Source organism: Micropterus salmoides, unplaced genomic scaffold (assembly GCF_014851395.1).
Source record: "Micropterus salmoides isolate LMB-PRFRI ecotype aquatic unplaced genomic scaffold, ASM1485139v1 Ms_hic_scaffold_1, whole genome shotgun sequence".
Lineage (NCBI taxonomy): Eukaryota > Metazoa > Chordata > Actinopteri > Centrarchiformes > Centrarchidae > Micropterus > Micropterus salmoides.
This window is the reverse complement of record NW_024040040.1, coordinates 25,920,764-25,992,852: the sequence shown is the minus strand read 5'-3', so window position 1 is coordinate 25,992,852 and position 72,089 is coordinate 25,920,764.

The window sequence follows — 72,089 nt, the reverse complement described above, 5'->3', positions numbered from 1 at the left end:
AAGATGTTTAATCATTTTCCCTCTGCGCAAGTATAAGGCTCTCAAAGATGTCTCCACCAAGGCGGAACAATCTACGAAAAGTGTTAGCAACATTTCTTGTTAACATGTTTTTTATTAATGTTATTCAGTCCACAGTCCACAAACAGCAGCTACTGCCCTGGAGTGGGCTTTATTATACTTGTGTGTTTGTGTCCTTCCAATGTGTTTTATAAAAAAAGTCCAAATCTGAGTCAGTGGACTAATATATGAAAAGTTTTATCTTTCTTCATGGGAGGCAGTTTAATCCTCCCACAAAGTTGGAGGACAATTTATCTGCCCTTGGAATTCAACAAATTGACAGGGATGTGTAAATTCAGCTTTTTGCAAATTGTCAAATTAAAGTTTTCATGTTAAAAAGAAAAACTAGAGCAGCATGATTCAACACTCTGGCTCAGATTTTGCTGTGGCAGTTCTTCCAGTCACAGCAGGGATGCAAAGTAAATCATATCCACTGGCAGTTGTCCTTGAATCCCAGTTTGGAAGCGTCGCTGGTGCCCAGTCCTGCTCGTAAACACCATAATCTGTGGAAGCACACAGTCTGCTGCTTAACATGCACTGCACCATTCCCTGATCTGGCAACCACACACGGACAATGTGAATGACCTCTGATCATAAAATAGGCCGTCTCTGTAAGACAACGCCTTGAGACGGCGCGTTATCACCTGGACTCTCGCCATCTAACAAGACCTTTTAATAGAGATTGGTTTATCTATTTATGAGGATTTATTGGAAGGAAAGATATTTCTGTCAGGCTTGATAACAAGCCGTAAGGGAGGTGCAAGGGTGGTGCTGTGTGTGTTCTTGTCACAAAAAGACTTAAATGCATGTGAGGGACTATTTGCTTGAACGTGAAAAGAATCTTTTCGATGCAGTTCTCAAGGACATACACAGAGGAGGTTCTGCAAGTGCACTCCAAACACACAAATGAGAGATACATACACACACACACACACACACACACACACACACACACACACATATTTGTAATACTATTTTTGTGAGAACCTTTAGAACTACATTCATTCCATAACCCTCATCCTAAACTGGATCCTTACCCTTAAGTTAACTGTAGCACTTTACATTATAGCTCAGTAATAACATTGTAATACTTTGATAATAAATAAGTAATAATTAAATAATACTATGTGATCACCAAGTAATAACCAGGTAACTGATACTGAAACTGATTTATTCACTCTGTCAGTCACTATGCTTCCATTTCAATTGCATTACACAAAATCAATATTAATAATATAACATCTATCATAATATTTTGTGTGTATGTTATTTAAGACACCACTTTTCAGAAGATCTGTGCCTTTCTGAAACGTGAGTAAGACTGAACAAAAAAGTCTGAGTACTGATGCTGAAAAGCGAATAAACCAGGCTACGGCAAGCGTGGTTACGTCAGTAGTTGATGTTACACATGGCTGTAATAAACAAGAAGTATGGGTTGCAAACCAGAAACAAAACCAGTCGCATGGACTTGAGGACCATGTATCTGAGAAAAACGGAGAGAGGTCCTCAAGAATGTGTTTCAAGCAGGCAAGTTGCTACCAGCATTGTTGACAGAGGAAACAGCCGATCAGAAGTGAGTTACAAGTTTGCTACATCAGAACTTATGTGGTAATAGTGTTCCCATCTCCCATGGCATGACAAAGGCAAACACCACCTCAAGCGAGTGTAAAAACCTTTCCATGAAGCTTTCTAGAGTGATTCTTCAACAAAATGCGCATAAAAAACATTGATGGAAACAAAGCTATTGTTCAGCAAAATTAAGCAAAGAAACGTAGAAGTGTGCTAAAAATGTTCTGTTTGAGGGTGTGATGTCTTTTTAATTGTGCCTGAGAGGAAACTGATGAAACATCCTCCCCTGCCAGACAAAAAAACTGTCTATTCTATTTTTTATCACAGCTGTTAATACAGTCAGTACTGTAAAAGGCTCTGGGGTCACAGTTGTAAAAAGGAAATATTTTTGTAATCTTTCCCATATTTCATTCTATGTGCCTTTACCTGGACAACTTCTGCATCAGCAAATTCTGCTGCATACACTCAAGGACAGTAGATAAAAAATCTCTACTCCCTTTGAGGTTGTTCAAGCATTTATTACCTCAGCAGGAGAAATGAAAACCAATTAAATCAATTTATTTACAAAAAATTATCAAACTCACATCCAAAAGCATGTCCAAAGCTATCACCTAAACCAAGGTGAAGTTCTTAAAATTAGACAAATTTAAACCAATTAAAGCATAGAAAATTCTTCCAAATCCGTTTTTAGAATTTGCATTTCTATTTCACTTACCAAAAAAACATCTTTAAATAACTACTGTCACAAACCACTGAAAGAGCAGAGAAGAGAACAACTCCTAAAAAGAAACATTAAGGTGAAAACATTCACATTTAAAAATTGCCTGCCAAGATTGTTTTAGTGTCTAGAGGAAAGAATTTCTGGAAACATATCGATAGCTTATGCTGAAAAAAAATTACACAACAGATTGGGACCAGGATCAATAGACAGTGTAATAAATTGACTGTACGTGTAATTGACTAACTCGAAAAGTGGATTTTGTGTTAAGTCACTCTTTAAAATTGCCTTCTAAAGTTCAGGCCAGTAACTGTGAGGCTTCTGCAGTTACTTAAATTATGTTGCCATTTAAGTGTCTTTGCCTGGTCACTTTATCTTTAGTATGAAATTCTGCACACTTAAATTATAATTTTACACATCATTGAAAGTGTCTTATATTTTCATAGAATTGAGGTTTAAAACAGTTTGATTTACACCAACAGAGACACTTACGTTGGCCAGATCACGAATCTGATTGTATGCTTCAGCAGTGCTAACAAAGGTAAGCTCTACTCCCGTGCAGAAAGAGGTGGTAACATACCTGAAACAGTATAATTTCAGCTGCCTCTATGGGGAACAGACGCTGCTAATGTACTTATGAGCTTGTTTCATGACCATGAAACAAGGTCAACAGTAACTCGAAAACTGTTCTGGAAATTATATTCCTGGTGAGATGTTGAACAAATCATTGAGTTACAACAAACCGTTGACTTTTAAGAATTTATTTAACAAAAGAGAATAAATAGAGAAGAACTACAACACAAATCAGCTGGACCAGAGGTTCTGTCTCCCAAGACAGTCACTAACGTCTGGCCCAGAGCAAAGGGCTGCAGGCCTGGATGGCAGTGACACTACATGCATACAATGACTTTTTCAAGTATGCGTAGCCCTAGCCTCCAAACACATTCTATGTGTAATATAAAACAACTAGGTCTTGGCAAGTTAACGCGTTATTATAGCGTTAACACATTGATTAATTAACGCTGACAGTTATTTTATCATACGCTAATGTAGTTATTATTATTATTATTATTATTATTATTTAATAAGTCCGTTTCTCACTGACTCTGAATACACATACAGTCAAATCATGGGTCACAGGAGGGGCGGGATGTTGATCAGCCTGCAAATCAGCCACCCAAACAACCAGCGGAGGGAGGCTTCGGCAGACTACACTGGATGCAGCGTGTGGGAGAAGTAAGCCAGCGCTCCGTGAGTAAACGGCAGGCGCTCTATGGATAGTAACCATGGCAACAGCTTATGTGCGCTACACAGCTGTAGCCTATTTAACTTAAGTTAAAACTGCAGGCAACTTTACCTGATAGGACTACATCTTCTGATGCTCTGCCATGCAAATTCCCTCCTGTTGATGTCCTGTTTAGTAAACAGTAATAGATTCTGGAAATTCCCAAACAGCGAGGTCTCTCTTTAAATGATTTGTGCTGCACGTTGCATACTAAAAGTTCAAGACAATTCAACTTTGGCAGCGGGCGTGTGCGTGAGGTGACCACTTCACCTCACTCTAAGAGGGACACATGCTACTGAACATAGACTGTTTATGTTGCTCCCTGATAAAAGAAAAATGTTTCTGCTGATAATTGTTCAAAAAAAAAAACAAGAAAACGAAGAAGGTGCCTTTTATGATGGCTCTAGATTCTAACTTGTTTTAACAAGCTAGATAAAAGGTAATGTCCTGGCAGTGGCAAATAGCTGTGGTTTTATATTTGATTTGATTACATTAATGTTTAAGTGGAGATTTAGAAAGAAAGAAATATTTTATTGCTACTCCCCGTGACCCTGTACGCAGGATAAGCGGTTGACGATGGATGGATGAATGGATTTTATTGCTACTGTGTAGGAAATACTGCTGGTAAAAAGCACCTTAGTTGTTTAAAGTGTTTACAAACCACATGTTATTGCACTTTTGTGTATATAGCAGTATATTTAAATTAAAAGTGCGCAATACACCATATTAGAATTCATTATTCAATTTTGTGCATAACAATGCGATTAATCGCGATTAAATTTTTAATTGTTGCCCAGCACTAAAAACAACTTCCTCACTAAGCTTTGTTAATTTGACATAACATAAAAATTAATATAATTATATTATAGTTACAATGTGGCAAAATAACAATAAGACACTCAAGGTTGTCCTTTATGATTGATCCTGGCACTGTGTATACATACTACAGGTATAGTATTTACATTTTATGGAAGGACATCTAGAGGTAGTGTATATTGTTATAAGGAAAAATGTTTTTGAAAAATGAAATTTGAAATCATGATCTACCTCCTAGTTAATGTGCCCTCAGCCGGAGACCTGGCCCTGCATATTGCAAGTCTGACGTAATAACGGCATTCTTACCCCGTACCAATCTGCCTGTCCATCTTGCACTCTATTTTATGATCACTGATCAACAAGACCCCGAGATACTTAGACACCTTTGCTTGGGCCAGTAACTCTCGGCTGCAAATCGCCCCAGTGCATGCTGAAGGTCACAGTCCGACGAAGCCAACAGAACCACACCGTCTGCAGAGAGCAAAGACGCAATTCTGTGGTCTCCAAACTGGAGGTTTGCCAGAACTTCCTTGAGGCCAATCAGAAGTCCTTAGCCTCCCTGAACTCATCCCACATCAGGCCTAAGGTCTGGTACCACTCTATGCTTGAACGTGATGTTTGTTATGGCCAGTCCATGACAAGAACAAAAGTCCAACAACAATGCACCTATCAGGTTCAGATGAGCCAGGCAGTTCTTACCAGTCTCTCACCTCCTGTGACTCCATTGTTGCCCATGTAAGCTTTGAAGTGTTTATTATCATACACAGGGTTAAGGACAAGTTTCCCTATCTCATAACAGGTGAGTGTAAGAGGTGTTGCTGTCCATTAGACTCAAAAAGCTTAGATTTTCCCTCAATGGCTCCTTAAAGTCATTTGAAACAACTGGAGACCTCTCTGAAATTATCTTGAGTCTTTGACATCCCTGCCTGGCGGTGACAACTGAGCCCCCCCTCTCTTTTATTTATTTATTTATTTTCATTTGTTTACTTGTTTCTGTGTTTTCTTTGTGTATTTATTTAGTTTTTTGTGTGATGTAGTGTTTGCGTGTTGATATTGGATTTACATTGAGAATTGTTCTCTTTTGGGTGGGGTGTCGACAAAACACTGGGAAAAATGAAAGCCCTTATTGTCACATTGTCCCCACCACTTTGCAATTACAATTAAGCCGTTAGCCATTGCTTTGTGTGGCAGTAGGGCTGTCCCCGACTAAGGATTTACATAGTCGAATCAGAATTGTCAAGTCTTGCCTATAGTTGAATCATGTACTCTGTGTGCAGCGATTGTGAGCGGGGAGGGGGGTAACACACGGTAGCTCCACTTTAATCTTAACAAGCAGCAGAGTCTCTATTCATTAGTCACTGTAACTTAAACTGTATATTTAGATGTTTATTTTTGACAGCTGCATGCACATCGTGGTTCCTCGCGGGTCTATTTGAAGTACTATTTAAAAACAATAACATTCTTTGTATGGTTTATCAATGCTGATAAATGATCCGAACGTCCTGCGAAGTGCGGACAACTCTGCGCAACAACAGTGAAGTTAAGGCTCCGTCTCTACAGCAAATTCGTCTTCTGCCACTACACACTCACAGACTCACACACACATACATGCTACACCTACACACGCGCAGTGATGCTGCCCTAACTTGAGGGTTAGGGTTACAATTCTGGATTTATTCATGCACTTACATTTATTAAAACCTTTTTTTTCTTTCCTCATTTTTTATTTACAGCATTATATGTTGAAATATATATTGTAATAGGCAGTATATTAACTTATTGGGAGAAAACTGGTAGTTCTATGTAAAATCAGACGTTGAGCACCCCCATATCGCCAAAAATTCGACTGTGAGCTGTCGAATCAGGCTCCGCCCATCGAAGCATCAAATCTTTGACTATTCGGGGTCACCCCTATGTAGAAGATATTAAGGGTATTACAAGGGCAGGGTTAGAACATAAAATTTCATTATATGCGGACAATATGTTACTTTACTTGTCTGACCCTTCCTCATCTCTCCCTGCAGTTTTTAATCTTTTGAGCAAATTTGGCAAAATCTCTGGCTACAAGGTAAACACTCAAAAAAGCGAACTGATGTTGTACCAGTCTTCTTAACCAAATCATTCTTCATTTCTCTAGACAGAAAGCTTTTTTCCTTCATTTGGAATAAGAAGATTCCACATATACGAAAAGCTATAGTGCAGAGACTTAAGTAGCAGGGAGGTCTTGGATTGCCAAATTTTCAGCTCTACTATTCGGCAGTAAATATTAAAATTATTGCCTTTTGGATGGTAAAACATGATGCAACAGCTTCACCCGATTGGCTAATTCTAGAGAGAGGCTCCTGTAAGAATACCTCAGTATTTGCCTTCAGAAAAAAAAAAGACGATTTCTCAGTCTTTTAGGCGACTTTATAATACATACTGCTGATGGAGAAAATGGAGCAGACGGGGGGGAGAGAGACAGAAAGAGGTGGGGCAAGCCGGGGTGTTTACCTGAGGTGTAGGTGTGTGTGAGTGGCAGTTGCAAAGCCTACTTAAAAACAATAATAAGAATGTTTGTGGTGATTAAAAGCTGCTTTCACAGGGTGGTATAATGTGAAAATTTGAGATTTTTTTGCTGGGGGGGTGGGGGTTTTACAATCACGAAGCCGGCTCAACGTCGTGATGTCCATCAGTCTACCGGCCCAACCCTACTTCTAACCCAGTTGTTATTCATTCTATAGAAATATGAAAAATTCAGACTATCCTTTGATATCGGTAGACTCTCATTACTCGCTCCCATTGTAAAGAATGATGCATTTCTGCCATCTTTGGCAGATGCTTAATTCAGTGCATAGCACAAATGTGGGGTCTGTTTAATTAAAAACATGTTCATGAACGATTTGTTTGCCTCTTTTGATCAGACTGCCTAGAAGTTTAATATTCTGATCGCATACTATGGTGTGGCACAAAAACCACAGTTTTTTTGAAAATGTTACAATCGAAACACTGAGCCATTCAGAAGTGTGCAGTAGCCGCTAATGTAAAGCCAGTCACTTTAAGTGAACACTGCAGCCTGCCATCAGTTCAGAAAAGCCGAAACACACAGAGAAAAATACAATCATAGAGAGGCAATCATAGTGAGGCAAAGGTGAGGAGCTAACAGTTAGGCAGACTAACATTTAAAGCTTTAGCTAGCTTAACCTTTAAGTAATGTAACACCAGAGCTGCCAACTCTCAGGCACTGAGCGTGGGACTCACGCAATTGACAATTTTCATTTCAATTGACAAATAAATAACTCAACGACTTGGCGTGAGTAACTCAACCCAGCTGATGCGACACTGGCGTCTTGCGCTGTGAGTCGCGGTAACTAACTAAAAGAGTTTGCAAATCAACCAACTAAAATCTAAGGCGCAAACTTGGTCTGTTTGGAACTATGAGCTGGATTTTATCTGAGGCACTCAAGTGAACATTTATGTGGATTTGTGGTGAGATTTCTGCCTGATCAGAAATGTTTCAGTTGTTTAGTTTTTCCACCTCCTCCTCTCATCCAGTAGTACAGTCCCAAACGGTTCTGTGTCTGCAGACGGTCTGAAGCAGGTCCGACAAGGCAGGCTAATGCAAAGCAGAGTATAGGGCAGGTAGACTTTTAAAAAATATTTGAAATTAAATGATCATCTCATAATATTAAAACTTTTTTGACTTTTCAGAGAACAAAGATAGCCTATATGGGAGTTTTGAACATGAGTAGAAAACCTGCTGAATCACAGGCTAATAAAGTGTAAAACTGTTTATAACTGAATTAAAATGAATTAATTTATCATTGAGGTGAAAAGGTGCCACATGCACATTTAAAGACAAACAAAGACAGAGGAGAAAATACTAAATCATACATGTGTGCTGACTCATCAGGGATATTACATGAGAAAATATTTTAATACACATCTAATGTGTATTCAAATCTTAATATATTAATCTGTTAAATTCTCTACGTGTAGCATGAAGGAACTACAAACTTTGTTTCATTTTACAACCGTGATCTGTATAATGTACTAGTGCTGGGCAACGATTATAATTTTTAATCACGATTAATCGCATTGTTATGCACAAAACTGAATAATGAATTCTAAAGTAGTGTATTGCGTACTTTTTTAAATGTACTGCTATATACAGTACACAAAAGTGCAATAACATGTGGTTTGCAAACACTTTAAATAAATAAGGTGCTTTTTACCACCAGTATTCCCTTTACACAGTAGCACTAAAATATTTCTTGTATAGCTCAACTTAAACATTAATGTAATTAAAACCAAAGCTATTTGCCACTGCCAGTGCATTACCTTTTACACACACCCGCCTACTGCCGAAGTTGATTTGTCTGAACGCGCAGCACAAATCATTGGAAGATCCTGATCCTCGCTGTGAGTTTCCAGAATCTATTACTGTTTACTAAATAGGACATCAACAGGAGGGAATTTGCATGGCAGAGCATCCCTGCAAAACTAGATGAAGGCCTATCAGGTAGGCCTAAATTTATGTAGCTTATAATTTGAATTTAAGTTAAATAGGCTACAGCTGTGGAGCGCACAGAAGCTGTTGCCATGGTTACTCTCCATAGAGCGCCTGCCGTTTACTTTCGCCTGTTCACCTAAGCAAAGAGCAACCCCGCAGGGCCAAGCAATTATGTTGTGATTTTAAGACCGACATCTTCCCCAGTACCAATCAGCATACAGTGTGTAGCTATCCACTTCGCTATGGCTTTTGATCGCTTGTGTTACTTTTCTTTTTCTACTTCTCCCACACGCTGAATCCAGCGTAGTCTGCTGCAGCCTCCCTCCACTGCTTGTTTGGGTGGGTGATTTGCAGGCTGATCAACATCCCACCGCTCCTGTGACCCATGGTTTGACTGGATGTGTATTCAGAGCCAGTGAGCGCGTTAACGCACACAGCCCTAATAAACAAATTAACAACCATGTAAAAGTTAAACTACAAGACTCCAGCACCCAAAACAAACTCATTTAAAATGTCTCTCTTCAATGTGAGATCACTTTCAAGTAAGACTTTTATCTTAAATGATTTTATCTTGTCCGCAAATCTAGATTTTATGTTTTTAACTGAATCCTGGTTGCAAATGAATGACTATAGCCAGCTAGCTGAACTGTGTCCGCCTCAATATGATTGTTTTAGTCAACCGAAGGTCAGTGGTCGTGGTGGTGGGCTAGTGAGTGTGTATAGGGAAAATTTAAAATGTCATCAAATACGCTGTGATGAATTTAACTCCTTTGAAGTTCTCACTCTTAAACTTGGAGGTCTGCAACCTATCATATTTGTTATAATTTATCGCCCCCCCAAAATCAGAACTTCCTGAATTTTTATCTACTCTGGTTTTAAATTATGACAGAATTGTTCTTTGTGGCGATTTTAATATTCATGTTGATGACCCCAACAATGTTAATGCAACTAACTTTTTAAATATGGCCACTTCTTTTAACTTCAAACAACATGTCAAAGGGCAAACACATAACCGTGGTCATACACTGGACTTGGTTTTTACCCTGGGTGTCAGCATTTCCTCTGTGGAATTAGTGGACATGACCATATCTGACCACAGATGTATTGTTTTTAGCTGCGATTCGCCTGTTACTCATGCCGCCTCACCAAACTCCGTGTGTTCTCGCATCTTTAATGAACAAAGTGTTTCAAAGTTTTGCGCATTCTTTCAGAGCCAAAGCCAACACCTTTCTGATTCCAACACCAACAATCTGGTCGATCACTTCAATCATATCTACTTGTCGTCACTAAATATTACTGCTCCTCTAAAGGTTAGGCCTACGTCTAAAGCTAGTAAGCAACCCTGGATAAATGACAGCATTCGCAGCCTAAAAAGGGAATGCAGGAAAGCAGAGCGCAGATGGAAAAAATCCAGTCTCCAAGTCCATTACCTCAGTCTGAAGGATTTATTAATTAACTACAATAACATGGTTAAGGATGCGAGAACACACTATTTTTCTGAACTCATTACTACACATAAACACAATCCCAGGTTTCTGTTTAAGACTGTGGATCAGCTGGTAAACCCAACCCCTCCTTGTGCCTCAGCTGGAAGTAATGATGACTGTGAATTGTTTTTATCTTATTTTGCCAATAAGGTCAGAGCCTCTATTACCCCCACTGCCTCTTACTCAGAGGTTCCTCACCAGCAACAAGAGAGTTTTAACCAGTTTTATCCCATCGACTTGTCTGAGCTTTTGAAAACAGTAACACAAATGAGAGTGTCCTCCAGCCCACTTGATGTAATACCTACAAAGTTTTTACTGAAAGTAATAGATTCTGTTGGGCCCCATTTGATCTCTGTTTTCAACAGCTCCCTATCTACTGGTTATGTCCCTGATTATTTTAAAACGGCTTGCGTGAACCCACTTTTAAAGAAACCTGGTTTAGATCCCTCCCTCCCACATAATTTTAGACCAATTTCAAAACTGCCTTTTATTGCAAAGATTCTAGAAAGAATTGTGTCCAAACAGCTGCTCACTATACTGGAAAATAACAACATATTTGAAAAGTTTTAAGGAAGTACCACAGCACTGAGACTGCCCTGCTTAAAGTCACCAATGACCTTTTAATGTCTGCTGATGAAGGTATGTGCTCAGTCCTAGTACTCCTGGACCTTAGTGCTGCTTTTGACACCATTGATCACAACATCATGTTAGACAGACTGAGGCACTGGGTGGGGATCTCTGGTACTGCCCTAGAATGGTTTTCATCCTACCTGTCAAATAGGAAGTTTTGCGTGTCTGTAAACAACTATGTCTCCTCGTTCTGTCCAGTTAAATATGGTGTGTCTCAGGGGTCGGTCTTAGGACCCATTTTGTTTTCCTTGTATCTGCTTCCCCTTGGACATATTATCCACAAACATGGCATTTCTTTTCATATTTATGCTGATGACACACAAATATACTTGCCCGTCAGATCCACAGACCCTGGAATGCTGAGTTCACTTAACAACTGCCTTTCTGAAGTTAAAAAATGGATGTCAAATAATTTCCTCCAGCTGAACTCAGACAAAACAGAAATCCTGGTCATCGGGTCCCAGCAGATGGCAAATCAAATACTGCCATCTGCTGGTTCCCTAGTAAATCACATTAAGCCTGTGGCAAAGAACCTTGGTGTTTGGTTTGATAGTAATTTAAATTTTGAGCAGCACACCACAAAGCTTGTTCAATCATGTTTTTATCAACTTAGAAATATAGCTAAAATTCGATCTATGTTAACTTTTAAGGACACCGAGACCATTTTACACGCCTTCATCTCATCACGCCTGGATTATTGCAACAGCCTTTTCACCTGTTTAACCCAAAACTCTATTGATCGACTCCATACTGTCCAGAACTCAGCTGCCAGGCTTTTAACCAGAACAAAGAAATATGACCACATTACTCCTATTTTAGCTTCATTACACTGGCTCCCTGTATGTTTTAGAATTGACTTTAAAATTCTATTGATCACTTTTAAAGCTCTTCATGGCCTCTCACCTTGTTATATTTCTGACCTTTTAGTCCCATACACCAGCACGTACCTTGAGATCCTCGGGCAGAGGTCTGTTGTCTGTTCCAGAGTCTCGACTGAAAACTAAAGGGGACAGAGCGTTTGCTGTCAGGGCCCCGAGGCTCTAGAACAGCCTGCCCGAGGAAATCAGGTCAGCTGAGTCAGTGAACTCTTTTAAGTCCCTTCTTAAAACATACTTTTATAGGAGAGCCTTTCCCGATCTTATTTGACTTTATTTTATTGTATTTTACTAATTTTATATTTATCTGTATTTTAGTCTTTTCACTGTTTTCATGCTATTATCTTGTATTGTTTTTTGTATTATTGTCTCTTTGGTATTATTGTCTTTACACTTGTTAAAGCACTTTGTAACTTGTTTTTGAAAAGTGCTCTACAAATAAGGATTATTATTATTATTATTATTATTACAAGAGAAAACTTATATTTAAAAGCAACACTGAATGCCTGAGAGCTTTACTGGATTATATTCTATTATACTTTGGATCGTAACTTACCTTTGGAATTTTGTGTTTCCCTTCCTATTAATGAAGATTAATAACAGTCCCAAGTTCCCCTGTACCAACCTCAAGAAAACCGACCTAAAGTAAACACTAGCCAGCAGCACATCCCAAGTCATAGGATACAATAATAAGCTATACATGTGGTAAGCCTCTGTTTTGTATTATTCTTATCATTTAAGCTGACCCAGCCATATACTTTATACAGCATTTCAGTTCTGCACACAATTTGGCATATACTTTGATTAATGTAGCCATCAAGATTGAATGGCCAAGAACTTCTTTGAAATTGTCCATGTTTGCGTTAGAGGGTGGGTGGAGGTGGTGCTGGAGTGGGTGTCGATGAGGAGCCCAGTTTGGTAAATGTTGTCCCCCTGTCCATAATTCCTAATGGCTGGCCTGGTTGTTACTAATGGCATGGTATGTTACCAACCAAACCAAAAGTGTAGATGCTGAGAGAGACAGAAAAAGACGAAGCCAGCCTAAATAACCTAGGCCCAGCCTGCCCAAGTGCAGGACATCATGTTAGATGGTGCAGCCCATCTCTACCTGTAGGCAACTTACGATGGAAAAAAAGACTGTCACAGTATATAGTGAAATTGTTCACTAGACTGAGAAGGAGGGGGGTTCTTCTTCCTCAAAGTAATTTAGAAGATTTCTGATACATTAGCCCCAACATAATTTAAAAAGTTTCCACCATCAACAGTCCAAGCTGATGGAACTGCGTCACAGTTTGGCCAATTCCCCTAAAATCTTAAATGTCCCAGACTAAAGGGCCCATCCTGAGGAGGACGTGTGAGTGGTTCATAATCCTGCCAGCACAGGAATGCATGATGATGCCATTGCTGTGTGGGTAGGCGGCATTATTGATAGCATATAACCTGGCTGTGTTTGTGGAAAAATATACACACTCCTACAACACATAAACACACATTTCACTTTGGGGCAGTCTAGCCCTGTGGAGTTTTCTGCGTCATGCTATTAGTCTTATTTACTTTTAATGTGACAGAGACAGAGAACACCACACAGCAGCCTTTTATTACAAAGCCTTGAGAAATTGGGGGTCATGCATCACTCTCCCTCCCTTTCTCTCCTCTCTCTATCTCCTCATTGTCTCTCCCTCTATCCATCTATCAATTCTACTCCTTTCAGTGCTGAGAGGATACAGTGTCTTAAGTTTACACAGCATATCTCCGTAACCCCCCCTCTTATCCGACTCCATTTTCCTCCATAATTCACTTAAAGGTGGCATCTCAAAGTCAACAAATGGAAGAGATTTAATTGGAAAGTGTTACGGGGTGATGGGGGTGTTTATTGTCTGCTGTGTCGGATAAAGTAAAGACAACCCCACGATGGAGTTGGAACGACTGACTTTGAAGAACAGACTGAGTGAGAATTGCTTTACCTGGAGGTGAACTGATGCAGAAGACAAGTTACTGTACACATGGAATACAGCCAAGGTCGATGGAAAGCTAAAAGAGGCTAATGTCTCCACTCCCCACTGCCACCAAACTTCTACTGGACAACATAATAAATGTTATAGTATTTAGACTGTTATATTATTTATCATTTTCTCTTGGCTAAATTATTTATTAATGCATTTCAAGCTAAAATGAAAGGAAATTGATGATCCAAAGCTTTCATGCACACTGGATTATGGAACCAGCAAAGCACGAGGCTGTAATGGAATGGGTAGCCGAAGTCTATACACCCTTTAAACATGTTTTTTTAAATTCAGGGAGTCAGGTGAACAACACCGAGGGCAGTGAGCTGTCACTCAAAAGCTTACTAGCCAATGGAAAGCCAATAAGGTTGTCCGGGACATTTTGTGGAATAGGTGTGCACCCTCAGCCTGGTTTCTGCTTCCTTTTCTTTCTTTCCTTTGCTAAAAGTGCTTGTGCAGCAAAAAACCAAGCTGATCTAAAGTTCTATTTTGTATAGGCTTCGCCCTCTAAGGCTATCGCTATTGGGTTTACCCCTACATGCGCGAATGCGCAGCACTGATAAAACTTGTCTACGCCCACCCATATTATGGTCCTCTTCTACGTCCGCACCTTGTATATATACACAACGGTGAGACCTGGCAAACGACTACTATTTTTCTTCAACACTGAGCTGTCTAAAGAGCAGAAGATTTCCAGCTGGGAAACAAGAAGAATGATGTCTTCCAGCAAGCTGGCTAGAACGGGGCGAGACGCTGCTACAGCCGTACGGATGTGCGGTGTCTGCCACACGGGCTACACCGTGCCGGGGGATCTCCATCCCCGCTGTGAGGCGTGCCTCAAACCGGAGCATGCCGGCCAAGCGCTCACTCCCGGTTCGCACTGCCCGTTCTGCGCCCTTCTCCCCCCTGAAGAGCAGCTGTGCCGGGCGGATAGCTTTGCTGTTCAGGACGAGGAGGTGTGGCGGTCCACCCACTCTCTGGACTTTGATCTGCTGTTGCTGGAAGAACGGGAGTCGGATGGCTCCACTATTTCCGTTCCCGGGTCTCTGAGCGGCTCTTCACTTCCCCCGTTCTCGACGTTGGCTAGGTTGCCACGGCGAGGCAAGCTAATGTTGAGCTAACAGGGAGCTAATGTTGAGCTAACAGAAAGCTAATGTTGAGCTAATAGATAGCTAACGTGACGCTTACATGCGGACTGCCCCTGCATGAGCCGACCAGGGAGACCCCGTGTGTCTTTTCAGGATTTCATTTCCTCAACACAAAGTTTGTCAGATTCTGATAATAATTATTGGATGTCAGAGTTCTTCATTGCACCATGGTGTAACAGCGTATAGACATTGGGTTAGTGACATTACGATCTTAAAACATTTTCTATAATACAAGACAGTACATCTGACTGACAAATGCAATTACAATGACTTGCCTTATACTCCCGAATGAGATGTCCATCATCCTCACCAAGGTAGATGCAAAGTGCCTTGAGGACTGCTGCCCTTTCAAGATTGACATCACTTGTAGCCTGTGTAAATAGATTAACTATTAAAATATAATAAAAATATAAAATATATACACAATGACTTCATTATACATTCTGTAAATGGAATGCCATCTTTAGCTAAAGAATGTTAGTGTATTGTGACTTAATTTTCATAAAATATCAGGTCTGAATCTGTAGGGCGATAGTACTATTGTAACTTCTACTTATTATCCTCACTGTTTACACCTAGAAGCTCCTAGAAAAACTAGTCAGATATGCTGGCTACTGGGGATTTTCCCCACCTAGGGATTAAACTGGAATATTTCCAGTCACAACCCTGCTTCTCTAACCTGTATGCCACTATTGCCTCATAAAGGCATCATCAGATCTCCTTAGAAATCTATAAAACACTACCATGGAGTTTAAAATAAAAAAGTGTCGGCAGCATTTTCGACCTTCTCCGTTTTAGGTATTCGCAGCAGTTCAGTCTGGACAGGTGCAAATGTAGCAAAAGGTCTCTGTTTTAAAACAAAAATGTTTTAGTGTGGATGTAGCCTTAGGAACCTTGCTCCTTACAAATAATCAAGGCTGGATTTGAAGTCTTCAAAGGTTCCATGTGGTACTAGACAGGTACATTTCAAGTACATTTAGGTGCATATGATATTTTCTACTACAATGTAAAAATATGTTTACCTCTTGCAAAACAGCCAGATGTTTGGCTAGCTTCTGGCCAGAAACACCTCCCTTCTTCTTGAAAATAGCTGGGGTGAATGGCTGTCCAACTAAGCCATGAAGGTTGTTTCAAGTGGGATTGTTGTTATGCGCTGGAATTCAGCATTTATCTATTACACATACCCACAAAAACAAAATCAGACAAAAAGCACTGTGATCAGCCATCGGTGTAATGGTATTTTGTAGCTACTGTATCATTAAAAGATATTCTAATTTTGACCTCATTTTCTAAGACTGTCTCTGATAGCACGAGTATTGGTGTACAGTGTGTTCTAGCCAAACATATTGCTATCAATCAAGGGTAATGGCAAGAAATCTAAACTGGACCAGCAGCCTGCATCCATTTAAACCTTGCTAATATTTTCTTAAATTTACAATGGGTCAAAGTGCAATGTAAAAACCCCAATTTCAGGGAGCAAGCATGTGCTTACCTCATCAATATGAAAAAGTGCAGGCCACCTGGCTTTAAACTCTCCGGCAGCTGGATTTTCCTGCACTACCTCTTTTCTTCTGTAGGAGAATGTTTGTGACATCTTCTTTTTTACACACGGTGCAGAGTTACTTTGTCTGACATCATTCAACAGTTCAAGTCTGACATTTTCTAAGCTTTCATCCGTTTTGCCAGCAGGGTGCGAAAGACAAAAGTTGACTTCAGCCTTTTTAGGCTTCTTTACATTTTTGGCTGGGAGGCATTCATCACTACGTTTTTCAAAGCATTTACAGCCACTTCTGGACATCCAATGTTTCGCATCTTTTTCCTGTAATTAGCCATTTTATATTTTAGGCTAATCATCCAGCCATAATAACCAGTGCCTCTGCTACCTCATCTATTTGGTGATTTTGTGGATATGCTGTATACTGGAAGATCTCCTCAGCTAGCTTCTCTAAGATGTCAGACTTCAACCCTGGAGTAATCTTCAGTTGAGTGCCAGTGTCTCTGAAGCTGGCATTTCCACGTTGAAGCTGCACCTCTACATTGTATGGAAAGCGAGGAATGGGGAATTCACGTGGCCATGCACATGATCTCAAGTCATTGTCTGAATGTGGCAGAATGATGGTGCTATCCGAGTCTGTTGAGGACAATGAGGCCTGTGGGGAAAGGGGAGATGTTTGGCTGCTCACTGGTGCTCCAGATGATCCTGGGAGCATTCTGCATTAAAGAAGATGGACTCAAACCCACATCATTTAGGGGGGTTAGAGTTAGGGTTGCCATGTACACCAACTTGATTGTACTTCTGTCCTTTATGTCCTGTATTGATGTAACATTCATGGATTCATTGTCAAGTCAGGATCCATGAACTGAATACAAAAGTCTGTTTCAATTCCAAATGCTTGGCAAATTGTATTGTGTAACTCTGTCAAAGTTTCTGGCATTCCTGAATGGAGATCAAGTCTTCTAAAGTCATCGTCGTCCACAATGACTCTCAACTTCAGATGCTGTGCCATTCTTCAATCTAATTGTTAAAGAAGACCAAAAAAAAGTTAAATCAGCATTTCGTACTATTGTTACTTAAGTATAACTTTTTATGAACCAAATTAGAGCAGGAACATACTACCACACAATTCCAAACTCTAATGTTATTCTGCACTTGAAAACACAATACATTTTTACTGTTACTTTCTTTGCATGGAATGAAAAACACTGAGATGCTTTTTTCTTTGTTTATGGTTGTGTGGTAGTTCTTCCTTTGAACATGATATATTTAAACTGACAGATTTGAACACTAATTTGTATTATTTTAGTCACAAATGTTTTTCTTAACATGTACATGTCTATAACAAATGGCAACAAGAGGGTAATTTAGTACAGGGAGATGTCAGATGACTGGATAATTTCCCTTAGAAAATTATCTCTATCATTACTAAAAACAAAATTATTCCTCCTGTAAGAAATGTTAGGCAACCCTCGTTACCATATTTAGTGTATCAACTCATGCAGTGTATGAACACAACATGAGCTACCATAATCCAACCTTGTATCTGTATGAATCTTTTTAAGTGTCACCATTCGCCGGCCTCCAATCCTGTAATCTGCCAAGGGGTATTGGTCCAACAAGGCACCAAGTTGAATGAGGGAGACTTCTGAAGTGGGACATAACTCAAATGCCCTAAAATGCTCCCTATACCATGCACCAAGCTTTTTAACAATAAAGCTCAAGCTTTTCTCCACTACAACCACCTGGATAACCTCTGCAACTCTGGTAAGCCACCAGCAGAGACATGAACAGCAACCATACCGTCTCTGTAGTTAACTCCATTAACAGACGCATTCTTTGTGAGCTGAATGTGAGTAATATCAGGGTATTCCAACTGCATAACCTTGCCAAACCAAAAGAGGAAGCAATCGCAAAATACTCCAATTTTCATGAGCATTTCCTCCAATACTTTTCTTCAGCATGAATGTCCTGGGAATAGCATGAGGACGATTACTTTTGTCTGTCCACTTGTAAGGAAATGTCTGAATGGACTCATTGAGTTTGTCAAGTGTGAAATACTTTTTTAAAATTAACAAGTTGAGGCAGTGTGCCAACTCAACTGGTAATATGCCTTCAAAGATTGTCATGTGCAACATCTGGAGGGTAGCCTGTGCAGACATTGAAATGAGAAAGATATGAAGAGAAAACAAACTTCCTTTTAACACCGTAACAAGGTTGTGCATTGTCCTGTGCTGATCTAACATGCATTTCATGCATCTCTTTGCTTCGGAGAGTAAATGTCCCTGAACTCACTTCTCTCTGCTTAATTTCCAACTTTTTTGCCACACAAAAGTGGCAAATGTGTCAAAAGTGAATTCCAAGTCTTAAAAACGCGGACAATTAGGGTATATAAACTTAAAATGATGGCCACGCCCAAAATTACTATGTTTTAGTCTGTAATGTTTAAGAATTTCTGATCGCCTAGACACTTCCGCACCACAGTCTTTACACTGCCACATAAACTAGACAAACCACAAAGAGAGAAAAGGGGACAAAAATCAAACATTAGTGATAATGTTGTAACAGTCATGTCAGGGGCATGGTGATCTGTATCAACTTTGATGACATAAAGCTATGCTCTGTAAAGACAACTAAATGTATAGTTTAATGTGACTTAAAGTTTGGGCCACGGAATCTCATATTAAGCAAACAGAAGCTTTACTCAACAGATTAAGGGTCTACTCACACTAGGCGATCTGTACCATGCCCAAACTCGTTTAACCCCTAAAGTCCGGTTCATTTTAGCAGTGTAATCGCTGTGTGCCGTGCCCGCTTAAAGAGGTGGGCCCAGGCACGGTTAAGCTGGACTCTGGAACAACACGCATCTAGTGTGATAAACTCCACTGTGCCGTGCGAGAGAGAGCACTTTTTTCAAAAGAGTGCAGTGTTTCCTAGAAAATGAAAGCATAACCGTGGGGGGACAATCGTGCTTGGGCACAGTACAGGGCAACCGGGCCTAGTGTGAGTAGACCCCAAGAATAACCGTGTCTACACATGATCAGTGGCAGATTTACTTTGCACTGCTGTTAGTCATTACTGTTATAGAAAGAACAAATACACAGAAGCACGCCTAGCAGGAAGCTACACATGAAGAAAATGTCTGTGTGTACTGGTACTTTTATAGCAGCACTTCTCTATGAATTATATGATAAAGTACCAGCGTTGAGATCCCCCCCATAAATAAAGAAAAAAATGTACACCACACAGTTACAGAACATTTTTATATTTTATATTGTGATCAGTATAGCTGTTAAGATGTATGTTAATTGCACTGTGTCTAAGATGTGGTTAAATGCACTTACCAAAACAATACGAGCTCCCCAAAGAATTAGGTTCTGGTCCACATCACACCAAGACAATCAGATGTGAGAAAAACCTGAAATAAAAATAAAAATGATCATGAATTAAAAAGATAAATCGTAAGCATGTTGAGGAGTCCAAATAATCACATACTTGTGTCATCACAGAACATGTTAAGCCCACGACTCAAATCAGATCAGTACAAACTAATTACTATAAAAATATCCAACAAATGGCAGATTAAGAGGGTGGAAGTGGACAGACAGACATGGACTTCATATTCAGGAAAGATTACTTATTTATCAACTTATTTATTTATTCACAGCTAGACTATTTTCTTGTGAGTATGTTATTCCTCTTATAAATTACTTTAGAGCATTTAGAAATGACATCAGAAAATAATGCTTTCAAAGCTTTAGATGCTCTAAGCAAACACATTTTATGAAACAAGAGAGGTATATTGACGTTTATGGTGTTTATGGTGTGAATTAAGTACAAAACAGATTTGGTTTCTTAAATTAACTACCATTATTTGTACAACAATACATGAAATATAAACACCTGTACAATATTTTAGAATAAATAATTGTGTAACGTTATTTACACTGTGTCAGATCATATTGTATCGATTTTTTATTAACTGTTTGTGAAATCAGAAACAGAAAAATCTCTTCATAATGCAGTCCACTACAACAACTAAGTACATTGTGAGATATTATAACTGAGTCAACTAGTCAGGACCCCTGCCAGCTCTTAGTTTTGTGATTATTTTTTCTGTCTTCATGCCATATAGTATTTGTATTTTTCACGTTCCACTTCTATACTAAGTATTAGTTTGAAATTGGGAGCAATAAATGCAGTGCCAACATAATCAGTATTTGTGTTTAGAGCAGAAACAAAGTTAAACAGCATTAACCTGCTAGCTAAACCCACATTCTCATCCCTGTCATCTTCTGCCTACCACTTCAGGTGGTCTTTCACTGGACTATCGGCTGTGCTCGTGCTCTGCTAACGTTAGTCCTCTTCTGTCATCTGCAAAGCTCCTGCTAGTTAGTTATGAAGCATTTGCATGCTTCTAAACTTTCAGCCCCACCTTTAGCCTACGTTTTAAGCTTTGTTAACGCGAGGTGAAGAGAAGCTTTTTTTTTTTTTTCCTACCCGCATTCCGCAAAGACCTTCCTCTGATTGGTTAGTGTTCGTTGCCTTCGTTGGTTAGGTTAGTTAGGTTAGTTAGGTTGGCGCAAGTGGAGTGACAGGTTTTTTAAAATGTCACGGTCGGTCGGAGCCAGTCAGCGGCAGAGTAGGGGCGGGTCTTCGCGGAATACGGGTGTGAAAAAAAAAACATAGGCTACTTTTAAAGAAATGGTAAAGGACAGGACCCGAGTATACACTATCATCTGCTTACCAACCCTCGACATTTATTTAGTGTTACTTCATGAAGCACAATCTTGTGATTATTTTTGCATTTCTGAATTCCGCTCCTGGCAAACACTAACTTAAAGATAAATTGCTGTTGCAGTCTGCCGCTCGCTTTGTGTTTTGAATGAATTTTAATGGCAATTCAGGCACCTAACATTACCTAGGACTGCCATTATGTAAAAATATAAACTCTTGCCGTCAGTGCACATTAACCACCTTTTACCATCATGATTTCACAGGTGTATTTTGTCCTAATGTTAACACATTGACAAGATTAGAAAACATGCTTACACAGCCAGTCGGGAATAAGTTTCAGTAACTTACAGCAAGGAAGGTGAAGCTACAATTAACGTTAACAGTGGTAAACCTGTTTTGCTTTTATTCAGCGTCCACAAACTAATAAGTCTAACAAGACAAAGAATGAATTCACCACGCAGTTATACTTAAGTTAACTTACTAACCTTACACAACTCACGTTAAGCTAGTTGCTGTAAGGTTAGCTAGTGTAATTTAATTTTTAAAAAACTTAGCATTAGCTAAACACTTTTTTTATGTTTCAAAGTGTAAACAGAACCCTGTTTAAGTAACAAATATAACACACCAATGATTATAAATTGCTTACTTACCTTAGATGCAGAGCTGCATGCAGCATTCAAAAAAGTGTATAACGTACATTCCCCCGCCTTCAGAACAAAGTGGCGACATGTGTCTGCACATGTGCAGACCGGAGAGTATGTGGAAATTAAATTAAACATATTTTTTTCTAATTACTTTTAATTGAATGAAATAAACTTGTTTTAAACAAGGGCAGTACATTTGAAAATTAATTAAAAAAAACAAGTAGGATTAAATAACACATTAAAATCTATGAAATAAACCAGATAAAAACATGTAACATTTACAAGCGGTCCGAATCAGTTTTTTCAGTGTATGGTCAATTCAGAAGTCTGTCATTATTTTTCAGAATATGTCTCCACAAGTCCACTTTATTCAAACGCTACGAAAATTCACACAGACTTTCTCAGTATGGCAGATATCAAGTGTTTTCCGATTGGTCAAACGTTGACTCCACAATGAGTTTCAATATCTTGCTATAATTTGTACAGTATGCACAACATTTTCTCTATACAGGGTACCCCCAGGATTCTCCATGTTAAATATAAGACATTTTTAATACCACATAGGATGAAATTTAATGCTTCACTGCCATATCACAAGAAGACTACCAATCAGAAAGGAAGGTATTTCAATGTACAACTGCAGTAGTTCAAGTTCAAAATCAATACAGTAAAAATGCTTAATTTCAAATCTTTATGTAGTCATAAATGTTGTACTGAACTCAAATGTGTTAGCCTATTTGTTGTCAGGAATTTTTAACATTTTCCCAGCAAATGAAAATTAAAGAATAAAGTAATTTCCCTAACATTTTAGTGTTTTTTACTTTTAATAGACACATGTAATATGTTTTATACTTCCTGTGAATATAATCCAATTAAACTTATTTTCACACTGTATATAAATTGTGTTAACACCTTATTTTGAAAACCAGACATTGTTATACAATTATGTTGTATGTGGTGCTCATATCTCGTACTATTGAGATTTGAAAGTCTCTCTTCACATTAGAAGCTGACAGAATAATGACTCTAACCCTGCCTGTCAGCTTGCTCTGCTCCGTTAAAACTGAATTTACCATACATGGTCGACTACGCGTGCACTCCAGATTTAGCTGCGGCTAGCTGACGATGTGCTTCCCACAAACAACGGCTCCCTTTACCGCAGTTCTGTGTCCGTGCATGCCACAAACTGAAACACTGTCAGAGCGTCCACACAAAAAAGAAGGAAGACAGAATTTTCCTCAAACAGATTTGCTAATCAGTTCAGTTCACTAAACGAAACCATCTCTTTTGACTGTGAGGAGCACGCCTGTTGATGTGTAAATGTAAAGCTGACCTCTGTCATCTGACTGATCCACCAATAGGCGAGAAGTTGACCCGTTGAGATACATCCCCTCCTCATTTACATAATGAGGCAGAAATGTATCAAGAAATGTAAGAAGAGCAGACAAATATATAACCATTGGGGAAATCAACAGGGTAGAAATGCAAAGGAAGAATAAAACAGACCAAAATGACAAAACACACATAAATAAATACATTTAAAAAACAAGTAATTAATAAATAAAGTTGAAGATTATAACAGACAATAAATAAAGAAATTATTTAAAAAGGCAATAAATAAAGAAGGCAATTAAAAGATATATATGTGTGTGTGTGTATATACATATGTATATATATATGTATTACGTCTCATTGCATAATTTAATTACTGCCTACATTTTTATATTATTTTATATTATTTATTTACTATTTTTTGTGCATTTAATTGGCTGGAGCCAATCCCAGCTGACATCGGGCGAAAGGCAGGGTACACCCTGGACAGGTCGCCAGTCCATTGCAGGATTTATTGAACATTTATTTATTTATGTATTTATTTCCCTTTATGTCAGAATCCATCCACCATGACGCTGAGCCTGTTGTGCTAACCTCCACTAACCACTTGCCCATTCTGAGTCAACGGGCTAACGTTTGCTTGTTAGTAGCACGTCAGAGACGTTTTGTTTTCTTTCCTAAAGGCTTGTGTCCACCAAAGCGTTTTTTTACCAACTCACCAGCTGCTTTTTCTGAAAACTCCTAGCTGTGAGCACTAGGGTGCACTTTGGAAGCGCAGCATTTTTTTTTTTGAGATGCTTTGGTTGCTATGATACATAATATCCGTGGAGGTAACATTACCTGTACTACCGTATAACATCCAAGTTACTCCAAACCGCATCAACAAAATGTCCATTCAGGGTGAAAATTCAACCGAGGTGTTGTGTCGGGAGATGCAGTGACTTAACCAGCGGTGAGTAAGAAATACTATGAATAATACATGTAATTTGTTAAGCTATGAGAAGAGGAAAAGTCACTAGCCACTAGGTTAATTTATGTCGCGTTAAATGCCATAGGCTAAAGCTCTTAAGCTAGTAATGGTGACTAACAAATAAACTAATCTTGATAGTTATTGAGCTGAATTTTATGCTTCTGTTAAATGTGATTGCTATTAAACCATGTTTTATGTGTGGTAATGGAGACAATTTAAAGTTAACTTTACTGCACTTTACCAGTCAAAATGATTGAATGTAGGCTAGGTACTTTTCTTTTATGTCTCACACAGAAGACAGAGGAGGCAGCATGCGGTGAACATTACCATTTTCATCAGGGGACAAGAAGAAAATAAGAAGAAAAGAAGAGCATTAAAGAAGAAAATACAAAAACAATAAAATAAATTCCTTTTTTTTACCAACTTGCTAGGTGCTCTTCTGAAAACGCCTAGCTGAGAGTACTAGGGTGCGCTTTGGAAGCGCAGCGTTTTTTTCGGCTGAGACACTTTGGTTGCTATGATACATAATATCCAAGTCACACCAAACCGAATTCTGGCTCACCGAGCACATCCCAGACAGCGCACCCCAGATAGCAGCTGACTCTGGGCCGGATCCGCCTCCAAACCGGCAGATATGTGTAACAGTCACGCCCGTTTTACTGCCCCGTTCCAGATACAGCCCGCATGTAGTCTGTGTACACTCAGGAGTGGGCGTGAGCCTCCATCAGTCGGCGGAATCATAATAGTTCTGGCCCGGACTCGTCGGAACGAGTGCGCGAACTGTTTCTTTCTTTGGATCAGTTCGGACTGGAAGCTTTGTGGAAAGAGTTTATAACGGTAAGTTGAACGATGTTACAGTCAAACAGTTTAGTGAGATTGTTTTTAATAGTGGTGTAATGCTTGTTAACATCATTAACATCATCACATCGGAATGTTTTGACCGGGTTTTAACTTCTTAAAATGGCTAAAACTGTTGAAGAGGCATTGGCTAACTTTTTAGCTGGGTTAGCTAAATTAACTGAATGAACGGATAGCTAAGCTAGCTAGCATTAATAAAGAACTTTGTGTGCAGCTAGCATAAAACATTAATGCTGTTTAACGTTAGTTAACTTACAACGATGTTGTAACGTTAGTTTCCAACAGCACCAATTGACAGCACCTGTCTCCTTTTTAGGTTCAATCTTTTCTTCACCCCTGGCTGACAGCTCGGGATTATAGGGTAAGTTAAGTGTTTAAAAAATCAAAGCCATCTAAAGAAGTTGGAATTTTCTTCTGACATTAATCAAAATGTAAATTCATTATGACAAATAAGGTCTATGGGCGGGAAATGGCATCTCTCCGTGTCTTTTCATTGACTTTGTATGAAATCACACCGCGGTATTATGGTTGAGGAGCAAAGAAAAGAGAAAAGAAATATTTTAAAGAAATGCTAACAAGAACTCTGTTGATCAGTAAGTATTTCAGTATACGTATTATATGTGGAGGTGACTAGTAGATGAGAACGAATTTTTATGTAAAATAAAATATTTAAATAGTATATTTTAATATATCAGGGATGTAACTTTAAAGCCAAAAAATAAAAAAATACTTTGATAGCGGTGGTGAAATAGATCTCAGTCATGACAGCACCGGTTCCTCACATAATCACTTCCTCTTTGTAGATTTGCCAGCAAAATAAAAGCACGAGAAGCTTGTTTGCTGTAATGTTTTACATGGAGTTGAATTGAGAGCTTTTACTTATTTACTTTTTTACTAAACGTGATTCCCCTAAATGTCCTCTGCCTGGAGATACTGGGGAAATGTTGGTACCCGCCAATGCCTTTCCATGACCTGATACAGAATCCACACAGATAAATTTGTAATGATAAGATGCACTGAGATTTAAGGCTGATCCAATACAATCCAGATATGATTTGGTAATTGTTCAGGTCATAATCAGTATGATTTTTTAATAATTAGTTATTCATGAGTGAAATTCTATTTGTTTTGAGTTACTAAATTAAATGCTATAGAAAATTAGGTCTACTGCCACACCAACAATAGTAAACATGGGCATTGAGTACTTTTTTCAACCCTCTAAAGCATTTCTCAAAAAAGTTGGTTATTAGCTTGGCTTACAGGTAATTTTCAAAATGTCTGTTAATGACAGCTCATCAACCAATTGATTTTCTCTCTTAACAGAGGCTGTACGGAAGAACCAAGCTGCTAGCAGCGCATCGGACAACGAAATTAACCAGCACGACCATCCGCTGGTTCAACCTGGCCTCTGACCGTGGAGGTGTCTGCAAAGAACGTGCCATGGCCAGAGAGGCATTAACCATGGTAAATCTGTATTTACCCTCTTTTTGAAACGCTCCATTTTAGCACCTGTCTCGTTAAAGCCCCCATCCTGAAAAAGCCCAGTCTGCTCTGATTGGCTTGCGAGAAAAATATGCCACTGCTTTGCAAAGATGGTACTTAACCTTGAGTGGGGATACTCAGATGGGGAAGGCGGTGGTTTAATAAAGTTGTATCTTATTTTATCTTATATTCTAATAAGCCTGCATGTGACATAGGAAGGAGAACCAAATCTGAATGGCTTGTTGAAGCACATGTTTTGTGATCTAGGCAACCCACAAAAATCTGTCTGGGTTGTCTTATTTCACAGTTTGATACCCAAATGGGGAGAGAAAAGGGGAGTTTTTCATGATGTCTCCCCTCTAGGGCTGGACGTCTAATTGAAGTAATTGAAACCCAAATTCCGAGCTCTAACGGCTGTAATTTTACCATTTCAGTTATTTAGTTGTTTTATTTCCTGTTAAAATGTCCCCCAGTGTGTGTGTTTATGTACTTTCCCCTTAAAAAACTGTGTGTGTGTAGTAAGTGACTCCGCCCTGTCCTGCTCAGCTCCCAGAGTCTGGAGCACAGGGAGATGTTAGCTAGTGCTAACTGCCTTAATTTTCCAGCAGCATTTATTTATGAACACACTTTGACCCACACTGATCATTTACTGCCACACTTACAACAACCTCGCTCACTTTCACCGTCACTTTCAGCTGCTCACTCTCTCACATTTGGTCACATGCACACAACACTGTTACACGAGATTAATGCACATTGATATTAATTGATCATGTGAAATATTAGTAGCGGCACTCATTCAGTGAGCAGTGGCGATATGCCAAATTTAGGGGGAGTACGTCTGTTGTGTGCACTTCAACATTATCTTATCAGTTAACATTTACTTAATAACTTTTGACATTTGTGAGTCTAAAAAACCACCCCACCTACAATAGTTGAGCATGTTTGCGGTACAAGCCTGGTCAGTGAACTAGGAGGGCAAAAAAAACGAAATAATCATTCATTAGTTGTAATCGCGGTAAAATGTTCACTTAATCGGGATTTTGATTTTAGGTCAAATCTTCCAGCCCTAGTCTAGTCCAGCCACCTTTAAAATGACTAATCTCTGTGGATTTTATGTAATTTGTGATTGCCATTATCAGTTGAGTAATCACCCATTCTTTTATCCTTTGCAGAAATGAACACATTGGCCATCCCCCACTCTTCCACTACTGATGATTTGTTGGGTGTCATGTGAGGGTTATGGCATTCCCACTTCTCCACTTGCCTCATCAGTGTTTCCCATAACGCCACCAAACAATGTGTATGAACATTTAAAAATTTTTCAGGGTTTCACATGACTAGTTGGAGTTGGATATTGTATTTTGGCTATAAAATCTTTGTAATTTATACCAGGGTCATGGAAAATGGTTAAAATCTAAATGGCTGGCAGTAATCATCTATCAAGACAAACTTATTGCTTGTCGCTAATTAAAATGTTATCTTGTGTGTTTAGGCCGTAGAATCTCGTGTGTCTCCTGGCTTTAGCTTTATATGTTTCTCAGGGAGAAAGAAATCTTACTTTCTTACCATCATCATTATTAATGGTACACTACACTATGCAAGACTGATAGCAATGTCAATGTATTGAGCTTTTTAACTAAGCCACACTGTTGCTATTATTAGAGTTTAATACTTCTGCATTCATTTAAAAATAACACCTGTGTCATAGGTGTGTGGTTACTGTATGTACAGTTACTAGAAACTAATTGTCACCTGCAAGTCAACTGGAGTGAAGTTTCTTGTTCCTACAGTTGTTAAAGACAGAAATGAGCTGTAAAATGTGTTTATTAGATTGATTGTTAGTTTGGCAATTATCTACTTTGTTTTAAGTTTCTGTCCTCTCTTTTCTTTGTTGAAATTCTGTGTAGGACAAATAGAAACAGTCTTTGTAACAGAGTGTAACAGTAGTTTTGACTGTCCATGCTTTTTAAATTCAAAAGAAAAAAGTAATCGAGTTTAAAATGCAAGGAAAATGAAAATGAAAGTAAAACAAGAAATCTTAGTGTACCCTTGGTGATATACAAGTCACTATTTGTTATACATTATATAGACCAGCTCCTGCCATAACAAAAAAATCCTCATTTTTGTATGTTTTGTGGGTATAGATCAAGGTTATGAAAGAGGCCAGAACTAATAAATGGAGCTGGCCCAGTGCCGGCCCAGTGCCAGTCCAGATGTGAACACCGGATCCTCAACAGTATCTTAGAGACTCTGGGCCAGATCCAGTATGGAACTTGTCCAGATCTGGCCCACATTTGGGCCAAATGACTACATAATAATTGTCATCCGTTCTGGAGCTGGACCAGTGCCGGCCCAGATGTGAAAACCGGATCCGCGCCGGCATTGGCCCGTTGTGCTAAAGGACACCGGCCCGGGTCCGTTTTACAGATCTGGCCCAGAACTTATGAAGGATCTGGGCCAGATCTGGGCCGCATGATTTTTGCTATCTGGGACTTCACCTACCGGGATTTAATCTCATCTGTGTGGATTGCATAACGGAGCTAACAGGATAAACAAGGGGAGGACAACTCTGTGTCTATATAAACTAAGGATGGTGTACAGATGACACAGTGTTGAAGAAATCATGCAGTCGTCACTTAGACACCTTATTCATAAACTGTAAACCTTTTTATACAGTTTTCCTTGTTTCTTCTGGTCGCTGTTTACATTCCACCTCAGGCCTGTATTAGTGAGGCGTTACTACACCTGGCCGACCAGATAACTAACGTGGAGAAAAAACATCCAGACTCCCTGCTCATTGTTCTTGGGGACTTCAACAGAGCAAACCTCAGCTATGAACTTCCAAAGTACAGACAGCATATTAAGTGTCCCACCAGGGACACTAACACACTGAATCACTGCTCTGTTCCCTGTGCAGCCTTAGGACTCTCTGTAAATGCCATTTATAGGGTTTGTATGTTGGGTGCGGTACTCTTGTGGGCCAGTAGGTGGCTCCTGTCTGTTTTTGGGTCAGGTAATCCAAGGGTAATTTAGGTAGGAACCTTTGCACAGGTGACAGGGGTTGCTGGACGGAGGAGAGCACCTATAGTTTTTTGACTGCTTCGCTCCGGCACGCTACACTGGGCAAGCCGTGCAAGTGTTGTGTGAAAACAGTGTAACATTCAATGGATTGTTGTGTTTACCTGTCATCGGTGAACAATAAAGCCAAAAGGAAACGGCAAGTGCAAGCAACATTTTTTCGTGTCACATTGGTGGGCTATGGCGGCTGGGCGAGCGCGTCAATTGGATGCCTGTCTCTGCAACCCTCAGTGGCTTTAAGTATGGACTTAGCCACTACATTCAAGTCAAAAAACTTTTTGCTTACTGGCTTTTGGAGGAGTTTTTCGCGAACGGCAATGTACGCCGCGGTAGGCTGTCGTGTTTGAATGGAAGCGGCCATCTAAAGTGGGCATTGGACATACTGGCTGCAGCCACCACCAGCTATTGACTAGAGGACGCCGGTTTCCTGGGGGTTTAGAAGCCAACCAAACCAACGCATCTAGTGGACCTGCTCTTCAAATGCCGAGAGTCACCTGGATCATCATGGCGCATATGTGTAGCGCTACTAAGTTAAGAATGACCATTCATTATTGTGTGCACACATATTGGACGTAAATGCAATGCATCGGTGGTTGAATGAGTTAACAATTAACATTTTGGTGATCAAGCCGACCTGGACAAACTGAACTATGGAGGCGCATGACACTGGGGACAGGCCCGCAGAGGCTATTGCGCAATCACTAAAAACAAACAGTATCACTAATAGCGCTGAGTTGCAAAAGGACACAGAAAAGCGTGTTGTAAAATTAACTGCCAAGGCACTTGCAGAAAAGCTGGAAAGGTTACAGAGTGAAAGAAAATCTAAGCTAAATAGAGCTAGTAAATTATGACAAATTATGCAAGGGCTTATGCAGAAAAGAGATAAAACTTCAGAGGTACAATGTGCTCTAAGTGATCTTGTCAACTTATGCGATGAAGTAAAAGGTATTCATGGTTCTTTAATGGGTATGTTACCTCTTGAGGAAAAAGAAAGGCATGACATATGGTTCAAAGCAAAAATGTTGTCTAATAATGATTTTATTTCTGAGGTAAAAAGGTGGGTATCATGTGCCGAACATTTTGCAAGTGAGCTTGGTGGCAACAGACAACCTGGAGATATTTTCACTATTATGCAAAGGCAAAATGAAATAACGGCAGCACTTGTCCAACAACAACATTTATCGTCATTACCAGAGATATTCCCTCATTTGATGGAGATCCTCTTCAGTATATCTCCTTTATAAGATCATTTGAAAGAGGAGTGGAGGAAAAGGCCAGCAAGGATGAATGCCTGTATTATCTGGAACAGTTCACTAGAGGGCAGCCTAGGGAGCTGGTGCGTAGTTGCCAGCACATGGATCCTGATAATGGCTATACTACAGCAAAACAATTGTTGGAAGAACACTTTGGCAATACATATAAGATAGCTACTGCACACATGGATAGGGCTTTGGCTTGAAAAAACCCCAGAGGATGTTAATGCGTTGCAAGCTTATTCTCTCTTTCTGCGTGGATGTTGCAATGTTATGGAGGAGTTGCAGTACATGCAGGAGTTGGATATGCCAAGCAACATGAGGGCAATTATCTCTAAATTGCCATTCAAGCTTAGAGAACGATGGAGAACTACTGCATATGGTATACTGGAAACATCCAAATGTAGAGCTCGATTTAAAGATCTGGTTACATTTATTGAAAGACACGTCAAAATCCTCTCTGACCCGTTATTCGGTGATATTAGAGACATACCATCTGGAACAACTGGCACAAAGGATATTACTAGGACAAAGTTACATCTAGGAAACAACAGGAGTAAGGGAAGCAGCTTTGCCACCACTATAGCACATGTGGAATCAGTTGGAAACCAATTGGTGGTGTTACCAGCACATGGCACTGCAGGAAAGCCAGCTTGTGTTTGCTGTACTCAAAGTCACTCATTGGAAAATTGTCAACAGTTTGATAGGAAGAAGCACAGGGACAAGATGGACTTTCTAAAGAGAAAGAGCTTTGCTTTCGGCTGCTTATGTGCTGGGCACAGGAGTCGTATCTGTGATAAGCGTTTGACCTGCAGGTCATGTGGTCAAAACCATCCCACTGTACTTCACACTGACAAGAGGGACACAATCAGCACATCTGCAGATACTTCCAAGGAGCCAGCGGCACAAACCCCTACAGTAGCCAAAAAAACCTGTGGCATTGTCTGCTATCGATTTTACCAGTCCAGGTCAAGTCCATTAAAGGAAACCAGATAATACAGACATGCTTTTTTGGATCCTGGCAGTTGAGCCACATTTTGTTTAGAGCAGCTCATGCAAAGGCTCAATCTTTCTGGTAAAATAACTCAATTTCTCTTACAAACCATGGGACAGGAAAGAGTTGGCCCACATATTCACTGTCAGGCTTAGAAGTATCTGGAATTGATACCAATTTCTTCTATGAGCTCCCAGAAACCCTCACACAGAAGAAAATATGCGACATACAAGCAATGTTCCATCAGGCCAAGGTTGCAGAAGAGGACAGAGACTTCCTTCGGTTTTTGTGGTGGCCAGAAGGAGATATGACCAAGCCAGTGACAGAGTTTCGTATGACTGTCCATCTGTTTGGTGCGGTCTCCTCTCCGAGTTGTGCTAGCTTTGCACTAAGAAAAACGGCCGACGACAATCAGTCCGACTTTCCAGTGGAAGTCATTCAAACTATCAAGGAGAACTTTTATGTGGACGATTGTCTGAAGAGTTTGGCGTCTGAAGGGGAAGCTGCCCTCATGCTCAAGGATCTTACTGTTCTCTGTCAGAGAGGAGGTTTCATTCTGACAAAATGGATTAGCAACAATCGGACCATATTACAAGAACTTCCTGAGAAGCACAGAGCTAAAGATTTGAAGGAACTAAATCTGGACAGGGACAATCTTCCTGTTGGGAGGGCTCTTGGATTGCAATGGTGCATCGAGACAGATTCATTTAAGTTTAAAATGGAGGTTGGTCACAAGCCTTACACCAGACGTGGAATGTTATCAATGTCCAGTTCAGTGTATGACCCTCTTGGTTTTCTTGCACCAGCTGTGCTGCCTGCTAAGATTTTATTGCAAGAGCTTTGTAGAAGAAACTTTGGATGGGATGAAACTATACCCCAGGATAGCTTATGTCATTGGACAAGGTGGGTGGAGGAACTGGACATGTTGTCTGAGTTCAAGATCGAGAGATGCATCAAACCTAAGGATTTTGGAGATTAAGTACACGCTCAGCTTCATCATTTTTCAGATGCCAGTGTAACAGGATATGGATCCGTCAGTTATCTCAGAATGCAGAATGAAAGAAATAACATCCATGTTGCATTCCTAATGGGCAAGGCCAGAGTTACACCTTTAAAAACCATTACTATTCCTCGTTTAGAGCTGACTGCTGCTGTTCTTGCTGTTCGTGTCGACCTGATGTTGAAGACAGAGCTGAGGCTTAATTTGCAAGACTCAGTCTTCTGGACAGATAGCACTTCTGTGCTTATGTATATAAAGAATGAGGACAAGCGTTTTCATACTTTTGTGGCAAACAGGGTCTTGACCATTAGAGGGGCCAGCAGAACTTCACAATGGCTGTATGTCAATTCAAAGGAAACCCAGCAGATGATGCATCTAGAGGTATGAGGATTGTAGACTTCATTCATGACAAACGATGGATTGAGGGTCCACAGTTTCTAAATAAACCAGAAGGGGACTGGCCAGCAAATGTGGTGGATATTGCGATAGAGGCAGGTGACCTGGAGGTCAAGAAGTAAGCTATTGTGAATGTGGTTAATGCTGAAGGTTCACCTGATTGTACCAGTCGTCTAATGGTCTACTTTTCAGATTGGAAGAAGCTAAGGATAGCAGTTGCCTGGTTTCTTAAGCTGAAAAGGATACTTCTGAAAAGGAGTCACAAGAGGAGGGAGTTGGAGGCTTCCAATGCCTGCAGTCAAAATATCATGGAGCAAGAGAAGCAAAGGGATAAAGACAAGCCAGGAGGACAAGCTTTGTCAATGAATGATCTTTTGAAGGCTGAACATGCTATTGTTCGTTTTTGCCAACAGCGAAGATTCAGTGAGGAAATTGCTACTTTATCATCGGGGAAAATTACAGTGAACAGGCAGAGTGTTATTTACAAGCTGGATCCATATTTGGATGATGGGCTCCTGAGAGTTGGAGGACGGTTAGCAAAGTGCTCTTTGCCAGAGGAAACTAAACATCCACTCATTTTATCCAAAGATCAACATGTAGCCACTCTCGTTCTTAGGGATATACATCAACAGCTTGGCCATAGCGGTCGTAATCACATGTTGTCGACACTGAGAAGGAAATACTGGATCAAAAATGCCAACTCAGTTGCGAGGAGAATCATAGCAGTTTCTGCAGAAGATATATGGGTAGCACTTTATAATAACTACACACTATAAAACATTAGTTAAGTATTAGTAAATACGGAATTCATCATTTATAAAGCATTGTTCATACATTAATACACATTAGTAAGTCATTCATAAACACAGTTATAAATGTTTTATTCTTTGTTATCTACACACTAGGAAGCAGTTGTTAAGTATTAGTACATTTTTAATTCATCAATAATAAACCATTGTTCATACGTTTATACACATTAGTAAGTCATTTATAAACATGCTTAATAATTGTATTTTCATACTTGATACATGATCGGTTCACTATTTATAAATGTATAAATGTATATGTGTAAAGTATTATTTTAATGACAAACCATTTATATATGAGTTCTATATATGAGTTTATAATGGTTCATAAGATCATTTGGAAAGTTTAAAAAAAATTATGACATAGGTTAACTGCCTGTTTTTTGATACTTTCCCGAGAAAGAATATAAACAACCTCAGCATAACGCCTAAATCTACCAGTGGCAAAGCCCAGTGGATGCTACTAAGACTACCCGAAAGATGCCCCAGCTAACTTTACTGGGTAAAAGCCTCACCCTTACAGGCCTGGTACCGTTTCTCTGAGACAGATCATCTATCACTACCAGCTTATCAATGATGTGCTTAATGATTGTATTGGTTCATATGATCAACGTTTAAGGAAATTATTTAATAAGTATTTTCTCTCTAAAATAAGGACTATTTAGGCCATACAAAACATTACAAATGAGATTGAAAAATGTCTCAGTTTTATTACGGCCTGGGTTACACCCCTTTAGTGTCGTTTTTGGACGTCTTGGCGGTCAAGTTAGCAACAATAAACATATAACTTCCGGTCAAGCCACAATAAATATGCAACGTCCGGTTACGCTTTCAAAATAATAATGAAAAAAATAATGTTTTGAAACAGATAGTTACTTGCGTTCCATACACAACCGAAGAACTCAATATTGACTTTGTGTTTAACACAGGAAAAAAGTGAAAGTATGGTTTCTGGTCAAGCAGCCCTTCTCAACCATGTCTCCTCTTTACCATAGACTGTAGCCCACATAAAAAATACGGGCCTTAAAGGCGCATCCAGTAGTCTCTGCCGTGTGCGCTCACTTTAGGGCCAGACCGCACCGAGGAAGAACAGGGAGAAGCGACGCAGTTGGAAAAACAAGATCACACAGGCCCAGAAGCGGGTCTTAAGTGTAAAGACACCATCACTCGGGATTTTTGAATGCCATCATTTGGCGAAGGAGTTTTTTTCCCCTGGAAACTCCGGTGAGTAAAGTTTGTAACCTTCAGGAGAGAGCTAAAAGTGCAGCGTGATGCTAGCTTAAATGGGTGGGTTAAAACCATATTACTGTAAGTTAAAAGCAGTTGGAGGATGTTGTGAACGCGATGTCGTGAACTGTTGAACAGTATTTTGTTGTGTCATGGTTTCAAACTAATCTCTGGAGGTACTTTTGGATGTGTAAGCACATTTAGTACTTTCAAAGGTATTTTTATTTACAGCATTTATGATATTACGTGTTAAAGATAATTTCCTTGACTAAAATGTGTGAACTCTGTAAAGTATTTCTTTATGGTAATTTAATATAATGTAATGCTGAGAGATGGAGAAATTTCATCAATTCATAGTAGTGATGTCTTGCTTAAATGCTACCTGGTAAAGTTATAAATCTTTGGTAACGTTATAACAATGTAAAAGTTAAGACAACAGGGTGATGATATTGAGTTTTGACAAACAGGATGAGATCTTATTTGAAGAACATTGACTGTGATGATTTATTCTGCACTATACATGCAGACTGGTTTTTGAGACCCTGGATTGTAGCTTAGTGGTCAACTCTTGGCTGGATGCAGATGGCGAGCGAATCCCAGAGATGATGCACCCTGTAGGATGAGATCGGACCACGGTGTGGCCAGCTGCTTCGGGTCCCATTCAACAGGACTGACACATCAGATTACAGGACACTGGCAGATAACACAGATCCACCACACGTTCATTATCCTGCCCAGGTAGAGATACAAATAACTGAAAGACACTGGACACTTTTTAAAATTGTATTTTTTATGAAAGAGCTCTTCTTATTTTGGGGATTGTTTCAAACATGGTTGGTGTACTATGAGAGTGTTAAGGTACTGTAATAAACCTGCCCACTGTTCTTTAATCACACACAGTCTATTTCTTACCCCAACATTACTTCTCAGAACCTAGGTTGGTAAGTTAGCTAAAGTTCTACACTAGTGTTAAATATTCTAGACCTGTCTTTAGCATTCAAAAACTGTGCCACAGGGCTTTCCCCAGTACGTTGAACTATGATACTAGGGCTCCCAAGTGTGTTATAAAGTGACAACAAAGGGTCTTGACCATTGGTCCATATGTGAGAACGTGTTGGGTTGTAAATGGTTCATTTTATATCAACAGTTGTACAGTTTATGCAGCAATAGTCTCTTGTGTTGTTGTGTTTTTTTGTGAATGAATGGGTGAAAGGCATTTTGTAATAAATAATATGTTCTGTATCCCTTTGTGTTGTGTCTGTTTCCTTTTTCTGTTCAGAAGATAACTGATTCTTGTGTGTTACAATATCATTTGTAAATGCTTTGTAAGGCATAGACAGTCCTCACTTTAGATGAGCTCACACAAAGTACTTATTAACAACTAGTAAATGCTTTGTAACTACCTGAATTAATCATGAAATACTTTATTAACAAATGTTTAGAGAATATCTATTGCCTTTAAATTTCATTTGTAAATTGTTAATGAGACATAGATAGTCCTCACTTTAGATGAGCTCACGCAAAATACTTCACTAACCATTAGTAACTACCAGAATTAATCATTGATAACTATGTAGTGAACAACGGTGTGGATTTGTGCATTTTACATTGAATAAATTTGGAGCTACTCTAAATTCCTTTCTCCTCCCCAGAGAAGAAGGGGAGGGGTCAAAGTTGCTTTCTCTAAGTGCTATCCCGACCATAAAACTGGCACCTTTTTGATTCTGAAGCTGATAACGCGGGGCCTGACTGTTAAACTGACAAAGGGACACGAACCAGCCATTGGCATTTCCCTTATCAAAACTGGCCCCCCACACATGTTTCCGTGGCAACTGACCTTGTTCTTTGTTTTATTACCACATCAAAGGGATACTCCTTGTCTCACCTAGGTGTGACATGGTCCAGACACTGAACTTTCAATGTAAAAAGGACTGCAGTCTCCAAAGACTCAAAGCATTTAATTAAATCTTTAGTTACCTGATTACGTTTGCCTCTATTTGAGTAGTTATGTTAACTGTTGTTGCTATCTGTTGTTGATATTAGTGCTGAAAAGAAAGTTACTTGTACAGTGTTTTTATTTTCAGCAAGACACTCCTTCACCTGATGTAATCAATGCTTGTTCATAATACTTTCCTACAAAATTCCTTTAGAAATGATGACAAAGAAATGTTTTACTATACTCTTAATCGCCAGCTTGAATTTAAGGATGAATCAACAAATTCCCCGGTTCCTAAAGAGAGACTATCTTTGATTTAATCCAAGCTTTCCTCATGTAACCTGAGTCCCAAGTGGACGAAATAAGTATTACATGCCCTCATCGGAAATGCTGTTAAATGTATAAATATCCTGACCAATAATGTGACAATTGTTTCCTGTTACCAAATGCTTAGAACAATTCAGTTCAACCATTGAGGTTCGATTGTGGAAAATATTTGATTATAATACGTGCAAATAGATTTCTTTTCTTTAAACATTAAGTTTAGAAAGGCAGTCCCATGGGAAACCTGAGGAACCCCCTGGGGAACCACGCCCTAGGCAACAAAAGAGCGACACGCGACCTCTCGCTCTTCTCTTCGCTGTTGGCTCTCTTCCACTCTGCTCGGCCCCCTGGACGCTTCGGCACGTGCGTGGCGTGCCTCGCCAGGCAACGCCCAGACTCGGCCCGCGAAACAGGCCTTTGTTCGCCTGAAGCTACACACCTGAAGTGCCGCGACATCATTCTGCCTTCAGTTTGTTTTTATTTTCTTTATTTTTTTGTTTGTTAAAGTTATCAGTCTGTTAAGTTACACTGGACTAATTCAGGAACGACCAAGTTCCATTTTAAGCCTTTTTCGTCGAGCCAACTTCACCGAGGTCAGACCAAGCCACGTGGTCTCGCCAGCTACAACGAAGGAAACCTGAAAACAGCCGAATTGCCAGACGGAGGAGGCGTTTTCAATCAGACTCGGAGAACCCCGGAGAATCCCTAGCAAAAAGCCAGGATCGGGCAGCTAGCGTGGGACCCGCAACAGGCCAAAAGCAGACTGTCGACAAGCAGTAAGACCTAACACACGTTCTGTGATCAGATGTCCATTTTAACTCCTAAATTATAACATTAGTTTACTTTCATTAGCTCTTCTATGCCGTATGAGTCAATGCTTCCCACAATCGAACCTCCAGGCTCATTGCTCAGCAAATGTTTATGTTCCCTGTAACCAACCATCTTTTTATCACCTTAGTTAGAGAATAAATTCACTGTAATATAATCAAGAGCTGTGTGTGTTGCCTATTTCTAGTTCCTGCCAAGAGAATTGACCCTTTAGATATGAGACTGACTGACTGATTTAAGATAATTGAGCGATTATTAACTAACTGATCACTAGTAATAATTGTATAATTATTCAAAACTACCTAGAGGTCCGGAGACTCTAGGATTATAACAACTCCGGTGGTGCCCTGAAACGAGGAAAAGTTTGATTTTATGAATCTTCAATTATGAATTCATAATTGGGTATCAATTCTCATAAATTTATTAAAATGCATAACTAAAAAATTTTAGGTCTGCTACAACTACTTGCAACTACAAATAACAACATGACAAGTTAGAGGTTGATCAAAGCATTTGGAGGGGAGAAGGATTGGTGTCTTTCAAAGGACCATCCAAGCAACCCTTTGCTGGTCCCATCACAGCAAATCTCTAGAAGCGCAGATCTTGGAGTTTTGATGAGGAGTTCAGAGAAACGGTAGCAGGCCTGTAAGGGTGAGGCTTTTATCCTGTAAAGTTAGCTGGGGCATCTTTCAGGTAGTCTTAGTAGCATCCTTTGGGCTTTGCTACTGGTATATTTACGAGTTATGCTGAGATTGTTTATATTCTTTCTCGCAAAAGTATCAAAAAACAGGCAGTTATGTAATAATTTTCTTAAACTTTCCAAATGATCTTATGAACCATTAACAACTCATACATAAATGGTTTGTCATTAAAATAATACTTCATTTATAAATAGTGAACTGATCATATATGAAGTAAGAAAATACAATTATTAAGCACATTATAGATGAGCTTATTAATAAAGCATACAACATGTATAACTATGTTTATAAATGACTTACTAATATGTATTAACGTAAGAACAATGACTTATAAATGATGAATTAAAAATGTACTAATACTTAACAACTGCTTCCTAGTGTGTAGATAACAAAGAATAAAACATTTATAACGGTGTTTATGAATGACTTACTAATGTGTATTAATGTATGAATAATGCTTTATAAATGATGAATTCCTTATTTACTAATGCTTAACCATTAGCTTTATAGTGTGTAGTTATTATAAAGTGCTACCGATATATGGGAAGGATGAGGGAGCAAAAAATGGGAGATTTGCCAAAGGAGAGGTTAGATTACAATCACCCACCATTTACTAATGTGGGCGTCGGCTATTTTGGACCAATAGAGGTGAGGAAAGGACGAAGCACAGTCAAACGCTACGGAGCAGTATTCACCTGTCTGGCAAGTAGAGCAGTCCATCTAGAAGTTGCTACGTCTCTGGATACAGATGCATGCATTAATGCATTACGCCACTTCATCAGTAGAAGGGGTCAAGTCACTCTCATTCAATCAGACAATGGAACTAACTTCATAGGAGCAGAGAGACAACTTAGGGAGGCTCTTTCATCTCTTAATCAAACACAGATTCAGGGATGATTGCAAAAAAGGGGAGTCAAGTGGTGTTTCAGTCCTCCAGCAGAGTCACATGATGGTGGTGTTTGGGAGCATGTAATCCCCATGGTGAGAAGAATTCTCAGTGCAGTTCTTCGACAGCAGAGACTGGACGACGACGGTCTTTCTACAGTCATGTGTGAAGCTGAAGCCATTTTAAATGATAGGCCTATCACCAAGCTGTCCGACGACCCAAATGACCTTGAACCCCTTACTCCTAATCATATTCTTCTTATGAATGGAAGACCAGCCTTAGTCCAGTATATTTCAGATCTTTTTTGGAAACGTTGGGTACGTGAATACCTGCCTCTGCTACAGGAGAGACAAAAATGGAATAAAAAAAGGGGAAATCTTAAGCCTGGAGATATTGCGGTCATCATGGATCCTAGTACTCCGCGAGGCCCTTGGCCACTTGGGAGAGTCTTGAAGGCTTTCCATGACAAGAAAGGACTTGTACGTTCAGTGCGCTTGCAGACAAAAGCTAGTGTAATAGAAAGGCCTGTCACTAAACTTTGCCTGCTACATAAGCCTACAGGTTAGCAGCAGGTCATCACAAGCATTGTGCTCTCTGCTGAACATATGACTTAAATAGGTGATATATTCATCATTGTATCATTTTGATTGTGGCTCCTTAATTGTGTTTATGAATTGTTATGTCTGGAAGTCATTACAATTAGGGGCCGGTGTGTAAGAGCCATTTATAAGGTTTGTATGTTGGGTGCGGTACTCTTGTGGGCCAGTAGGTGGCTCCTGTCTGTTTTTGGGTCAAAGGTAATTTAGGTAGGAACCTTTGCACAGGTGACAGGGGTTGCTGGACAGAGGAGAGCACCTATAGTTTTTTGACCGCTTCGCTCCAGCATGCTACACTGGGCAAGCCGTGCAAGTGTTGTGTGAAAACAGTGTAACATTCAATGGATTGTTGTATTTACCTGAAGGCCATCGTCGGTGAACAATAAAGCCAAAAGGAAACGGCAAGTGCAAGCAACATTTTTTTGTGTCACATTGGTGGGCTATGGCGGCTGGGCGAGGGCGTCTTGGATGCCTGTCTCTGCAAACCTCAGTGGCTTTAAGTATGGACTTACACTCTCTGATCACTGTCTGCTTCATCTTATCCCAACATCCATCCATCCATCGTCAACCGCTTATCCTTCGTACAGGGTCACGGGGGGGCTGGAGCCAATTCCAGCTGACATCGGGCGGGGTACACCCTGGACAGGTCGCCAGTCCATCACAGGGCCCTTATCCCAACATACAGGCACAAATTGACATCTGCTAAACCTGTTGTAAAGAGTGTGAGAAGATAGACCAACGAGTCAAAGCTGGATTTACAGGCCTGCTTTGACTGTACTGACTGGAGTGTGACATCCAAAATCAGTTTTTGTGAGGTTGTGTGTGCCAACTAAATCCATCCGCACATACAACAACCTTCAGAAGTGGAGACAGAGTCCTGTATAACCAGGCCAGGAACACATTGACTAAAGAGATCAAAGAAGCTAAGAGGAGCTACTCTGAAAAGCTAGAAACAGCTTCACAGCCAGTGACCCTGAGTCAGTGTGGAAAGGCCTGTGGACACTTACTAACTACAGGAGACCATCCCCCAACACTGCTGGTACTCAATGACTGGCTGACAAGCAGAATAGATTTTACTGATCAGGAAGGCTCCTGGTCCAGACGGTCTGTCTCCACCTTCCTCAAGTATGTAACACCTGCACATAATGCTTATTTATTCCAGCATCCTTTCCACTGTGCTCCATCGCACTATGTACATGTGTACATGTACGTATGTATTTGAATGTTCACCTGTATATCTCATCCACCTACGACATGGACATAATAATAATAATAATAATAATAACAATGATAATAATAATTTACCTTTGCACTCTACTCATTGCACAATCCTGAGTCAAAATCCTCGTATGTATACACATACCTGGCAATAAAGCTGATTCTGATAAAAAATATTTATTTATGACGTTACGGCATTTATTGAATCGCACAAAGGGACAGAAAAGATTTAAGATCTTTGTAAATGAAATTTAATACTTTGTAAACGAAATGTAATACTTTTAAGGCCTTATTTTTAGAATATTAAATTTAAGACTTTTTTGATACTTTTAAGAGAGTGTTGGTACCCTGATATAGCTAAGTCAGTAAGTCACCTACCCGGGGATATGAAGTTCCAGGGTTCAAATCCCCGACTGAACAAGTCCCACTTGTCAACAGTGATGTTGTTCAGATCATAGTAAGTTGAATTTTTTTCTCTGGTGACACTTTCTATTTTTTCTCTGCTTGTGTTTGTGCAGCATATACCTTAATACTGAGAAACACATAATATGGCTGGTGGGTTGAACATTTCACCCACTAGTCAGGTAATGACACTCTTTGGCCTCAAGGTGATGCTGTTTGTGTTTCTGCAATTATCTCAAAAAAGGCTAGGCTTCAAGTTTAAATTCATTCATCACTTTAATCTCTTAAGTCATTTGCATCTGGTCTTCTCTGAAAATTTCAAATTTTGCATTTTTCATCATTGCCACTTGGGGCTATATTTGAATTTACAAAAAGAGCAAACATGCTCCAAGTTGGGCTGCTCATTATCAGGCTGTGATAACCAGATTCTATGAGTGAAGCGCAGCCGTCTAAGGCTATCAATATTGGGTTTACCCCTACGCGTGCCTTGTGTATCTACAACGGTGAGACCTGGCCATCGGCTCCCATAATGCCTTTTCTTCAGCACTGAGAACCAAGGTCCAGTGAGGCCAACAACTTAGAGGGCTGCACCTATTTATAGAGTTACAATATGTAACTTCCATTCTACTTCATATAGGCTTCGCCCGCTAAGGCTATCGCTATTGGGTTGGAGGTGAAGCAGGATGAGTCAACATAATCCCTCACAGTCCGCGGCAATCGTGTGTCATCTGTGCACCAACCTTTGTTTATGTAGAGACAGAGTCCGCCTCCCCGTGTTTTTCCCGTGAGCTCTGTTACGCGGTTCCCCCGGAAAAGATTAAATCCCGGCAGGTAAAGTGCGCTGTCTGGGATGTGCGGGGTGAGCCAGGAAAACATAGGGCAGCAGATCTGCAGAAGTCCGAGTTAGTTCTGTTGAGGAGCAGCAGTTCATCCATTTTGTTGGCCAGAGAGCGGACATTCGCCAAGCGGATGGAAGGGAGCGCAGTGCAAAAACCCTGCTATCTCAGTTTAACCAGTGCGCCTGCACGCTTCCCCCTTCAGCATCTCTGGAGGATCCCAAACACAGCTGCCGCTGTTCCAACTTATAACTCCAGGAAAGTTCAAGGTTCGATCAGGAGCAGTGTAATAGCGTTAGCAGTTGAAAGTCCGAAGTTTAAGAGCTCTTCTCTGGTAAAAGTTACCGGAGAGGGACGGCAGAAAACAGAGTTAATAAACAAAAACACAAAAAGCACTGCAGAGCGTAATCCAGAGGCTGCGCCGTCATCTTTCATCAGAAAGCGCGTAAAACCAGTGCCAAACGAACGGATGCAGGTTTTGTTTCCTATGGTGATCACTAAGTTTATATTTTGGCTGTAGTTTTAAGAGCTACACCCAGGTGCAGTCATCCACCATGATCACAGATTGTCAAGTTTATTTGCCTTACTACTTTGTTGTTTCCTCAGTCATCTGTTACTTCGAAGGCCCACAGCTGGTGGTCCAGTCAGTTGCGTTCACGGGCCTTTTGGGAGGGCTTGGCGTGCAGCACGGCTGATCCAGAAACAACGGCAGAACAACCAGAACCAGCTTCATAACCTAGACTGGAGCAAGACTTGAGTGGTAAGTTATTAATCTGTAACACATTTATCTTTCATACGTAACATTTTAACCGAGCTCTGCCTCTACCTTACAATATCAGCTTAATGTTTACTGACTGCCTGGAGGTTGTCTGACGTTTTTTTAATTTAATATGTACTGTAGGTGTACTTGTGAAAACTGCTCGACAGTGCCCACCAAAGTTGAAAACGTCTGTTGCCAAGATATAGGAAAGGTAGTTATTATAATCAGTTACAACGTTGTGTAGCAAACATCAACAGTAGCACACACCTAAGGTTATAGGCAATGTTGTCATGCACAACAACAATTATAGGATATTTTCACTAACGTTGCCTGTGTTAGAAAGTATTACAAAAGTTAACCTTGTTAACCTAAGAAATAGAGAGAAGAAGTGAGTCTAAATGACTTGTTGTTTTTAGGTTGTTAGACGAATGCAACAGGTTCCTGACCCTCCTGCCTGCATGGTTCACCATCCAGGCCTGGAGCCAAACTGTTTGAACTACTACACCTTGCAGAACATCCACAACATATATCAAGCAGACTATGGACCTTTGAGTTTTTATAAAATGTAACTGTCCCCAAAGTAATTTATAACACAGCAACCAAAGAACTAAATAAATTACAATGTCAATGCTTTCATAAAGTCAGTTTTATTAGCAAATGTCAAAAAATAAATAAAAAATAAATAAAACTGACATAAATAGAGTGAGTAATGTTTATCAATTTGGTCCAACCCTGTCCATACAGGTGCTACAGGCACCTTGCCTATCGTAGCTTTGTCAGCTGGTGCTGGGGCTACTTGGGAAGGAGTGTGAGAGTGGTCATCCCGTCGTGTGTTGTACTCCGGATACGCCAGCAGTTTCCTGATCCGGAGGGGCAGTATGTAGGTTTCCGGCCGCCCCTTGACTAAAGCGGGACACATGGCGGGCAACCACTTCCTCCTTTAACGGCCTCTCAAACTCTGATGTCAGGTCTTTGGGGATGGGGATAGTCTTTAGCACCTCAGCAAATGGCGTCGGGTCTTCAAATACCTCCTCGAAGACAAGCTTAATTAGGTCTTCCACATATTTGTGAAATAATGCAGACAATCACTGAAGTGTTTACAGACTGTTCTCAGAATCCACTGCATTTTTACATATTTATAAGGTGGCCATTAGTATTTTTTTTGTTACATAACTTGTACCTATTGTAATTGTCACTATTTATTATTCAATACTTTTTGTAACAATAAAAGTAGGTATTTAGGTTCTGTTTTTAATGGCCTTGTGGTCCCCCTCACTCTTCTTGGACTTGTGGAACACAACTTTGAAGACCGGTTGTCCTGTGGTTGTTGTGGCTTTCTCACGGCTCCGAATTTTCATTGTAGTGCATGGCTGCAAGGTACAACCTATAAAAATGGAATTGCAAAATTAAGTGACCCATACAATAATTTTGTAGTTAGACTTTTTTTGCCTCTAGTAGCTGTGATGTTACTGAATGTATTAACTTTATATACCTGCACAGCATGCCCATGAAAGGGAAAACCACATTCTTGGGTGTGAAGCGCAGGATTAAGCTGTGGAAGGCCTCCAGGGATGATGTTTGGTAGTGGTGGCTCAGCTTCTCCACATCTTTGACAACCCTCTTGTTGAAATTTTGTCAACTTTATCCAGATTATTATTAAATCTGTAAAATTTTATTAATTTTGTGTTTGTTAATTGTGCGCAAATCTGATGTTAATATATAGATGTTACTCATGGATAGGGACGTCAGGCTACTGTATGAATGAACACTTTAGAGATATAATGATAATAATTATGATTATATATACATATATATGGCTGGTCTGGTCGTAAGATTGTGAAAATGGACGGATTTAGCCGGAGTAGTGGCGATAATTTTATGGTATTTACATGGTTTAAACTTGGTTGTGGCCCCATTGGGCTTTATAGAATGATGATAGACAATGATCAAGAGGTGAATTTGTGCATTATACTTGTCAATTAAAGCAAATAGGTAGCCTTCTGTGTTAAGTTCAAATGAACGAAATGACTCAAAAAAAGATTAGTTCATTTTAATGAACGAGACTTGGAGATTCGAGTCAGTAAAAAGATTCAAACTTGCCATCACTAATTTATGCAGGGCTCCTTATCCAAACATCAAATGCTGTGTCCTTCCTTTGTATGCGAGCAAGGCAAAGAAATATTTTTGTATCTGCCACCTCATTGTCAATGCATTACACTTTGACAAGGGAGACTGCTATTTGTATCCATCTCCTTCTTTCCTGAACCTTAACTAATTGTTTTTTGTTGCCTGGGTAGGGTGGCAAAGGATGTCATCTTGCCGATGAAAGTCACTAGATCAAGAAATCATACGGCTCATAGCTAGTAGTCGTTTGAGAAGACAATGACAAACATCCTATGTTGTCATTTAGTTAGAAGAACTTATATGTTGTACCCATTTCATGGCTTATTTCATGTAAGCAACATTATTTGGTTATTCAAATTGACAGGAATGTGATTTTGCTTTTATATGGTTGTGCTTCTGTTAACCTGGATCTTTCCTTTGAGCTTCACTTTCTGATTGAGGCCAGGCTGAGTGGCAGTGTAATCACCCTGCTACATGTGAAAATGCTGTAGCTAATTGGACTCATGGGACTCAAGCAAGTGGGCTGATTTGGGAAGGTGGGTTAGAATTAGTTGTTAGCATGGTTTGGTTTTTCTCTTCGTTTCCCTTGTCATTGGTAGATAAGTTCTTTGTCAATGAGTTTAGTTTTGTTGAGTTTAATTAAGAAGGATTTTGACAGTGGCAGTTTGCTGGCAGGTAGAAATATTGTCCTTTTTTTGTATGAAACATTGGTTGCCTGTGCAGATATACTTTATAATTTCATTACCCCAGTGCACTTGAAAAGTTGTATGATGCTTCTTTAACCACCAGGAGTAAAGTTCGATGTACATAAATGTAATGACAAATTTCGTTCAGAAGGAAGGCAGGAAGTAGGGTGTCTGCATAGTCCATAAACACCTCCTTGTGCTTTATGGATATCGCAGCTCTGTGGTGTATAAAATAGTTGTTTGACTATTGTTTTTGTTTGGGCAGCACGGTGGCCCAGTGGATAGCACTTCCTTCAGGGATGGGTTAAATGCAGAGGATACATTTTGCTACATGTATGTGTATGTGACAAACAAAGTACCTTCACCTTCTTATTTTTTTCTGCCTTTTTCTCCTCTAAAACTGTGTGCCAGAAAAAATTGTTGGACCAGAACTCACCAAAATTGGTGGGAAGGTTGCAAAGTTCCAACCCTTACTCAGGCACATCAAATGACACTCAATGGCCTCAAGGTGGCGCTGTATTAACCAAGTTTGCAAATTTGCAATTATGTCAAACGGCTTGCCTGACAGTCAGAATTATTTCATCCTTTTCGTCTCTCATTTACATGTTTGCTCCAATGGTCTTTTGCTCTAAAAATCAGTCACCCTAAAAACTACAGAGTTTGCTGATCTAAAGTTGTCAAAGTAATTTTGATAGTTCAATTCATTTTTAAATTATAAATTTTAACTTTTGAGTCTTCTAATGAAATTTTACATAAATGCTCATAAGTCAAATTTGGCTTAAGCTATTGGGGAAAACTTGCATAACAGGCTTGGGACAGGAAAGGAGCCCTGCAGATGTGCATAGCGCAGACAAAGGTTACGTACTGTAGCAGTACCAGCTAGGGCTGGGCGATATGGCCAAAAATGTTATCACGATAAAAACATTTCATATCATTTGATATCGATAATAAAGGAAGATTTTTGCTCCTGAGTGAAAATTGAAGAAACCAGATGGTTAATTATGTGATTAAAGTTTTCTTTATGGTCAGAATGTGACAAACACTTGATGCCAAACAGTGGATCACTTCACAAGTCTGAAGTAGAACATTCAAACTATTACTTTTTTCAACAAATATGATTAGTTGATCTTTTTTCAGGTCTCATCAACAAAATAAATATTTTAATAGAAACATTAAGTGCTAATTTGTTTGTGATTCAAATGAATTAATTAATTAGCAAATATTTATTGACAATATATTGAACATTTTTTATATTATTATTGAAGAAAATTATATTGCAAGAACTATCATTATTGTTTTATTGCCCAGCCCCAGTACCAGCTATAGACAGGGCAGGACTAACACAGGCAGCAGGTCTCCCCGCGCGAGAGGGAGACACACCGCACGTTTACAGAGGACTGTCACTCAGACAGAACTCTCAATACTGAGTGAAACATGAAAAAAAGGGAGATGTCCCGCAGGTAAAAATGAATGAATGAGCACGGAGAGGACCACCATCATCCCGCCGTGCAGTGCCACAGAGGAGGAGACACCTCTTGTCCTGTGTGCCTTGATACCACACAGCCAATGAGACAGGTGCTGTGCAGACAGAGGAAGAGACTGTTCCCTGTAGTGCACTAACAAGCCGATGAATGCAACATAGCAGGAAAGTGCATGCACCGGGCAGAAAAGATGAAACACACCTCCCAACAGCAGTCGCTGTATGCAGGGAAACAACAATGCACCATGTGCTCCAACCAGGCAACCAGGATAATTGGTGAGACAGAGTCAGGGATCCATCAAACTTGCTCCAGATTTGAGCGATCAGATCTGGATGGAGGCACCACTCTTCTGGGCGCGGGCCTCCCTCGACATGATGTCCACCCCTGTGTTCAATACACCAGGAATATACTCCGCTCTGATGGAGAGCAGATGTATGTGCACCGACAGCAGCAGCCACCTGGCCAATCCCAGCAGCTGTGCTGAGTGCACACCGCCCGGACGATTTATGTACACTGCTGTAGCCATTTATGTGGAGAGGCATGTGAGTCCGCCACAATCTGTGGCATACTTGTCTTTGCTGGTGAACTTTTTCTCTATACAGTAATACTCATCTATAGCAACTCTTTCTTTACACAGTTCTTTAAGCTGCAATTCATCATTGGAATATTGCAACACTCTTTTGCTTTTAACATTTTCTCCTAACACTTAATCTTCTCTGTAGCACTTCAGTGCACTTTGTACTTTGTCTTGTTCAAATTGTTAATTTTCTTGGCAGGCTTTTCTTTTTCTCTCAAGTGTCATGACATGTTGATACACTGTCAAATTAGTCATTTCCTGATTTTCAGCAAATGCCATCACAGTTCTCACTTTTTTGATGTGACAACCTGGGGGTGACGTTCATTCTGTTTGTTCAAGTAAATTGTTATTTATTACTTAGTTATTTCACACCATGTTGGTAGGTGGCTACTTCAGCCACTTGTTTCGATTGTGGGTAAATAAAGGCGTGCCAAATAGATCAGCCGCTGTCTGTATTTCAAGTTCAGTTGCCCGGGTTCCAACATATTGAATTTGTGATTCCTTCACATAATGCTCAATAGATGTATAAGTATGTCTAAGACTTGACAGAAATCTTAGGTGATTTTTTCATTTCCACTTTCAACATGTGATAAAAACATGAGGAAACAGTTATTCTCTTCTGCAATCCTTCTTACATATCAGTTATTTCACTTGTAACAGGCCCGTCTATTCATTCTGCTTTCACAACAACAGATAAAGGGTAAGCTACTTTATAATAATCCTAATATTATTAGTATTATACTATTTGTAAAATTGGATTCTAGTGGTTGATGTAATCATTAAAAAAAATCCCAATGTGTTTTTATCTAAAGAAATATTCTATAATATTTCTTGTGTGTAAATTTAATGTAACACAGATAAGGAAACGTGGAAATAAAAATACTGAAATAAAACATATTTTGGGAGGTTTTGTGTGCTGTTGCTAATCACTGCTCAAACCTGCTACTTAAGGCCAGAGATCCAGTCCAGGATCATTGAGTATGTCTAGTAGCTCGCATCTAAGCCAATAGTTTGCTCATAATCAAAATATTTGTTACCTGTTTTAGCCTGCCGGTTGTAACACCTACTCTTCCTGAGGACAGCAGTTCATGCACTCACGGATTTGCCAACGAGCTCACTCACCATGATTAAACCCATGATTATTCCTGAAACACTAGCCACAATCCCAGACTCTAGTTCAAAACTCATCAACTGCACTCCGTTGCCTGCCACTTGCTTTTGCCTTGTTTTTGACAACCAAACTCTTAACCTAATCTGGTTCTTGTCCGGTTTGAAATTAAGCCTGGACTAGACAAACACAGACCCTGAAGAACACTTTTTGGACCAAGAACCATTTTCTGTGACATACAGCAGTGAGAACAGTTATCTCTATCCAGCCAAGTCGCCCAAGAAAAGGCAAACAAAACTCCAGAAGCCTTTGGCAACATAGACAATTTAGAACTCCTCCATCTAACACAGACAAATAGACAGACAGACCCAGAGTTTCCCTTTTGTTTTGTTAGGGTACCAGGGTAAATGTACCATTGATTATTTATACATTTATTTTTCTGTCTCTTTTTTTTTTTTTTTTTACAACATTCATGGACATTGTTATTGTTTTTTTAAAATGAAGATGTAAATGCTCCCATATATAGTATTTTCTTTTTCTAACATTTTTGGTCTTTAAAAACTAGAAACAATGATTTTTTTTCAAATTTTGCAATGACCAATAAAATGCTACCTGTTCAAATGCGTATTTTGTTTCCATTTGATCAGTGTTATGTATCCACTCAAAACCAAAATCCACCAACTTTATCCTTTGAGAAATTCTGGATATATAATATTTAAGAATATAAAAATTGCTAACATAGAAAATGTGTCACTAAAATAGTCATGTATTAAATTTCAAACATGCCATATGGTGTCACTACAAATAGTCATAATTTGTTTTCCACTATTGCTCTGGATAATTTGGTGCATCTGTAGGAGTCCACACAGCAAAGCTGCTGGAGACTCATTCTTCTTTTTCTCAGCTAAAACTGTTCATGCCGCAAAAACTAAGACCAAGCGTCACCAACGTCATTCAACCCACTACTCATGTGCATAAAGTGACACTTCAGGGATGCAGGGATTCGTGCAATATTTGGTTTCACAATCTAGGGTCACTACAGAGTTGATTCATAAAAATAGGTAATGATTGACAAGAGTGGGCTTGGCTTATTACAACAACATTCTACATTCTCTAGATGGCAGAAATCAGGTTACAGAGATATTCAATATCTTGCTGTCATTTTTACAGTATGCACAGCATTTTCTTTTGTGCTCAGTGTTGGATAAAATGTTACCAAATATTTGACAATAACCTGAACCCAGGTTAGAGAATGACGTGTGTTTTTTCAGAAGTTTATCACCAACATTTTGACTGTTGCAAGCTTTCTAAGTTTAAACTGACAAAAATATCCAGTTGGCACATGTGATCTCACTGCCATAACTTGTGAGAATGTGTGTGGAATCCAGCTCTCACCAGTGGCTCAGTCAGTGAGTTGTGGTGTGGTGTTTTTCAGTTGCTCATTGAGGCTAAAGTAAGTCAAAGATTGGCTGCTGTACTTGGACCCTGTTAAAATGTCTTGAAAGTGGCTTGGCTTTGAGTCAAAATTATTTTATAATTTTTATCTCTTACATCATCTGCATCTGGTCTTCTGCTCTTAAAATGTCAAATGTATCATTCTTCGCAATCTTCTTGGACCCTGATCATTGCAGCTTACGGTGATATTTGTACTATTTTCACAGCTTTTGACACTGTGAAAAGTCATGTCAAGTAATGTCTAGCTTTAAATGCTGGCATTCTTTGGACCATTTGTGATTTGACATTTATGAACACAGCCGCTCTCTGGCTACGTTCCATTCAGCCTTCCCAGCATGCATATTCTGTCGTAGCAAAACCTCTGAAATTGAATGTCAGCATGATGTGTCAATAACTTTTTCATTTAGATTCAGGCATTCCAGACAAGTACATCTTTCACCCAGCTTGTCTGCACTATATTTGTTATTCTGTCCCGATTTGTGGTTCTCTGTGTTCTTAAAGCACAAGTTGATGATTCAGTGTGGTCCAAGCATCATGTAGTGTTTTATATCCTACATTTAAGCATGGCTATCTTGCATAAGTTAATATTGTGCTAGTTACTTTTAGAAGTGCACTCTCACAAAAACTGAGGTGATTTTAATCTGAAGGTTTAATCTTGGAGGTTATTACAAATAAGTCTGAGGCCCCTAAAACATGCTCTAAATGCTCTGATAATAGTTGAGAAGATGGTACAGTAGACTGTAAATTACTTAAATCACTGCTAATTGGATTGAAAGAAAATTATCATTAAAGGCAACCAGCAGAGCACTGGAAGAGCTGATCTTGGGCTTCCTCAGTGATGGGGATGATTTAAGTTTGATGTAATCATGTAATGGTTTATGCTAATTCAGGACTATAGGAAGTGGTTCAGATCAAGCCGTGCACATGGAAAGGTCCTGTTTATGTTCACATTCTGTGTTCAACATTGACACATATGACATGACACATAGAAAAACTCAGATCTTTGAGTTTTATTCAGCTCTCAACACTGGTTTCCATGCTAATGTTGTTGTGTTCTTACATATGTCTAACAGATGGACTATGTATATGTACCGTATGAGTGTCTAGGGGTATGTGTGTGGCATAGGTCAGTAGTATAGTTATTTTATGTTTAGGATCAGTAAAGAAACAACAATATATCAATAAACAAAAATAAATCACTATCAAAGAAAAATCAAATGAAGTAGGAATGTGAAATGTGAAAAACAAACAAACACATAAACCCATGAGGTATTTATGGTTCATGTATTCCTTTTTCCAAGGGACAATTACTAAAATAACTAACAATGAAAATAATAATAATGTGAAAATTTTACAGTACAATTATTTAATTTATTTAACAGTTTGGTCTGAGTTTCCACTGGTTGTCCTCAGTACATGGCATGAGAGACATATTTTGCTGCAATGATTTGGCATTCTGGCATTTCTCCTAGTAACTAGGGTAGTTTGTGTGTGTCTGATATAAATCTGAATTTGGGATATCTTTGGGAAATGTTTGGGAAGTGTTTTTCTCTTAAGGTTGATTGACCCTGTTGGTGACCCTTTTCTATGGCCAGGCTGTGTTCACTCAGTCTGTATGTTGTCAACATTTTTCTTAGTTTAGGACATTTTATTGTGCTCAGGTAATTTGCCAGTGTGAATTCTCTTTGTAGGGTCAGATAACAGTGTAATGGTGTTTTGGTCATTTCTTTCCAGTATTCAATAGATTTTACTTTTTGCTTGTTGATAATTCGGTTTGGTCTGCTTGAGTTGGTGTTGCTGTCCTGAGGCTGTTGGAGACTTGTTACTGCAGAGAGCCTCAGGACCAGCTGGCTGAGGGGACTCTTCTCTGGTTTCTGCTCCTGATATGTTAGGGCTTTGTGATGGTATGTCTTGGGGTTAACTGATTTTAAGTGATTGTAAAATGTAATTGATCTTTTCTGTATTTTTAGTAAGAGGGGATATTGGCCAAGCTTTGCTCTGCAGAGAGTATTCTCTGCACCTGCAGGATGCTCTTATAGAACTCAGTGTAGAAAGATTCTATGATTGTTTTTTCCCATTTGTCAGTTTCATTATTTAGTTTTGGTCCCCAAATTTCCCTTCCATATAGAATAATAGGTTCTAGTACGAATTGGAAAATGTTTATCCTGATTTCAATTGGAATATAGATTTTAATGTTTCTTTTTATTGCATAGAAAGCTCTCCCTGCTTTGTCCCTCAGATCTTTCACAGCCATGTTGAAGTTCCCTGTGAATGTAATGTTGAGGTCAAGGTAAGTGTAGTTTTTTGTATGTTGTAATTTAGTGTTGTCTAACTAGAAATTGTGTGTTAACCTGATTTCTGGATTGTTTCTGAAAGATCATGGTCTTAGTCTTTGCTGTGTTTACAGTCAGGGCCCAGGTCTGACAAAATCTCTGCAGGAGATTAAGGTTCTGCTGCAAACCTTATTTTGAAGGTGAAAGCAATATAAGTCATCTGCATACAGCAGACCTCTGATCAATGTATCGTTCAGGTTGAGGCCAGGTGCTGTGGAACGCTGTAATTAGTTTGCTAATTCACTGATATATAGATTGAAGAGAACTGGGCTGAGATTGCACCCCTGCCTCGCTCCCCGGCCCTGGGAGAAGGAAGCTGTTTCCAATCTTTATAGCACATTCACTTTTTGTATACATGTTCTTAATCAAATCATGTTTTTCCCCCAATGCCAATTTTAAGTAGCCTACAGAAAAGGCCCTCGTCCCAGATGGAATTAAAGGCTTTTTTGAAGTCAATGAAACAGGCATATACCATTGTTTTCTTTATGTTTACTTCTTAATCAATTAAAGTCTGGAGGGTAAATATACGGTCTGTCTTATAAACACATTTGTTGTAAATTTTTTTTGTTGTTGTACCTATTCTTTACTGGCCTCCATGCTCCTTTCTACTGTTTACAAACCCTGTTTTCCGTAGTGGTCATGATGTTGAACATATGAAGGTATTTTTGTGTCTTTTTAATGCAAGCAAAAAAAAACTGTTTTGACAGCATATTTCTCTCAATGCTATCAAAAAGTTTGTAATTAAAAACAAACAGGCCTTTTTTCTGTCAGAAAGTTTTGATTGCTAATCTGTCCTCCTTGATTGCAAGTCAAAAAGTTTTCCTTGCGAGTCAGAAAGTTTTGAAAGTTAATAAGGTTTGCAAGTGAAATACTTTTGCAAGTCGAAAAGATTTGTCATCATGGGTTTGGATCAACCGCATGGCCACGCCCACAATCCCCTCATGCTCTTGCTGTCTGTCTGCGGTCTGCTAGCTGTCACCAGTTAATTTCAGCCAGTGAAAGTGACTTCTCAGCCGTGTTTGTACCTTTTGTCATGTGTGGCATGGGGTGGTGACGCTAAAAGAGGAATCACCAGCAGAATACAACTATCCGACACCACCTGGGGAATTTCACCCCAAGAAATATAATTCAGCCAACACTGATAAATGAAGGTATACAGGTTAGTCTTACTTGGAGGAGGGACGGTCAGAGACGTTCCATTCACAACACTCAGTGTTGCACCACAGTTCTGATGTGGCATTCAATTCAATTCAATTTTATTCAATTTTATTTAAATAGCGCCAAATCAGAGCGCTTTTCATAAAAGAGCAGCTCTAGACCGTACTCTGTGATGATATTTACAGAAACCCAACAGTTCCCACCAAGAGCAAGCACTAGGCGACAGAGGCAAGGAAAAACTTCCAGGCCATCTGCCTGGACCAGTTGGGGGTGAAGGAGAGAGGGAGAGGGGAGGGAGGCAGCCTACACAATATACACTCACCTAAAGGATTATTAGGAACACCTGTTCAATTTCTCATTAATGCAATTATCTAATCAACCAATCACATGGCAGTTGCTTCAATGCATTTAGGGGTGTGCTACTGGTCAAGACAATCTCCTGAACTCCAAACTGAATGTCAGAATGGGAAAGAAAGGTGATTTAAGCAATTTTGAGCAATCTGCTCAGTTACTGAGATTTTCACGCACAACCATTTCTAGGGTTTACAAAGAATGGTGTGAAAAGGGAAAAACATCCAGTATGCGGCAGTCCTGTGGGCGAAAATGCCTTGTTGATTCTAGAGGTCAGAGGAGAATGGGCTGACTGATTCAAGCTGATAGAAGAGAAACTTTGACTGAAATAACCACTCGTTACAACCGAGGTATGCAGCAAAGCATTTGTGAAGCCACAACACGCACAACCTTGAGGCTGATGGGCTCGATGAGTCTCGATTTCTGTTGAGACATTCAGATGGTAGAGTCAGAATTTGGCGTAAACAGAATGAGAACATGGATCTATCATGCCTTGTTACCACTGTGCAGGCTGCTGGTGGTGGTGTAATGGTGTGGGGGATGTTTTCTTGGCACACTTTAGGCCCCTTAGTGCCAATTGGACATCGTTTAAATGCCACGGCCTACCTGAGCATTGTTTCTGACCATGTCCATCCCTTTATGGCCACCATGTACCCATCCTCTGATGGCTACTTCCAGCAGGATAATGCACCATGTAACAAAGCTCGAATCATTTCAAATTGGTTTCTTGAACATGACAATGAGTTCACTGTACTAAAATGGCCCCCACAGTCACCAGATCTCAACCCAATAGAGCATCTTTGGGATGAGGTGGAACGGGAGCTTCGTGCCCTGGATGTGCATCCCACAAATCTCCATCAACTGCAAGATGCTATCCTATCAATATGGGCCAACATTTCTAAAGAATGCTTTCAGCACCTTGTTGAATCAATGCCACGTAGAATTAAGGCAGTTCTGAAGGTGAAATTGGGTCAAACACAGTATTAGTATGTGTTCCTAATAATCCTTTAGGTGAGTGTACACACAAAGGTACAGACAGTAACGGTGATGTTGCTATAGACTGAATGAAAAATGGTACAGATATTTATAGTAGTGTTAATGATAATAATCATAATGATTATAATAATAACAACAATAGGACTAGTAACAATAATTGTAGCAGAGGGTGTCGAGCAGGAACATGTGGGCAGCAGGTGACTCGCAACCACAGATCCAGACTCCACAGCTCCAGAGCCAGAAACACCTGCAGGAAGTGATAGGAGGAGAGAGGAGATGGATGAGAAAGCACAAGACTACGGGAAAGGGAAGAAGTCAAGTTAGTAACATGCATTAATCGGATGAGGTTGCATACAGAGGGAGAGAAAGAAGAGGAGAGAGGAGCTCAATGCATCATGGGAAATCCCCCAGTAGTCTAGGCCTACAGCAGCATAACTAAGGGATGGTTCAGGATTCACCTGACTATAAGCTTTATCAAAGAGGAAAACTCTTAAGCCTACTCTTAAATGTGGAGATGGTGTCTGCCTCCTGAACCCAAACTGGAACCTGGTTCCACAGGAGAGGAGCTTGATAGCTGAACGCTCTGGCTCCCATTCTACTTTTGGAGACTCTAGGAACCACAAGTAACCCTGCATTCTGGGAGCACAGTGCTCTGGTGGGATAGTAAGGTACTATGAGCTCTTTAAGATACAATGGTGCCTGACCATTAAGAGCTTTGTAGGTGAAAAGAATGATTTTAAATTCTTTTCTGGATTTTACAGGAAGCCAGTGCAGAGAAGAGAAGACAGGAGAAATGTGATCTCTTTTCCTGGTTCCTGTCAGAACACGTGCTGCAGCATTCTGGATCAGCTGAAGAGTCTTAATGGACTTTTTTCTAGCAGCCTGATAATAAGGAATTGCAGTAATCCGGCCTAGAAGAAACAAATGCATGGACTAGTTTTTCGGCATAATTTTTAGACAGGATGTTCCTGATTTTTGCAATATTATGTAGGTGAAAAAAGACGGTCCTTGAAATTTGCTTAATGTGAGACTTAAACGACATGTCCTGATCAAAGATTCCTCACATTGGTGCTGGAGGCCAGGGTGATGCCATCAAGGGAAACTATATCTTTGATAATGCGTCACGGAGATGCCTGGGCCCCAGAACAATAACTTCAGTTTTATCTGAGTTTAATGTTAGGTTAGGTCATCCAGGTTTTAACATCCTGAAGACACATTTGAAGTTTAGCTAACTAATTAGTTTCATCTGGCTTGATCGTTAGATATAATTGAGTATCATCTGCATAACAATGAAAGTTTATGGAATGTTTCCTGATAATATTGACTAAAGGAAGCATATATAAAGTGAAGAGGATTGGTCCGAGCACAGATCCTTGTGGAACTCCATGACTAACTTTGGCGTGCATGGATGACTCATCGTTAATATGTACGTAATAATGTACAAACTGAAATCGATCAGATAAATAAGACTTAAACCAGCTTAGAGCGGTTCCTTTAATGCCAATGAAATGTTTCAGTCTTTGTAATATGATCTGATGGTCAATGGTATCAAAAGCAGCACTAAGATCTAATAAAACCAATACAAGTCCTTTGTCTTATGCAATTAGGAGGTCATTAGTAATTTTCACCAGTGCTGTCTCTGTGCTATGATCAACTCTAAATCCTGACTGAAAATCCTCAAATAAACTATTGCTAAGAAGAAAGTCACACAGCTGTTTGGCGACTGCTTTCTCAAGGATCTTAGAGAGAAATGGAATGTTAGATATAGGTCTATAGTTGGCTAAAACATCGTAAAGCACGTAAATCAGCAATTACACCCCCAAACGCTAGTCGGCTGAGCGGGCTAACTTCCGGTTTAGCCCTCCGCTAATTGTGGGTAAAATTGTAAACGTGCGGCTGGTGTAGCCTTTTCAAATGTTATCGACCAAATGGATCACAGTGGTTGTGACGGTCACATATATTGATCCACCGTGTTACAGCCGCCGCTTTGGCTGCTAGTAAAAGTTACTTCAAAGCACAGGCACTTCCTGTCGGCTTGGAGGCATTGCGAAGCTTCCCAGCAGACCAATCACAGTGCTTACGGTCCGTGTCAAGTCGACGTGTAGTTACATTTTTGAGGAGGTGCACGTAAGGCGACGGCATAGCCTCTGCGTAGCCCCGTAGCCTACACCATGACCTACGCCGTCGATTTGACGCATAAGCTTAAGGGTAAAATGTCTTTAAGCAGCCTAGTCGGGATGGGGTCTAAGAGGCAGTTTGATGGTTTAGATGAAGAAATTATTGAAGTTAGTTGGTAAAGACTGAGGGAAGCAAAGCAGTCTAAACATATATCTGGTTTTACAGCTGTTTCTAAGGTTCCTGAGTTTAGAGATAAGTCGGTGCCAGTTGAGGGCAAGTCTTAGTGAATTTTGTTTCTAATAGTTAGAATTTTATCATTAAAGAAGCTTATGAAATCGTTACTACTAAGAGCTATGGGAATACTTGGCTCAATAGAGCTGTGACTCTGTCAGCCTGGCTACAGTGCTGAAAAGAAACCTGGGGTTGTTCTTATTTTCCTCTATTAATGACGAGTAATACACTGCTCTGGCATTACGGAGAGCCTTCCTTTAAGTTTTAAAACTATCTTGCCATATTAGACGAGAATTTTCCAGTTTGGTGAAATGCCAATTCCTCTCAAGTTTCTGCGATATTTGATTTAATTTGCGAGTTTCAGTATTATACCATGGAGCTAACAGTCTTTGTTTTTTGCTTTTTTAGAGGGGCAACAGAGTTGAGTGTCATTCGCAGCGAGCCTGCAGCACTATCAACAAGATGATCGATTTGGGAGGGACTGAAATTAGCATCCTCTGTTACTTTGTGACTTGATAATGAATTTAGAGCTGATGGAATCACATCCTTAAATTTAGCTACAGCACTATCAGACAGACAGTGGTCAGATAAAGAGGGATTCTGTGGGAAAAGTGCTTTAACAAGTGTAAAGACAATAATACCCAAAAGACAATAATACAAAAACAATACAAGATAAAAGCAAGAAAACATTGAAAAGACTAAAATACATGTTTAAGATAAATATAAAATAAGTAAAATAGAATAAAATAAAAGGGATAAAATAAAGTCAAATAAGATCGGGAAAGGCTCTCCTATAAAAGTATGTTTTAAGAAGGGACTTAAAAGAGTTCACTGACTCAGCCGACCTGATTTCCTCAGGCAGGCTGTTCCAGAGCCTCGGGGCCCTGACTGCAAACGCTCTGTCCCCTTTAGTTTTCAGTCGAGACTCTGGAACAGACAACAGACCTCTGCCCAAGGATCTCCTAGGTATGTGCTGGTGTGTATGGGACTAAAAGGTCAGAAATATAACAAGGCGAGAGGCCATGAAGAGCTTTAAAAGTGATCAATAAAATTTTAAAGTCAATTCTAAAACATACTGGAAGCCAGTGTAATGAAGCTAAAATAGGAGTAATGTGGTCATATTTCTTTGTTCTGGTTAAAAGCCTGGCAGCTGAGTTCTGGACAGTCTGGAGTCGATCAGTAGATAAACAAGTGAAAAGGCTGTTGCAATAATCCTGGCGTGATGAGATGAAGGCGTGTAAAATGGTCTCGGTTTCCTTAAAAGTTAACGTAGATCGAATTTTTGCAATATTTCTAAGTTGATAAAAACATGATTGAACAAGCTTTGTGGTGTGCTGCTCGAAATTTAAATTACTATCAAACCAGACACCAAGGTTCTTTGCAACAGGCTTCATGTGATTTACTAGGGAACCAGCAGATGGCAGTATTTGTTTTGCCATCTGCTGGGACCCGATAACCAGGATTTCTGTTTTGTCTGAGTTCAGCTGGAGGAAATTATTTGACATCCATTTTTTAACTTCACAAAGGCAGTCGGTAAGTGAACTCAGCATTCCAGGGTCTGTGGATCTGACGGGCAAGTACAGTTTTGTGTCATCAGCATAAATATGAAAAGAAATACCTTGTTTATGGATATTATGTCCAAGGGGAAGCAGATACAAGACAACAAGTTACAAACAAAATGGGTCTTAAAACCGACCCCTGAGGCACACCATATTTAACTGGACGGAACGAAGAGACATAGTTGTTTACACACGCAAAACTTCCTATTTGACAGGTAGGATGAAAACGATTCTAGGGCCGTACCAGAGATCCCCACCCAGTGCCTCAGTCTGTCTAACATGATGTTGTGATCAATGGTGTCAAAAGCAGCACTAAGGTCCAGGACTGAGCACATACCTTCATCAGCAGACATTAAAAGGTCATTGGTGACTTTAAGCAGGGCAGTCTCAGTGCTGTGGTACTTCCTGAAACCAGACTGAAACTTTTCAAATAACTTGTTATTTTCCAGTACAGCAAGCAGCTGTTTGGACACAATTCTTTCCAGAATCTTTGCAATAAAAGGCAGTTTTGAAATTGCTCTAAAATTTTGTGGGAGGGAGGGATCTAAACCAGTTTTCTTTAAAAGCGGGTTCACGCAAGCCGTTTTAAAATAATCAGGGACACAACCAGTAGATAGGGAGCTGTTAAAAACAGAGATCAAATGGGGTCCAACAGAATCCATTACTTTCAGTAAAAACTTTGTAGGTATTACATCAAGTGGGCTGGAGGACACTCTCATTTGTGATAATGTTTTTAAAAGCTCAGACAAGTCGATGGGATAAAACTGGTTAAAACTCTCTTGTTGCTGGTGACGGACCTCTGAGTAACAGGCCGCGGGGGTAATAGAGGCTCTGATTGACACCACCTTATTGGCAAAATAAGATAAAAACAATTCACAGTCATCATTACTTCCAGCTGAGGCACAAGGAGGGGTTGGGTTTACCAGCTGATCCACAGTCTTAAACAGAAACCTGGGATTGTGTTTATGTGTAGTAATGAGTTCAGAAAAATAGTGTGTTCTCGCATCCTTAACCATGTTATTGTAGTAAATTACTAAATCCTTCAGACTGAGGTAATGGACTTGGAGAATGGATTTCTTCCATCTGCGCTCTGCTTTCCTGCATTCCCTTTTTAGGCTGCAAATGCTGTCATTTATCCAGGGTTACTTACTAGCTTTAGACGTAGGCCTAACCTTTAGAGGAGCAGTAATATTTAGTCGACAAGCAGATATGATTGAAGTGATCGACCAGATTGTTGGTGTTGGAATCAGACAGGTGTTGGCTTTGGCTCTGAAAGAATGCGCAAAAACACTTTGAAAAACTTTGTTCATTAAAGATGCGAGAACACATGGAGCTTGGTGAGACGGCATGAGTAAATCGAAATGAATCGCAGCTAAAAACAATACATCTGTGGTCAGATATGGTCATGTCCACTAATTCCACTGAGGAAATGCTGACACCCAGGGTAAAAACCAAGTCCAGTGTATGACCACGGTTATGTGTTTTCCCTTTGACATGTTTGAAGTTAAAAGAAGTGGCCATATTTAAAAAGTCAGTTGCATTAACATTGGTGGGGTCATCAACATGAATATTAAAATTGCCACAAAGAACAATTCTGTCATAATTTGCCTTGATTTAAATAATGTCAATGGTCGGGGGACAGACACCGTCACTATAGGGTTTTCACTAAGTAACTCCTGTTAGACTGCAACTCTGCGTAGGGTTTTGGGTGGGTAACTGCTGAAATAGAAGGGCAGAGTAGTGTGTTAGACTGTGACTGTGCCTCCTGGCCTCAACTCTGGGTTGTCATGGATTTGGTCCACTAACAAACTTGGCCAGATTTCTAGAAATGAGAGCTGCTTCTTCCCAAGTGGGATGGATGCCGTCTCTCCGAATCAGACCAGGTCTTCCCCAGAAAGTCTGCCAATGATCTACAAAGCCCACATCGTTTGCTGGACACCACCTCAACAACCAGCGTCGAAATGACAACATGCGGCTATACATGTCATCACTGGTAAGATTTGGCAGGGGACCAGAGAAAACTATGGTGTCCGACATTGTTTTTGCATATGTACACACCGACTCAACATTAATCTTACTGACCTCCGATTGGCGTAACCGGGAGTCATTACCGCCGACGTGAATAACAATCTTAGTGTATTTACATTTATCCTTACCCAGATAGCAGCCGACTCTGGGCCGGATCTGCCGGTTGGGAGGCGGATCCGGCCCAGAGTCGTAACAGTGTGTAACAGTCACGCCCGTTTTACTGCACCGTTCCAGATACGGCCCGCATGTAGTCTGTGTACACTCAGGAGTGGGCGTGAGCATCCATCAGTCGGCGGAATCATAATAGTTCTGGGCCGGACTCGTCGGAACGAGTGCGCGAATTGTTTCTTTTTTTTTTCTTTCAAACTGGTTCATACCAGACCAGACCAGTTAGTGTGATTGTTTTTAATAGCGGTGTAATACTTGTTAACATCATTAACATCATCACATCGGAATGTTTTGACCGGGTTTTAACTTCTTAAAATGGCTAAAACTGTTGAAGAGGCATTGGCTAACGTTAGCTTTTTAGCTGGGTTAGCTAAATTAACTGAATGAACGGATAGCTAAGCTAGCTAGCATTAATAAACAACTTTGTGTGTAACTAGCATAAAACATTAATGCTGTTTAAAGTTAGTTAACTTACAACGATGTTGTAACGTTAGTTTCCAACAGCACCAATTGACAGCACCTGTCTCCTTTTTAGGTTCAATCTTTTCTTCTTGATTTGATTTTCAAATCTTGGCTATAGTTAAGCATAACGTTATAAAGTTATGATAGGTAAGTTAAGTGTTTAAAAAATCAAAGCCATCTAAAGAAGTCGGAATTTTCATCTGACATGAATTATAACGTAAATTCATTATGACAAATAAGGTCTATGGGCGGGAAATCTCCTCTCTCCATGTCTTTTCATTGACTTTGTATGAAATCACACTGTGGTATTATGGTTGAGGAGCAGTTCCTGATTCATTCTGGATATTTATTTGGGGCGTTTTCCGAGGGATATAGTGTGCTATGTTAAGCTTACCAAGTGTTTACCCTCAGATTTCTGTCAGGAGCTGTAAGAAATGTTATTTGTTTTGTCTAGAGGCTGATGGTTCTCAGTAGTTAATCAAATTTTACAGTTAAAAATTACAATGAGGTTCATGATATCAGTACACTGAGATGGCTGGCAGTGGTACAATCAGCATAACTCATTCTTTTTAATTTGCCTCACATTTTCTCTTGTTGTTGCTGGCTTTGTACATAACGTTACTACCACTGGGGTTTGTTCCAAAATCACAATGCCGCGCAAATCTGTAACATTAGCAGAGCTGAGCTCCTGGGGTTATTTGTCATGCAGGGTAACGTTACCCACTGGGTCTTAAAATAATTTAGAAACTCATTGAATTTAATATTCTCAAGATAAGGCTCTTACATTTATTTACAAAGGTCTTAATTTTTTTGTTGTCCTTTTCATATGATTATATAGATACAGGTAATGTTATAAATAACTGTCAAATGTATAAAATGTTTTGTGTGTTTTGACTACTTTTTACATTTTGTCTGACGATCAGCTCTGCTGTACTAGTAACTTCACCACCGATCTCCATACAGTGCTCTTTCATCCTTATTTTAGCAACTTTCACAGATAACATTCTGTTAATAGTATTTACTGTTTAATCTTGGAATATACTTTCAGTGGTTTTCTCAAACACAGTGGCCAAACAGATTAATTGGAAAGGAGTAAAGGGGAAAAGATATTTTAAAGAAATGCTGACAAGAACTCTGTTATCAGTAAGTATTTCAGTATACGTATTATATGTGGAGGTGACTAGTAGATGAGAACCAATTTTTATTTAAAATAAAATATTTAAATATTATATTTTAAGATATAAGGGATGCATCTTTAAAGCCTAAAAATAAAAAAAATACTTTGATAGCGGTGCTGAAATAGATCTCAGTCATGACAGCACCGGTTACTCAAATAATCACTTCCTCTTTGTAGGTTTGCCTGCAAAATAAAAGCACAAGAAGCTTGTTTGCTGTAATGCTTTACTTGGAGTTGAATTGAGAGCTTTTACTTTGAAAATTTCTGAACGACATTAAAAAGAGTCTGTAGTCTGCTTGACCGTCAGTAAAACGTGATTCCCCTAAATGTCCTCTGCCTGGAGATACTGGGGAAATGTTGATACCCGCCAATGCCTATCCATGACCTGATACAGAATCCACATAGATAAATTTGTAATGATAAGATGCACTGAGATTTAAGGCTGATCCAATACAATCCAGACGTGATTTGATAATTGTTCAGTTCATAATCAGTATGATTTTTTATAATTAGTTATTAATGAGTGAAATTCTATTTGTTTTAAGTTACTAAATTAAATGCTATAGAAAATTAGGTCTACAGCCATACCAACAATAGTAAACATGGGCATTGAGCACTTTTTTCAACACTCTAAAGCAGGGGTATTCAATTAGATTTCAAAGAGGTCCAGTTAGAGAAAATTTCCCGAAGCAAAGGTCCAGAACATCAAAACAACGAACTTGCGTTATCATTCAGTACTATAACCTATAGTTGTATCAACACGTTTTTAGTCAACAACGGACTGTCAAATCAAATAATATTTCAGTCAGTTTTCACATCAAACTGGAGGGATAATAAATAATAACTATTCAAATAATAAATTCTAAATTTAAGTAAACTAAATTAAAGTGCCTAATTTTTAGTCTTGTGTAGTCTTAACCAATTTTATAATAAACACACAACTGAACAGCTGTAATGCCTCCTCTTCTCTTTCATTTCCTCTTACAGAGCTACCACTTTCCTACTTTCTGTTGTTCAGTGATAAACGTGAGCTCCAGCTAGCATATTGGAGATCTATGAGATATTCTGGTTTTGAACTGCCCGTGGGAGGAATGTACATGTAAAAATCTGTACATTCTTGATTAAAAGTCATGTGAAATCTCTTTTCCCTTTCGTCCCCTCAATTCACGTGTGTTTCCAAAACGTCTCTGGTGAATCTCGCGGACTCGACTCGCAAGCATCGGTATGCACAGATTTGATTGGCTGAGCAGCGTCACATGAGAGGATTGGAGCACATGCGATTGGTCTGTGAGTTTCCTGGTCCTCTAAACCAGTACAGTAAATGCTAGAAAAGCTGCGCGGGTTAAAATAGAAACGCTCCGTCACGAGGTAGTAAGTCTCAATAATAAATGGGCTGTAGGTCGGCGGTCCGGAGAGGACGGCGGCTGGGTCCGGATCCGGACCGCGGTCCGCCTATTAGTGACCTCTGCTCTAAAGCATTTCTCAAAAAAGTAGGTTATTAGCTTGGCTTAGAGGTAACTTTCAGAATGTCTGTTAATGACAGCTCATCAACCAATTGACTTTCTCTCTTAACAGAGGCTGTGCAGAAGAACCAAGCTGCTAGCAGCACATCGGACAACGACATTAACCAGCACGCCATCCGCTGGTTCAACCTGGCCGTGGAGGTGGCCGCAAAGAACGTGCCATGGCCATTAACCGTGGTAAATTTTAGATAAATCACCGTGCTAGTCTTTTGCAGCAACAGGGGCGTTTTTAGGATCAACACTGGGGGCTTAGCCCAGCCCATAAAACTTCATATCCTCACAAAAGACGCTTTTAATGCGCCGTTAATGGAAAGTGAAAGTTTTTCACTTTTTACATGTCCATTGATTCTCTCAGTCACAAATGGCTTGTTGACCTCTCAATCGCCCCACACCACCTACAATAGTTGAGCATGTTTGCGGTACAAGCCTGGTCACTGAACTAGGAGGGCAAAAAAAAAAAAATTCATTCATTAGTTGATTTTGATTTTAGGTCAGAGTGTAACAGTAGCTTTGACTGTCCATGCTTTTTAAATTCAAAAGAAAAAAGTAATCGAGTTTGAAATGCAAGGAAAAAGAAAACGCAAGTAAAACAAGAAATCTTAGTGTACCTTAGTGATATACAAGTCACTATTTGTTATACATTATATAGACCAGTCAGCAAAACAAAAATCAACAGATTAATTGAGAATGAAGGTAACTGTTAGTTGCAGACTTCCATCCTAAAATTGTAACAGTTCATGGGCATTAGCTCCTGCCATAAGTTCTGTGGTTGAAACTATCCCAGTAACCCTTTGGCTTCTCAGACAGAAAGGGTATACCTTCACTGATGTCTATTCGTAGGATCCATAGCACTTGGTAAGTCATGCACAACATCTGATGGCAAAAATTTTAACTATCCCTTTAACAAAAGAATCCATATTTTTTTGCTTGTTTTGTGGGTATAGATCAAGGTTATGAAAGAGGCCAGAGGTGGTGTGAATCTAGGCCAGAACTAATAAATGGAGCTGGCCCAGTGCCAGTCCAGATGTGAAAACCGGATCCTCAACAGTATCTTAGAGACTCTGGGCCAGATCCAGTATGGAACTGGTCCAGATCTGGCCCACATTTGGGCCAAAGGACTACAAAATAATTGTCATCCGTTCTGGAGCTGGAGCAGCGCCGGCCCAGATGTGAAAACCGGATCCGCACCGGCATTGGCCCGTTGTGCTAAAGGACAACGGCCCGGGTCTGTTTTACAAATCTGGGCCGCATGATTTTTGCTATCTGGGTAGCCAGCAGTTTCAAATAAGACTCAATGTCGCTCGCTCTGGCCCCAGGGATGCACTTAACTATGGCCGCTGGCTTCGCTAACTTCACGTTTCTCAAAATGGAGCTGCCAATAATCAGAGTTGTTTCTCAGCGGGTGTGTCGCTGAGTGGGGAAAATCTGTTAGAAACGTGAACAGGGGCTTTGAATGCTTACGACTATTTCTCCTTCGGACAATCACCCAGCCACCCTTTCCTGGCTGCTCAGGAGATGCCGGGGGACAGCTACCACAGGTAGTCAGGCCGTTCCGTACTGACTACCGGGGAGTGGCTAGCTACGGTAGCTAAAGACTGATCTACCAAGGTGCGGAGCCGGACTAAATCCCTGAGCCTCGCCTCCATGTCTACAAATAAACTACACTTGTTACACGTACCATTACTGCTAAAGGAGGCAGAGGAGTAACTGAACATCTGACACACCGAGCAGGTGAAAGTAGGAGAGGGAGAAGGAGAAGCCATCGCTAGCTGCTAAGCTAAAGTTGCTAACGGCTAAGCTAAAGTACGGTAGAGTTGGCTACCAAAACTTTTGAAAACAACTATGAGATTAAACAGCAGTCACTAAAAGATGGAAAGAACTGTAAGTGCTTAGGCAGAATTACTGTAAGAATAAATGTTTAGTGGACAGCTGGCCGTTGTAATGACAAATCTAACAAATTGAACTGATATTTAGCAAGAGCAGTACAACGCACTACCAACACACAAGTACCGGAAATGGAAATGAGTCAACAAGCTTACCGCAGTACGTCAGCCGCTCACTCACTGGCTTAATTTTTTTTAATGTGTTGGGAGATGTGTTTAAGTTCACGTCAGGGTTCTCTGTTAGGAGGAGTATTAGACATAAGCTTGTGTATGAAGCTTAAGGCGATTTGTTAGGTGGACTAGAATGTCTGACGGTCACAGGGTGGCCAAAAAAATGGCAGTAGAATGTGGCAGCATGGTGTTAGGGACCCATTGCTGTGTTAATTGACAGGAGTGGGCGGGGTCAGTAGATGGCAGGAATTGGTTAAACAGGAAGCAGGAAGGTATTAATGGTCGCATGGCCCTTTTTTCTTCCTCTTGCTCCTGCTGATACCAAGTACCCACATCACTGTGCGCTGCAATGTCTGCAGCCGCTTCAATGGTAAGAGTAAATACGCACATGTGTGGTCATTGATAATACTGTTGCAAGCTGTTCATTTAGGTTGCTTGTGATCCCAGGCTCACTGTTAGTGTAGACCTTTCCCTCCCCATATGGACGAGCAGTTGCTTGCCAGTGTAGGTTTCCTGCAGGGTTGGACCTTCCTTTCAGAGTATCGGGGGTGTCCATTCGTCGTTAATCATGGGTAGGTGTTCATGTAGACTGGGTGAACAGCTAATCAGTTGTTTTTAGCCACACGTGAGTGTTAACATGGCATTTGGCAATTGTTTGGGCATGGAGCCTCCCCAAAGTGGCAGTCCAGTCTCTTGCCTGCCCAGTGGAGGAAAAGCCCCCTTGCCTTTCTTTACATGCTAGAAACCACTTTTTTATTTACATGATAAAAGTTCAGTTTGAAAGGCTCTTGTATGAAAGTGTGATTGGGTGTGAGGAGCTAACTGTTAGCTCAGTTAACAGACTGTGGTTTGTCACTTAGTGTAAATATTGTTAATATTTTGTTTTGTTTATATTGTTTTCTTTCCTCTGTAAAGAAACTTTGTTTCTGTTGTAAATAATGGTTTGTTTGCTTTGGAGTTAAATTAACAGTTTGGTTTTTGTTGAACTAATTGATTTTGCTTTTGTTTGACTTAACAGTTGTTTTCTTTCTGTTAACTTGTTTTGTGTCGCAGTTTTGTCTGTATGTTTTAAATGGTATGCACGTTGTGAAAAGCCTTTTAAAAAGGAAATGTTAAAATAAAAGGAACTGTGTTGTGAATGGAACAACGTCTCTGACCCTCCATCCAAGTAAGGCGAACCTGTGTGCCTTCATTTATCAGTGTTAGCTGAATTGTATTTCTTGGGGTGAAACTCTCCAGGTGGCGTTGTCGGATAGTTAGATTCTGGTGGTGATTCCTCTTCTAGCGCCACCACTCCATGCCTCGCATGCATATAATGGAGAAATAATATTGCTTGCTGTGCAGTTCGTAGTAACAGACCGCCCAAGATTCCATGCTCCAGTTTTTTCTGTGAGTAAAATTCTACGCTACAGGATACCTTCCATTGTGGCTGGCTCTCTTCCCTGACAGCGCCTGCACCTTACTGCTTTGTTGAACCATTGTTTTTATTTTTACTCCACAACACCTTATCCCACAGTATATGAACACTACTTATTTAAATTTTTACATTATGACACTGGCTTCCTATCCATAGGTTCCATTATCATAATTACTGTTACAACTGTCACACATTATTTCATTTACTTAAGTATATTAACTGTACATTATTTCAAGTCATACAAAAGAACTTTAACATTTGTATCCTTTTTAATGATGTTTTCATGAAAGCAGGATATGATTTTAATTTGTTAAAATGTTTGCTGTGTAGTGTAATCATTTTTGTTAAATAAAATCAGGCAAGACTAAACATCACTTCCCTGTCTTAAATACCTCTGATAAATTTTGTAGGTATTATGAGGCTTTTACCATATAGTGAGGCAAAAGGAAAAAACACGATCAGCTGATAGAAATCACCTTTTAATCAGAGGTGCATAAGATCGCTGTTTCTTTTTACCTCACTGAATAAGGTTCACAATACCTGTGTATTTGCCTGAGAAGACCTCAGTTTGAAACATTGCAATAAATGATACTGCCTGGTGGGATTCATAGTAATATTTCGTATAGGCTTTGCCCTCTAAGGCTATCGCTGTTGGGTTTACCCCTACCCGCGCATGCGTGGCACTGAGAAAAGTTTGTCTATGCCCACCCACAGTGTGGGCCTCTTCTAAATTTACAATGGTGAGACTTTGCCATCGGCTCCCATTTTTCATCAGCATTGAGTTGTCTAAAGAGCAGAAGATTTCCAGCCAGGAAACAAGAAGAATGATGTCTTCAGCAAGCCGGCCAGAACGGGGCGAGACGCCACTACATCTGTACGGGTGTGCCAGGGGATCTCCATCCCTGCTGCGAGGCATGCCTCAGACCGGAGCACGTCGGCAGAGTATTCACTCCAGGTTCGCACTGCCCATTCTGCACCCTTCTTTCCCCCAAAGAGCAGCAGCGCTGGGCAGATAGCTTTGCTGTTCAGGACTGCTGTTACCAGAAGAAGTCCCATTCACAGGGGCTCCCCACTTCTCACGTTCTGACCTCCGCTGACGCTCGCCTCTACGTTGGCTAGTTTGCCACGGCAAGGCAAGCTAACGTTGAGCTAACAGGAAGCTAATGTTGAGCTAACGTGAAGCTCACATGCAGTCTGCCCTTGGATCAGCCGACCAGGCAGACCCCGTATGTCCACGTTGCTCCACATGCGGCCAGTTGCGGCTAATGATATCTAGCAACGAGATTGCTTGTTGCTGGCCAACCCTCGTCGCTCAGAGCAGACGACTGGTAAACTATGGGTCAGGACTGTGTGTTAAAAGCTTGTTGCTCCTTTTGTGGAAGTTGTTGAAAAAAATGAGTGGCTTCTGTTCATGGCCACCAGGACGCCTCATCAGCAGGTCCGAGCGCCACTTGGGGTGACTTGCTTCCTGCTCGATGAACAGGTGGATGAACAGCCTGATCCACCGAGGTCACAGCCCGCAGTTTGGTGCAGATTCGGCGTACCTACGCCAGGATTCTGTTTGTGGATTCCATTGGTCTCTTCTCTGGGGGGGAGGAGTCTGCCTACAGGTGGGGGCTTAACACTCAGAAGACAGTGGAGATGATCATAGATTTTAGAAAGAGCCCAGCTCCACCCTCCCCTATCATCCTGGTTGACACATCGCCACTGTGGACCCCTTCCGCTTCCTGGGCACCCTCTTCTCCCAGGACCTGAAGAAGTTCAGCCTGGCAGTGTCAGTGATGGTGCACTTCTACTATCATCGAGTCCATCCTCACCTCCTCCATCACCAGCTGGTACGCTGCTGCCACTGCCAGGGACAAGGGCAGGTTGCAGCGTATCATTCAGTCTGCAGAGGAGGTGATGGATTGTCACCTTCCATCTCTTCAGGACCTGTATCCCTCCCATCCCAGACATAAACTGTTTCAGACACTCCCCTCTGGCAGGAGGCTACGGTCCATCAGGACTAAAACCTCTCGCCCCAAGAACAGTTTTTTTGCCTGATTGCAGTTGGCTTCCTCAACAAGCCCTGGGCCCCCACTGTCACTGACTCTCATGCCCCCTACCCAAACACACACACCTATACACACTCCTGACCCCACACTTTACAACAACGCTGAACTGTGCTTTATGCTCATGTTGCAAACTCTTGCACACAGTAGCTCCGCTTTAATCTTGAGAAGCTGCAGAGCTGCAGCCTCTTTTCATACATCTTACACTGTAAATTTCCAGCTAAACTGAAGTGCTCTCTCTCCCCTGTCATTCACTGATGTTGTGCAGAGTTTTACGCGCATTACTGCTGCTGACTACTGCATGCACATTGCGGTTCCTTGCGGGACTATTTCAAGTAGCCGGCCATTTCAAAGGTTTTCACATCTTTCTTCTTGAAATGAAGCCATTTTTTCAACCACTTCTACCTCTCACCATGGCTCCTTTTTGTTCCTGATTCTGCTCCTTGTTTCTATCAGCGTAGCAGCACTAGTTTGACATCACTGTTTTGCAATGCATAACTGTCAGAAAAAGTATTCCGATGGATCAGACGATTTGGAAGCGGTTCCAGTTGAGAACCGGTTCCAAATTGTCCAATCCAAACCCTAGTAATGCAACATAAATTGATGCATGAATAATGTTTATATATGACCTTTAGTTTCTAAAATGCTAACAAGAACACAAACTTTTATGATTAAATGTCTTCCTTTTTCTCAAAGCAATTACATAGTATTGACATTTTGGTGATGTTCTGCGAATTTCAAGCCCTCTGTATCTTTTGCTTTGTCACAGTTAATTATTTAGTAGTTCAGGAGGTAATTTGAGCAGACAGCTAAGTGAGAACCATATTAATTCAGTTTGGCAGATGAGCACCTGACTGCTTACTCAACAGAGACAGACAGATGCTTTTTCTCAAAGGCAAATGAAAACAAAGAGCAAAAGCTCTACTGATTTCAATTACAAATAAGTCGGTAAGTGTAGGTAAAGTTCACTGAAGTCATTCCAGAAATTTTATGATTTTACCCCATTAAAAACTGAAAAACAAATACTGAAATGAGTGGAAATGGGTATAATTTTCATTAGAAAGAGACCGTATTCAGAAATTGTGCCTTGAAACGAGGTGTCGGGACCGAAGGTTGTGATTTCACACCTATACAGTCACTGGCCCCAGCCATGCCCCCAGCACAGCTCACCTGGACAAGACATGGACTTT